Source organism: Carassius carassius, chromosome 13, assembly GCF_963082965.1.
Source record: "Carassius carassius chromosome 13, fCarCar2.1, whole genome shotgun sequence".
NCBI classification, from domain to species: domain Eukaryota; kingdom Metazoa; phylum Chordata; class Actinopteri; order Cypriniformes; family Cyprinidae; genus Carassius; species Carassius carassius.
In genome coordinates this window covers 1,851,367-1,923,455 of record NC_081767.1, presented here as the reverse complement: position 1 = coordinate 1,923,455, position 72,089 = coordinate 1,851,367, and the positions used below count along the sequence as shown (strand labels likewise).

At 41.4% G+C, this 72,089-nt stretch overlaps 1 protein-coding gene, 2 long non-coding RNA genes and 1 pseudogene across 6 annotated transcripts in view; 1 reads left to right on the top strand and 3 right to left on the bottom strand.

The window, feature by feature from the left end:
* Window positions 1-20,966, bottom strand: part of LOC132155824 (latent-transforming growth factor beta-binding protein 4-like) — a 94,721-nt gene extending 73,755 nt beyond the window's left edge. For 3 of the 4 annotated variants that reach the window (XM_059564534.1, XM_059564535.1, XM_059564533.1), the window contains exons 1-4: window positions 20,648-20,966; window positions 16,554-16,624; window positions 15,357-15,648; window positions 9,736-9,938 (exon numbers count right to left, since the gene is read on the bottom strand). In XM_059564534.1, coding sequence (XP_059420517.1) covers window positions 9,736-9,938; window positions 15,357-15,648; window positions 16,554-16,624; window positions 20,648-20,844 — 763 coding nt within the window. In that variant the 5' untranslated portion in view covers window positions 20,845-20,966. The remainder of the gene's footprint in view (window positions 1-9,735; window positions 9,939-15,356; window positions 15,649-16,553; window positions 16,625-20,647) is intronic. The other variant, XM_059564532.1, reaches the window with a different exon arrangement.
* On the top strand, window positions 14,870-15,022 carry LOC132156427 (U1 spliceosomal RNA; annotated as a pseudogene).
* A 353-nt stretch (window positions 20,967-21,319) lies between the features above and the next one.
* LOC132155530 (uncharacterized) lies at window positions 21,320-26,015 on the bottom strand. Its single transcript, XR_009437259.1, has 3 exons — window positions 25,642-26,015; window positions 25,397-25,563; window positions 21,320-22,172 (listed from the first exon to the last, which is right to left on the bottom strand). It is a non-coding gene; the product is annotated as an uncharacterized LOC132155530 (long non-coding RNA).
* A 6,952-nt stretch (window positions 26,016-32,967) lies between these two features.
* Window positions 32,968-63,255, bottom strand: LOC132155529 (uncharacterized). Its single transcript, XR_009437258.1, has 2 exons — window positions 62,448-63,255; window positions 32,968-34,016 (listed from the first exon to the last, which is right to left on the bottom strand). It is a non-coding gene; the product is annotated as an uncharacterized LOC132155529 (long non-coding RNA).
* Window positions 63,256-72,089: the final 8,834 nt, after the last annotated feature.

Here is a 72,089-nt window from a genome sequence, read left to right as displayed (position 1 = left end):
AGGTGTGTGACAGTACTCCCCCCTCCCGGTAGGTGCGTCCTCGCACCGTAGAAACAACAAAGGGAGGCGTGGGTGGGAACTTGGGAGGAGGTTCCGGTGGAGGACAGCCTCCCAGGAGGGGGCCAGCAGACAGGGACTACAGAGGAAGGAGCCAGGGAGGAGATGACGGAGGGAGGAGCCAGGGAGGAGACAGGAAGGATGTGAAGCAGGAGGTACCCACCAGGACCCAGGCCACAGCCATAACGGCCCAAGGTGGGGCCGACGGTGGAAGGAGCCATGGAGGAGGAATGGTCACTGACTCCAGGGACTCGACCCACGGCAATGGAGCAAGTGGAGGAGGAGCCCGAGGCAGAGACGGAGAGCCGAAGAGCCAGGGTGACGGGGAGGAGCCGGAGGTCCTAGGCGGAACTGATGGCTCTGGTGACTGACGCAGCGATGTGGATCCGGAAGGCCGCGGTGAGGCCAGAGTGACCGAGGACTGAGGTGTAGCCGAGGGGATGAAGGAGCCTGACGGAGCCGGAGGGACAGAGGGATGAGGCGAAGCCGGAGGAGTGGAGTCCCGAGGCATAGGATGGACGACGCCAGACCAAGGCGGAGCCGGAGGGACGAGGGAGTCCAGGCCTCAGAGGCTGGAGGCGGAGGTGAGGGAGACGCCGACCAAGGCGTCGCTGGAGGATGGCGGTCCCGCTGAGCTCGCACCACAATGATGGTAGGCTGAGGGCGAGCAGAGGGGCAGCCAGACGACAGCGGAGGAGGAGGCAGGAGTGGGTGGGAGGGTGTGAATTTTGGAGGAGCAGGCATTGGAGTAAGCTCTGGGGCTGGAGCCCTTCCTGGGCTTAACGGAAGATCAGGAGCCCGTCCTGGGCTTAACGGAAGATCAGGAGCCCGTCCTGGGCTTAACGGGGGTTCAGGAGCCCGTCCTCGGCTTAACGGGGGTTCAGGAGCCCTTCCTGGGCTTAACGGAAGATCAGGAGCCCATCCTGGGCTTAACAGAGGATCAGGAGCCCGTCCTGGGCTTAACGGGGAAACAGGAGCCCATCCTGGGCTTAACGGGGGAACAGGAGCCCGTCCTGGGCTTAAAGGGGAATCAGGGGCCCTTCCTGGGCTTAACAGAGGATCAGGAGCCCGTCCTGGGCTTACAGGAGGATCAGGAGCCCGTCCTGGGCTTAACGGAAGATCAGGAGCCCTTCCTGGGCTTAACAGAGGATCAGGAGCCCGTCCTGGGCTTACAGGAGGATCAGGAGCCCGTCCTGGGCTTAACGGGGGAACAGGAGCCCGTCCTGGGCTTAACGGGGGAACAGGAGACCGTCCTGGGCTTAACGGGGAATCAGGAGCCCTTCCTGGGCTTAACAGAGGATCAGGAGCCCGTCCTGGGCTTACAGGAGGATCAGGAGCCCGTCCTGGGCTTAACGGAAGATCAGGAGCCCGTCCTGGGCTTACAGGAGGATCAGGAGCCCGTCCTGGGCTTAACGGGGGAACAGGAGCCCGTCCTGGGCTTAACGGGGGAACAGGAGCCCGTCCTGGGCTTAACGGGGGAACAGGAGCCCGTCCTGGGCTTAACGGGGAATCAGGAGCCCTTCCTGGGCTTAACAGAGGATCAGGAGCCCGTCCTGGGCTTACAGGAGGATCAGGAGCCCGTCCTGGGCTTAACGGAAGATCAGGAGCCCGTCCTGGGCTTACAGGAGGATCAGGAGCCCGTCCTGGGCTTAACGGAAGATCAGGAGCCCTTCCTGGGCTTAACAGAGGATCTGGCATAGGTGAATTGGAAACCCCCTCATTTTGACCCATTTGTTGCTCCACATTTAGCTCCCTCGTGGTGGGCAGTGTCGCCGGCTCTCGCACCTGGTCTGACGGGTTGCTCTCTGGCTCTCCGTCATCGGTGGGCTCGGGCTTATGCCTCGTACCGTGGGGAGATTGTAGGCTGGGCTCTGGGTCCAGAGTGGACCTGGCGAGATCCTCCATTGGGCCGACCGTGAGAGGTGACTCATTTCTCACCAGATTCCACTCTATGAATGCGGCGAAATCCTCCCGAGGACCATCTTCGGGCGACAACGCTGGTCCGGGTAGCTGGTGGCATTAGCTATCAAGAGAAACCGTCTGGTATGGTCCTCGAGAGACAGTCCCTCCTGCTCCAGCAGGAGGAGGAGGTATTCGGGGCGATAGAGGGGATCCATGACACACTACGGAAAGAAAAAGACTGTGAAAAAACGGAAAACAAAACGGAGGGAAAACACGCAGTTTCTAACTTTTTAGGTCGGGTCTTCTGTCACGGCTTACGCTGCTGGAAGGAACACGGAGCCGAGGGATAAACGAAACAAGGATTTATTAACTCAAACATAGGCAAGGTGAGTAGCAAATAACAGGTGGCAAGTGGCAAGTGGCAAGTAACAGGTAACAAGTGGACAAGTAGACAAGTTGACAAGTAGACGAGTAACGAGTTGACAAGTTGACAAGTAGACGAGTTGACAAGAAACTAGGAACGAGTAGACCCGACAAAACAGAACTGAAAGGACAAGGCATTTATACAAGGGATAATTGGCAAAACACAGGTGGATGGAATGACTAAATTAACAGGGACATGGAACACATGCGGAAATGACTAGACACACCTGGGAACTAATCAAACCACACACGGAAGACAGAAACTGGGTCACAGGGGCAAAAACACACAAAATGAGTCCAGGTGTGTGACATAGTGTTTAAATATAAACAGTATTTTAGTATTATAAAATATAATTAAACAATATTTAAGTTATTTTTAGTACTTGAACTACTTAAACTAAACTACTTTAGTACTTAAACTGTGACATGTTTCCTAAAAATAAGCTTATAATTTATATTGTAACTTATTTCAATTAATGTTCATTTTAACTAACATTAAGTAACTAACATGTTTTATTGGTTTAGTTTTATGGTTTTAGTTTTTATGTTTTCCTTTTTAAGTTAAAGTTTTAGTGATTTTGTTGTGTTTTGACATTTTTATTCATTTTTATATAAATAGGTCTTTTAAAAAAATACATTGCCTCGACAGCTAGCTGAAATAAAATGTTTAAATTTATTTTTAAAATCTTATTTCAGTTTTATATTATTTAAATAATGAATATTTTATGGCTTATGTTTTTAATGATTTGTATTTTTTTCATGAATGTGCTATTATATTTTTTTATATATATTTTGAATTACATTGTACATTTGTATATTTTCTGTTTTAATTTGAATTTGAAAGTTATAAATTTTTATATATTTTATTTCAGTTAATGCTTATTTTATTTAATTATATTTTTTAAATAGTATTTATTTATTTATTTTAGTGTTATTTAACAATAATAATCCTGCTTCATAATAAAATATGATTGAAATTAAGTGAATTCCATGAATAACCTGAAACAGAAATGTGCTGGACCAGACTGAGGAATTGCTGTAACATGCCACTCAAAGTTTCAACTCCCTAGAGCTTCACTTATCAGCTACAGCATATTCAATGTCTTAAAGAACATAACTTTAGAGATAAGCCGCATTAGACGTCTCTCTGTCTCTCTCTCTCTCACTCTTTCTTTCTCTCTCTCTCGCTCTTTCTTTCTCTCTCTCTCTCGCTCTTTCTTTCTCTCTCTATGTCTGTGAGTTAGTGAGAAAGAGGTCAGTCTCCTCACACTTTCCATGCGCTGCCACAGAGGGCCATTTCAGTATGTTTTGAGGTCATGGAGACACAGGGGTTCCATTAGCAAAACACCACATCCATCTCCTGAGTAATTACTGCACCATCACCTCTCGGCCAAGCTAAACAATGGCAGGAATATGCTACAATGGTGTATCGAGGCCTGTCTCAATGCAAACCAGCCCAAATCTACAGGCAGTTAAACCTTATCATGGAACAAACATTTAAACCAGGAAACAGGCCAACTTATTCAATAATAACAAGAATATCAGAATAACAAGATATTCTATACTCAAGCTGATTTGAAGCCAGGGCAAGTAACAAATTGAATTAAACATTAAGACTTTAGTAGTATTTTATTTTGAAATACACTCCAATAATCTTTGTTTTATGTACATAAAAAACACTTCAGAGCAAGTGGTTGCGGTTGCCCTGCAGATGTGATTCCCCTGGGTGCTTCGGCTAAAAGAGCAGTTTAATTCCTAAAAGAGAAAATCACTCACGATTCACGTCTTTTTCAAGATGCCGTTTCGTCAGTGTCCTTCTGGATGTGGTCGTTTCCTGTCCTCGGTTGACAGTCATGAGCATTGTCTTCAGTGTCTGGGCATCCAACACGCTGAGGCAGTGCTCGTGCATGACTCATGCATCTGTTGTGGGCGTATGAGCATGGCATCGCTGCGATCGCATCTCTCACTCCTCAAGGGGAGTGCAGCAGATCCCTCTGTCGCCACCCATCCTGGGTGATTGTGAGAGCTTCTTTGCCGGGCCAAGCCCCACCGACCTCACACTCCTCCCGCAGCTCCCGGAAGCTCAGTAGTACAGCCGACGTCCTCTCACCCCAGGGAATGGCGGCTCCATCTGGTCCAGCTGATTTGGAGTCAATTTGGGGAAGCCCAGGTAGACCTGTTTGCTTCCCACAGGTCCTCCCACTGCCAGCTGCACTATTCCCTGACCCAGCCCCCCTGGGCATGGATGCACTGACACAAAGCTGGCCTCAGGCTCTACACAAGAATGTGTTTCCCCCAGTGAGCTCTACTCTCACGTAGTCCTGAGACCCCAGCCTGGATAAGTGCCCAAGGTTCCCAACACTCCCTTCTGAGACCAGATGGTGAACCTGCAAGCACTGCCCCCGGAGGAGGAATATCCAGCCTTGGTGTTGCTGTATCCCATAGCTTCTCAGGGTGATCTGAGGGTTACTGTGTGGGCTTCCCCGATGAGCCAACCTCCTCGGGCCACACCCCCCTCACATATGCCGCAGCCGGTCGAGTTTCTGGATGAGTTTGTTGGACCATCTCAGACTCCTGACATCTCATTCGGGGCTCGCGAAGAGGACCGTATGTCGATCGCCGCATCACAAGGCGGGCTTGAGTCCTCGGGAGATGATGATTCGGCTGCGTTGCCTCCCTCGGGAGTGCCAGCGTTGTCCGAGTCTTATCCTGAGCTGACGGCCGTGCTTTCCCGGACAGCGGAGAGCATGGGCTTGAGTGGAATCCTCTGCCCTGTCCCGAGCGCTAGAGGCTGGATGATTGGTTCCTTGGGGCTGCTCATGCGGATCGCCAGCACCCCCATCTGGTTCCTTTCTTCCCGGAAGTGCACCAGGAAGTAACCAGTTCATGGAAGGCACCTTTCTTTAACTGCCCGGTGGAGCGTTCTGTTGTGATGCAACTGTGTCCACAGAGCGCCTCCGCTTGGCGTGGTGGTCCCAAGCTCCCCAGGCCTTTCCGCTGACTCATCCAGACGCTCAGGCTCGGCTACACGATTCAGTTTGCCCGGCGTCCCCCCAGGTTTCGGGGTGTCCGCGCAACGATGGTGGGCAAAGATGCCCCTGTAATGCGTGTGGAGGTCGTGACCCTGCTGGCAAAGGGCGCGATAGAGCTGGTCCCTCCAGCCGATATGAAGTCCGGCTTTTACAGTCCTTACTTCATAGTACCCAAGAAGACAGGTGGGTTACAGCCAATCCTGGACTTGCGTGCCTGCACAGATTCCCGTTCAAGATGCTAATGCCCAAGTGCATTTTCAAATGAATTCGTCCGATGGATTGGTTTGCAGCAATCGACCTGAAGGACGCTAACTTTCATGTCTCCATTCTTCCTCGACACAGACCGTTTCTTCGGTTTGCTTTCGAGGGGCAGGCATATCAGTACAAGGTTCTCCCATTCGGGTTGGCCCTGTCTCCCCGCTTCTTTATGTAGGTCGCGGAGGGAGCCCTGGCTCCTCTCAGGGAACAAGGTCTCCGTATCCTCAACTACCTCGACGACTGGCTGATCCTAGCTCACTCTCGAGAGTGGTTGTGCGAGCACAGGGATCTGGTGATCAGACACCTCGTCTGACTGGGTCTTCAGGTCAACTGGGAAAAGAGCGAGCTCTCCCCTGTGCAGAGCATCTCTTTTCTCGGTATGGAAATAGACTCGGTCGCCATGTTCGCATGGCTTACGAACGAGCGCGCGCAGTCATTGCAGTCAGGGCAAGAGAGCGGTTCCACTGAAACTGTTTCAGAGGCTCCTGGGGCATACGAGACCGCTTCAGCACTGGCTTCACGACCGAGTGACCATCACTCCGGCCTGCCGCCGAAACTTCACCCCGTGGTTGGACCCCTCATTTCTACGGGCCCGCGTGCCCCTAGAACCGGTGTCCAGACATGTTGTTGTGTCAACAGATGCCTCTGCAATGGGCTGGGGTGCCATGTGCAACGGGCATGCTGCGTCGGACTTCAGTGGAATGTCATTTGCCTCGAGTTGCTAGCAGTACGGCTTGCTCTGCACCGCTTCAGGGCCCTGCTGAAGGACAAGCATGTTCTGGTCCATACGGACAACACTGCGACCGTAGCGTACATCAACCCGTCAGGGTGGTCTACGCTCCCGCCGCATGTCGCAAACTCGCTCGCCATCTCCTCTTGTGGAGTCAAAAGCATCTGAGGTCACTTTGTGCCATTCACATTCTGGGCAGGCTCAATCGTGCAGCCGACGAGCTCTCACGGCAGCAGTCTCGCCCCGGGGAATGGAGACTCCACCCCCAGTCAGTTCAGCTGATTCGGGAACAATTCGGAGACGCTTAGGTAGACCTGTTTGCCACTCCAGAAAATTCCCACTGCCAGTTGTTTTACTCCCTGACCGAGGGCAATCTCGGCACGGACGCCCTGGCAACAGCTGGCCGCTGGGCCTGCGCAAGTATGCGTTTCCCCCAGTGAGCCTTCTTGCACAGACTTTGTGCAAGATCAGGGAGGACGAGGAGCAGCTCCTCATGGTTGCACCTTTTTGGCCCGGCCGGACCTGGTTCCCCGAACTTGTACTCCTCGCGACAGCCCCTCCCTGGCCAATTCCTCTGAGGAAGGACCTTCTTTCTCAGAGACGGGCACCCTCTGGCACCCACGTCCCGATCTGTGGAACCTACATGTATGGGTTCTGGACGGGTCACGGAAGGATTAGGTAACTTGCCACCACAGGTGGTAGCTAGCTTCACTTCAGCTAGAGCCGTGTCCACCAGACATGCCTATGCTTTGAAGTGGAACCTCTTCGTCACTTGGTGTTCTTCACGGCGTGAGGACCCCTGGAATGTCCGATTGGGTCAGTGCTTTCCTTTCTTCAGGAGGGGTTGGAACGAAGGCTATCTCCTTCCACCCTCAAGGTCTATGTGGCCGCCATTTCGGCTCACCATGACCCTGTTGAAGATAAGTCTCTGGAAAGGCATGATCTGATCATCTGGTTCCTGAGAGGAGCAAGGAGGCTCAATCCACCTCGCCCTCAGCAAGTCCCCTCTTGGACCTTGCCGTGGTACTATCGGCACTTCAGAGGGCTCCATTCGAACCCTTGCTCTCAGTAGAGCTTAAGTTTTTATCTTTGAAAACTGCGCTCCTGACGGCTTTGGCTTCAGTGAAGAGGGTCGGGGACCTGCAGGCATTTTCAGTTGGCGAAGCGTGCCTGGAATTTGGGCCGGCTAACTCTCACGTTATCTTGAGACCCCGGCCTGAGTACGTGCCCGAATTTCCCACCACTCCTTTTAGGGATCAGGTGGTGAACTTGCAAGCGCTGCCCCTGGAGGAGGCAGACCCAGCCCTGGCGCTGCTCTGTCCAGTAGGTGCGCTCCGCACCTACATGGACAGAACTCAGTGCCTTAGGACCTCAGACCAGCTCTTTGTCTGTTACTGAGGCCAGCAGATGGGAAAGGCTGTCTCCAAGCAGAGGTTATCCCACTGGATAGTGGAAGCTATTGTCCTGGCTTATCAGGCTCAAGACCTGCCATGCCCCCTAGGGTTGAGAGCTCACTGAACTCAGAGTGTAGCTTCCTCCTGGGTGTTGACGCATGGTGCCTTGCTAACAGACATCTGTAGAGCTGCGGGCTGGGCGACACCTAACACATTCACGAGATTTTATAATCTCTGTGTAGAGCCCGTGTCCTCCCGGGTACTCGCCCCTTTGGGCCAGTAAGGACCTGCTCGGTGTCAATCCGCTTGCTGCGCCATTCCACTCCGTGGACTGGATGCGTGCGCTATTCCCCTCAGGTGAGTTCCTCAGTCAGAACCCTGGGTTCCTCCAGCACTGTTAATGTCCAACACTTGCGTACATGCCCTTTGGTCAGCCCTGTGTGGGACTAGGTGCCTCCATGTGTTGTGATTCCCCTTTTCTGGGCAATCCCACATTTGTATGTCCACAGTAAGTTTCTCCACAGCATGTGTCTTTCCTTGGCAAGCCCCTTGCTAGATCTGTCATTGAAACTTCCAACCTGCGGGCTGGGTACCTCAGAGTTCTTATGTATCACCACCTGGGTGGATACCTGCCTTCTGTAAGTCCTCCCATGGGCAGGCAGCCTGCTAGCATACGTCCAGCTGGAATATGCTACCCAGTGTATTCTGTGTAAGCTATAGGCCCTCACTTGTGCTGGCCTCACGACAGGGTGCTATCACTCACACTGGAAGACAGCCATGTGGCGTTTTGTAAGGGACCCCATTTGAAATGTCAAACGTGACCGACTGAAAGGTAACGTCTTGGTTATGTATGTAACCCTTGTTCTCTGCAAGGAGGGAACGGTGACGTTACGTCCCCTTGCCACATTGCTGTTCCGTTGAATGGCCGGGTCACTGGCTCGGCTCCTCAGGGTAAACTTGAATGCGAGTTGCTCGCGTTGCTCCTTATATACCCGCCCTGCGGTTCGGAGCTCGCGATGCAAATCCCGCAGACCAAGGTACTTTATGTACCATTAGCTTGTTTTGTACCACTCGAAGGTGATCGGGCTCTCAAGCGAGATCCCATTCGTAACGTCTCCGTTCCCTCCTTCAGGAAACGAGGGTTACATACGTAACCAAGACGTTACATACATAACCAAGAGATTTTTCAAAGAAAACAAACTATTGTTGAGGCAGTGAATTAAAACAATAAATATCATGATTTTTATTGGTTATGTCTCTTTAACATAATGGTAACTCCTCTTGAAGGCCCCTTGTAAGTGTGCTGAGGCACTCTAGTGGTCCTCGGACCCTTGGCTGATAGCCATTTCCTTAAAATGTACAATGGGAACTGTTTTCATTTACTAATACTAATACTAATATTACTAAAGGTAGAAAGTTGCTTCTACCCTTTAAACCTACAAATCTCTCAGTTACTGTATTTACTGTTTCGTTAAGCTTCAAAAAGCTAAAATAAGTTCAGTCAACCAGTGGAAAATTGCATTGTTTGCATTGCAACTCATTTATGCTTCATTTAATTTAAAAATAAGAATAAACAAATAAGAAAAATGAATAGAAACATAAAATGAGACAATTGTTGAGATTATGTTCAACTACAAAGCTATAAAATTATGTGAAATATACAGGTCAGAGTTGGATCTTTGAGTTTGATATTATAATGAAATCTCTGACTTTGGATTGCAGACACAGTCTGACACATTGTGAAATCTCATCTGCTTTATAAAGAGACAAAGCCAAAGTATCCATTAGCTATTCATTTAATCCCATTGCTGTCAGAGAAACCATTTAAGTATTAGAGGGATCTCATTTGAAATGTTCTTTTAAATATATAGGGGGGGATATGAGGTGAATTAATAAAACGTTTGATTTTTCAAAATCAGCTCAGCTGGCTTGGACTGACCTGCGACGTAGATGAGGGTGAACTGGCCACGTTGAGTGTGGAAGGTTTTGTTGCTGGAGATCTTTGTTGCTCCAGTAGAGGATGAAGACTCCAGTCTGCTTCGCTCTGATTCAATGTATTTCAATATAACACTTATGATCTTCTCTCCACCTGTTCCACTGGAAAGAGCTTTCTTCAACAGGACTGACTGGGCCTCTTTAAAACTGAAACACAGCCAAAATGAAATCCTATGTATGCTGTGAAAGCTTAAACACATAATAGATATAAAAGAAGCCTTTAAAAAAAAAAAGAAGAAAAGAAAAAGAAAAACTAATGAAATAAAGACAGCACTAATAATTATATAGTTAAACAATGTCATTACAAATTAGAACAGAACTATTTATATAAATCAGAGTATGGATTGAGGGGTTAAGGTTATTGTCTCAATCCCCAGTCACCAGTCCATTCACCATATTCCATTACCAGCACAGTCTACTGGGAACTACATTTCCCAGAATTCCTTCTGCTCAGCTCCTGCAATCAGTCAGCCATCACCATAAGAGCAGTTACTCGACACTTCTTCCTTGTCTGGGCTCGTCTCTCTATGTATAAGGACTTAAACCCAATTTATACTTCTGCATCGAACCTATGCTGTAGCCTGACGTGCACCCCTTGATAAATCTAACAGTGCGCCAATTCTACGCGGATCTCAAGAGCTGTGATTGGTCTGCTAGAACCCCTCCCTCCACATGTCATGAGTTTTGTGTATGTTTATGTGCACTTTAAAGTCATAATAAAATCAAAATTTATGTTTTTTAGATTTTAGTATTAATATGTTAGCCTTAAGGTTGTGCATAAGCTGGTGGGTTTCAAAACAATGACAAAATTCGCATTTAGGAAATGTAAGCATTCAAAACTTCTCTCACTTCTGCTAAAATGGATCATGGATTTTCATGACATTACGTTGCACTTCATCTTCTCATCAAATCTTTTGTCCAATTAAATGCTCTCTAGAATCCGAAGCGCCCACCCCTACACTATACACAGACACTGAAGCTGCGGCTGTAATCGGTCACTTGTTTACAGAATTAGTATTTTCTGTACAGTAAATGGGACGTAGTTCACTATATAGGGGACAGGGAACGATTAAGAAAGTGTAAATATGCTTTCCATTGAGGACAAAAGAAGTCTGGTTTCCCACTGTGTCATGCTAACCACCGCACTGGACACACTCTGCTCCGGTCCACAGCCACAATAGCACTGAGCAGATCATATGCATGCCTCAGTGAAGACCACAAACCGTGTTGGACCTATTTGATGTCTACACGGAATGCTATATTTTATAGCAATATGGATGTGACTATGGCTGTCATACCCTGTCAAACGCGACTTTACGGAGCTCAACAGCTCTGACCACCGTCATGGCTATAATGCTTCTCCGACGAGCCAAGCTTCTCTCTTCAGCTTTTATCGTGGTACTGCAGGGTACACCAGCAACATGCCCGTGGACACTGCAGACTAGCAGTTTGCATGTGTACTGCACGTCAACGTGGACAACGACGCAGAAGTATAAATGAAAACTGCCGCATAGTATATGGCGTAAAGACTAAGGCATAGGTCCGACGCAGAAGTATAAATCAGCCTTTACCTTGCTACTTTCTTGGATAAGTGCAATCTATCTTCATTTGAATTGTATACTCACGTGTGTTCCATGCCGGTTCTCTAAAACTGAGGCGTCTCTAATGATAATAACTCAGACTACATTATGTCAGAAAACATATATTTTTTAAATAGCACATTCATAAGAACTTCTTCAAGAAATATAAAACTAAAATCCATTCAGTCTACATAAAATGTATGCTTTGAATTCAAACTGTCCTTAATGGTTATTCAGAATAATGAAAAATAATGAAAAGGACATTGTAGTTTCCTGTACAATTGTATACTCAAGTTAATGCAATGTGGCAACCCTTATACAAATCCACCGCCTGGACATAGAAAGTCAAATTAATCCACTTGATCATAGCATGGGTTCATTTTCCCAAACAGAGATAATTTATAGTGAAAACAAACTGATGTGAGCTTGGATTAACAGCAAACAGCCTATAAAACGTGTGTATGGACATTCCCATTTTACATGCAACCTTTCCAACTCTGCATGTCATACACACACTCACTCTGCATAAACACCCTCGGTGCCACAGGAGACGATTTGTGCGAGGCCCCATTCAAAAAGAATCATGACATAAGACAACTGGATTGGTCCTAATTCAGAGCCTTGTGAGACTCCTAGATTTGCACTGAGCTCGAGCGAGCCGAGCCGTAACGATAATTCATCTTATACTCTATTTTTCAAATAAAGACCATGTCTCTGATTCATGAAATTATATAAATTTTTCCAAGTATAATGTTATTTTTGGATTGTCAACAAAAGTGTCATGTCAAATTCAGATTTTTTGGGTACATTTCCATTATTTCCAATATTCCAATATTTCCAATATTTCCATTATTTTAGGCTTTGTAAAATTCCCCTAAACAGCTAATAAGCTTGGCCCTCTGTAATGATCTACTACCATTTATGGAATCTTTCTAAAATATATATGCCAAGCAAATACTTTTCATAGCAGAAAAATGTAAGCATTTATATCTGACTTGAAAAGCCATGGAAATAAAAGCAGAACTTGTTTGTTTTAGTAATTACACTCTCTGGGTTTAGTTGCCAGACTCGGGACTTTCAAAAACAGCGGACTTGTCAAACAAATCTAGTTCACACATTGAATGTGATATAAAAACTGTTGAAATATTGGGAAATTGCAGGCTGTCAGCATAGAATGAATATGAAGCATTGACCCTTCAGGTAGATCATTGAAACTGACCCATAAATGCAGTCTTTCAATAGTCTATTGTCAGAGAAGTATTTCCACAGGGCAGGAACTTCCTTCCCATGCTTAGATTAAGCAGAGGACTTGGTCACATGTCTGAGATTACTGCAAAATGGGTCTGATTGGTTTCAAAAAGGCAGTATATTTCCCTAGCAAATCCCAAATTGTATTGGTTTTTGAGTAAAGCAGATTTTAAACCATATCGATTCTGAATATTTGAAACAGTTTCAGTACTCATTTTCTGCAGTATCGATACACCAACACCAGCTGTGCTTTCTTGCTCTCTCTCTCTTCTCTTTGACAGCGGGTTAACAAACACCACAGTGTGCATTTTCATTAAATAACTAGTCCATTGCACTGCATGCTTTATAGTGAAGCATTACACTGTGTTGATTTGCACAAGAGCAACCCGTGATCTGATGTTTTCAGCATCTCAGGTCAACTTAGTTTACAGTAAAGCAGCATTGGAAAAGTTGTTGTCACAGAAATGTAAAGTTCTCCATGCAGTTTTCTGCCATGATAAAAGTTTGTGGGTTTAAACTTTTGCAAATGAACAAATTAAGACAGAAATATTGTAATTGTACTACTGTGAAATAATTTATACTTAATTTTCATAATTTTACATAGTGGTTGTATTACAATAGAAATATATTTCCATCTTAGACAACAACAACAATAATAATAATAATAATAATAATAATATCATCAACAGCCAAAGCATTATTATTATTATTATTATTATTACGCCACACAACCGCTTAATTTGCAAAAAGACAATTTATTAAACATGAAAAAATAAACATGAAATGCTTAATAAACTGAAATCTGAAATTTTGTAGATTACCTGATAAACTAACCTGTTATGTTTTGTGTATCTCCACTGACCCCTTTGAGTTGCATTAAACATGACTGCAAATACACGTTCTATCTTCATTTCTATCTCATTTCCAGACCGCAAGTAGATTCCATCTTGAATATCAAAGCTCTGATCAAAACGTCCAAGGGACCTTGAAATTATGATGTTTATTACCCCATCAATCTGAGATCAGATTAGGTGTGGCTCTCCAGTCATTAGACTTTTATACAGAGCCTTTTGTTCTTTTGCATCTTCTGTCATCTGAATACAATATAATATAAGCATCTATGCCTGCGGGGCAGCCAATCACAATAAATATGTCGGTTTAAGCGTGAGCAGTATGTCTTGTACTCCACATTATCCACCTTGGCAAAACATTAGGTGAGATCAGAGATAGCATTATGTTTTATTTCAGGGTGGAGAATGAGCTGTGAGATGATAAGGGTTACTTAAGGTCTCCGTATAAGGAAAAAAAAAAAAAATAAATACATAAAATCAGTATATAATGATGTTACAGTTGTTTAACATTTGAATGGAATTATAACCTTTCAGTAAACAAGAAGAATCCTCCAGAGAGCTTTGAGTACATAGTATGCTTCAAACAATGAGATTCTAGAATGTGTTAGTTTCACTGATATACACACAAGTCCCGTGCAGCTATATGCACAGTGCAGACAGAGGTACTTATTTACAGTATAGATATGGATTTTGGGTATTAGAGTGCCTCCTGTAGGCACATCCTTATAACACACACACACACACACAATTGTTTTTTTTTTAATGCGAGTCATCTAAATGATATATTCTGAATGAGATGTGAGTGATGTTTACAGAGCCGAGAGGATCCCATTAGAGCAAGATAGTGATCAGAGATGTCTGTGTTTATTATGCTCACATGGCTACGGCGGACACAAGGTTTTATTTTTTTTTTATTTTTTTATTTTTTTTTTTTTAAGATTTGAGCATGTAAAAGGATAGTTCACCAAAAAAAAAAAGTGCCATTATTTAGTCACTTATGTTGTTCCCAAACTGCTCTTTTGCATACAACCCATTTGGAAACTGCCATGATTGAAAGTCCCATGCAGCCACATGCACAGTACTGACAGATGGGTATTTATTTACAGTATAGATATGGATTTGGGGTATTAGAGTGCCTCCTGTAGGCACGTCCTTATAACACACACATACAATTTTTTTTTCTTTTATAAAAAGAATGTAAACAAAGTGGAATGAAGAAATCCTTTCTGAATTGAAATTCTGCCATTATTCTTCCCACCAATATTTCAATTAATTAGAAAAATGCTACAATGTAATTTTAGTATTTAGCTCTATTCATTTTTATTTAGGTAAATAATGTATTTCTTACCTTACTAATGTTGTCATGATACTGGAATTTCTTACTTTGATACAATACTTTAACAAGACCTGGCAGGGGAGACACCATGATCAAGACAGTGGTTCACCCAGGGCTTGGCTCTCCAGGTGTGCTGACTCCTGAGAATTCCCCAAAAGTAGGAATCTCAACTGCATTATTAATAGAACTGGGGGACTGTGTTAGTGCTCTCCATTGGGATTTTGGGGGTAATTGTGGCCTAATGGTTGGAGAGTTGGATTTGTAACCAAAAGTTGTGTGTTTAAGTCTCGTTACCGGCATGGATTGCAGGTGTGGGGAGGGAATAACACTCTCTTCCACCCTCAATAACACGACTGTGGTGCCCTTGAGCAAGGCACCAAACCCCCAACTGCTTTCCATTACCAGTGTGACCTGTGAGTATTTATTGACTGTTAATATATTTTTGCTATAAACTGGATAAAAAACGCATGGTTAGCAAATATTCCACTCCTAATATAGTCATGCATGTGCTTTACAGCACACCAGTCTGAGTTATCAGGAGTTCACTCACCTGGGTGGCTGCCGGCGTAATGAGTATGTCTGTTTTGCATCTGGACTAGTATCTCTGGAGGCAGATTCAGAGGTGTTGCCGTGGATGGTGGTGGATGCGAGAGTTGGCATGGTAACTGTTGCCGTGGTGGCAGTTGAGGGTAGCGTGGGACCAGGATGAGCTTCAAACCAGGTGCTCATGGTTGGCGTGACATTAGCGTGTTCACAGCGATGGCCATGGAAGCCTGGACGACACTGACAGACGTTCAACCGGCGACAAACTGCTTTATTATGGCATCGTGGATGACATCTCGCTATTGTGAGAACAATAGAGAAACTGTTAATGCTTTTCCACAACTAGAGTATTTTCCAGATTAAAACCCAGAGTGTGATTTTTCTAAATTTCTAGTCGAAAAATTTGCCCTATTTTAAGTTGTGCTGGCCCTTTAAAGGCACAAGGGTCAAGGGGTTAGATATTAGTTGGTAAATCTAGCTATATACGGATTAGGAAGAGAAAAGAAAGCTGAGGTACTGGATTAATGTTGGACTAGAGCTCAGAGCTGTGCATTCAAAGGTTTGGCCTAATTACAGTTGAGCAATGTCAGAAGTCCAGATGGACAGACATTAAGGACATTTTTACTGCTGAAAGTAAGATGCATGATCGTAATATACATATTATATACAGTAGCTAACACACATAAGCCTAATAAAATCAATCAATAAAACAAAGAAAGACATAACCAATTTTTCAACTACCTAACTGAACAAATAACTGCTGCAGACTGGAACAATGAACACTGTGTACAGCGGAAAACAAACGAAGAACAGATTTTGCAACCTTATAAACATTAAATTGAAAATTGAATTACGTTTCATTAAATGTGTCTGTTGTATACGAACATGCAAGCTGAACAATCTTCATCAACAGACTTCATCATCTGCGTGAGTGTTTCTCCTTTGAATATTGTGTTGGACAGTAGGGGGCCTTCAAATCAAACAGATTGCGAAACCACGTTTTTCCCCTTCCCTTCTGTTTATTATGTTGTTACAGCTCCCAGCTGTGCAGACACTTCAGTTCACTGGCTCATTTGAAAAATCAGACAAATGAAGAGGATTTGAACTCGATTAAAAACTGGCAGCTGTATATGTGTGTGTCTTCCTATGTAGATAAGAGCAATGTATAAAAACTGAATCTGAATGGTCCTGAAAAGATACTCACGCTTTGTGCATTGTTTGGTCTTAGGGTTGACCAGCCATGAATAACAGCACTTGGTGCCACAAACGTTGGGTCTGAAGAAAGACAGACAGAGATCAAAAGGTGAAATTCTGGGCTTGACAATGATAAAAAAAAAGTAAAGCCCATCATATGTCACAATGCATTACCATTGAGTCTGCTTTTCCTTAAAACTGCACAATAAAATTCACTGTTATTTCATCTTTCCAGGCTGTGCCAAATCAGTCTGTCCAGCATAATCACATTTTAACCACTTCTGAAAGCACATCTTTAAAAGACTTACAATCTGTGGCCCTGGGCCCCTTAAGATGCATTGGACTCAGTGAATAGCCTTATGTTTAAGATGACCCTTCACCTCGTGTTGTATTCAGCTTGGGCAAATAGCACCGATGAATAAAAATTAAAAAGGGAGTGTGAGTTTGTTATAACCCCCCCCCCCCCCCCCCCCCCCAACCCCAACAGGCCTCTGACCTCCCTGTGCCAGTGCACATGAGAAATATAGTTTTTCCCACAGTGGTACTGGCAGTCGCGTCTGGTGGTAAACTTTGCTGGATTAAGAGTTTTCTTCAGATGCCTAGGATGCATTTGTTTATCTAGCAGCTTCTGGGAGAAAAGGCAATTAGCACATCAACATAAGCCTCGACCATGAACACTCGCAGTCGGCGTGCATCAACCTGACCCTTTTGTAGTGTTGGGAGGGATTTGCTAATTTGTTACAGTATGTGCCTTTATTGTATGGCTTCTGAAGGGACACTGTTGGGATCTGGCAGGCCGAGGGATGGCCGCTCTCTGAGCAGCAAAAACTGATTGAGACAGAGCTAGCATGGGCCATCCAGGCTATGTGGAGGTCAGAATGACCTATAACCTTCTGAAGCTAATTCAGCACATGGAGATTTGGAGCGTTAACTAAAATCACTAAATAAAACCAGTATGTGAGCTTTCATCTTTTCTGTTGATTTTCTGTTGCATGCATTTATAACTGCATTTTAAAACACTGCTTGAGAATGTTAGTTTTAGTCTATGCATACTGTATTTGTTTTTGTCTATGCATCTATAAAGGGATCATTGAGCCAAAACTAAAAAAACTTAACCCCATGTCATTCCAAAACCCCATTTATGAAAAACCATTTCCATAGACATTTGTGGAAGCTTTCCATAGAACAAAAGATTAATTTTTGTGAAAAGGGCTCTTTAGATTATTAAAATGTTTTTCAGAGTAAGAAAACGATGATTCTTTTTTTGAACATTTTACTGAAAGGTTCTCTGGGGAACTCGAAATGGTTCTTGCACAAATACATTTTTGCACAAATAGCCTTCTGAAACCTTTTTTTTTTATTTAAAGAGTGCATCATTTTTTTCTTTCATGAAACATAAAGGAAAAACTGAAGATTTCAAGCTTTGAAAAGGATGCAAAAGTACCATAAATCAGCAGTCCTGAATTGAGTGTTGCATTTCAAGCCTTTTGAATCCATACAATAGTTTTGTGTCAAAATGTAAGTGGTTTTCCTATCCATCCTTGGCATGTTCATAAGAGTGCATGCAATGAGTAACCTTTGAGGAAAATCTTCTCAAACAGATGATTCAGTTCACAAATTAGTTCGGAATGACATTGTTTGTATGTAAAAGAGCAATAGTCCAATTTTCTTCTCTTTTTGCATTCTATGTATATAAAGAGAGGCAAAAAAATAAGTTTTGAGACAGCATGGACTGAATAAAGGATAACATTATTTTTATTTTTGAGTGGACTATAGCTTTAAGCTGAATCTGTGTTGAGATTTCTTCTTCGTTTGAGACCTTTTACCACCCTTCTGTCTGATCTCTAAATAAATGCTTTGACCCTTCACTTGGGCCCCTGTTAGACCCAAATAGGGACATTTCTACACTGACAGAATGGAAAGTTGCCATCGACTCATACCCAGTTTGAGTTTTAATGCGAGTCGACATCTAAATGATATATTGTGAATGAGATGTGAGTGATGTTTACAGAGCCGAGAGGCTCCCATTAGAGCAAGACTCGATAGTGATCAGAGATGTCTGTGTTTATTCTGCTCACATGGCTACGGTGGACACAACCTTTTTATATATATATATATATATATATATATATATATATATATATATATATATATATATGTATATATAAGATTTGGGCATGTTAAAGGGAAAGTTCACAAAAAAAAAAAAAAAAAAGTTGTGTCATTATTTAGTCACTTATGTTCCCAAACTGCTCTTTTGCATACAACCCAAGTGGAAAATGCCGTGATTGACATTCACTTTCACTGTCAGGAATAGAGCAGCTTGAACATTTTGCTAAATATCTCCTTTTGTGTTTCACAGAAGAATGAATGTCTAATGGGTAAATAATGAAATAATGTTCATACTTAGGTAAACAATCCCTTAAAAATGATTTGCTATCACAAAATGTAAAATCCACTAATACTATTTAAGAAGAATTATGTGGCAATTTGGATATAATCTCTAGAATAAAACATACCAGCTGCTTTTGCACCCACATGTATGTCATTCTCTCGGCCTACAGCTCTTTTGTGTGTGTGTGTGTGTGTGAACAGAATGCAAAGAAACATCTTACATCTTCCAAACCTCTGCACCTCCAACACATTAGTGGAAGCAGAGGCCATAAAATAAAGATTGTAAATGAACCTTTTATATTTTGAAAATGTTATTTATGTTTGTGCAGTAAGGCCCCGGCTCTATTTCCAGCACGTCAACCGCGGTCCTTGAGGTCAAATATGTGGGTTAACTGCTGGATTATCACAAAGCTCCCACTTTGCTTGGCACCTCCATCAAGGAGGAAATAATCATGTTTTTGTCTCTCTTTGAGATCTCAAAGGTGTGAAAGGCTCTGTTGATGCGCTCTGAAATGAAGCCGTTTTATGTGCTTGGCCTTCTGAGCTCTGAACTGTTGAACCTGCGTTCGGCCTGTTAGCATTACTAAACCCCGCAACAACACCCTCCTTCTATGCAACCATATTCCCCCGTCCACCAAACCCAGATGCCCCGGGATGGACATGTTTCCACAGTCAATGTCCTCAGTTGAACCGAAAGCAGAATGAAGTCCTGAGGAGGAGGGATGTTACAGAAGAGCAGTGGTGCAAAGGCTCTGTTATGGCTTACAAAGACCAGTCACTAGGTCTCAAACTTTTCAGGATAATCAGGAATTCCCCTCATTGCTTGAAGGATCAACACTTCGGGTTTAAGTCTAGAGAAACATCTGACTGATTGTTGCTGCGAACTGAGACAGGCCAATGTTTTCATATCATTCTGGAGCTATAAAGAGCTTTGATTGAACTAAAGTGCTCTGTTATGTTTCCGGGGCTAATAAACTGCTGGTAGTTGTTGAACTTAGGGAAGCAGTGAATGAGATGTGTAGTAAACATGATGTTTTACCTCTTTCACAAGCAAACTTATCACAAAAAGAAAGTGTCACAGAAAGAAAAAAAAATCTAAAAGACGGAATTCCAGTTACATTAGAATTCAGTTTATTTTCATTATCTGGAAGGTTCAAAACTATACCTTCACAAGATCCAAAAATCTTTAAAGATGTGAAAACAATCGCTAGCGGAATTACAAGCATTATTGGCATAATATAAAATAAGAATACTTTTGGACTTATAATCTGAATACTTAGTGAGAACCCCCCCCCCCCCCCCAAAAAAAAAAAAAAAACTTTATTTGAGTTTTTTGAGATTTGAGTTTATTCATTACTGATCCCATACATTTATGTTCAAAATATTTGAAAAGCAACAAAATATAAATAAAGGTCTATTTAGTTTCTACACTGCCTCAAGATCACATTTAACCATTTAACCACAAATTATGTGGATGAAAAAAAAGATGTGAACAAGATTCCTAATGGAATTCCTTTTTGGAATCAGATTCAAAAAAAATGTGTCTATCCTGACACAATAGAAAAAGAAAAAAAATACATAAATAACAACTGATCTCATTTATGTTCACTATATTGTAATGTATATATATATATTCAGATATATTCAATATCACTACAAACATCTCCTTCATTTAAAGACTCTTGCGATGACTTCAAATAAGACACTTACCCTTTCAGATCTGTCTGTGTTCGTGTGGAGTTGATCTGATGTCTGTGTCTCTGTGCTCTGCTCCTGGTCTGTGGAGGATGGATGAGATCAGGAGACATCTGATGACTGACTGATGAGGAACTTGCGATCTCCAGGGAAAGGAAGGTTATAAAAAGAACTCCTGACATGCAAAATGACAAGCTCCACAGTTCTGACATCGTTATTCCGAGCTGGTGAATTGATGCAACTGATGCGTTTTCAAAAGTTGTTTCGCTCTGAATCTAAGTCAATGAGTTTCGGGGAGCGATCATTCATTCTCTCATCCAGACTCGAGCCCAGACTGACATGAATGAAAGAGATGCGTGGATAACTTTCAGCCAATCAGAGTGACTCGTGGCTTGTAACTAAGAGACAGCCAATCAGAGCTCAGGCTCTCGGAGCAGCGTGAGATAGATAAACATTTACATTTTCAGATGTAAAGCTTCTTCTTCTCACCTTTTTTTTTTTTTTTTTTTACTTTAGCATGTTACAACATGTTGACATTACCCACAATCACGTTTAAATCATGATGTATTATTACGTATCCATGACATTATTTAATATGCATTTAATATTTGTAAATAAACTTTATTTATGTAGCCTTTTACCATATATATATATATATATATATATATATATATATACTAGCTTAGCCATTGTAGCTAAAAAGGAAAATAACAACAATAAAGCACTTTGTAAAAGTCAATTTGAAAGTAGTTAATGTAAATATAAATGTTACAGATAAGACACTTTTAACCATGTTTTCATTTTGATTTTATGATATCAGAATATAAGTTTTAATAATTTTATTTACGTTTAAAAGTGAGACAACCTTACTTAAATGACAATCATCACAGAATTCAACAAATCCTTATATTTGTGTTCCATCCTGATGTTTGTGTTGTTCTCCCTCCAAAATGATGTCACTTCCTAGAGGATGATGTCATTAAGGGTTTTAATATTTAAGGGGATGTTATGAAATTTATCAGGAAAGTGAAATGTCTCAAATATTTACATTTAGAGATTATTTCCCGGTTTCATAGAAGCTTGTGCATTTAGAAAATAGCATGTAGAAAACGGAAGGATCCACAGTTAACATTCATTAATCAGTAGTAATTAAAGGACACTGATATATGCTTAGCTTAAACTTCATTTACTTTGTCAGCCACAGCCATCCTAAAGACAAATATAACACAACACACTGGCATGAGAGATATGTACTGTATATTCCCAGTCTGCTCACCATAACAAACACAATGTCTAGTCCTTTTTATTATGGGCATTGACAGTGAAGCCGTCCAGATGTCTGAAGTGTTGGGTAATGAACTTCTCTTCACACAGGAGTGTAAATGTACACTAACACCACCACTAGAAGATTGAGGATGATAGCAATGACCCCGATCAGGCAGAATACTCTCTCTGCAGAGCCTCTGCTGTCGTCTCTCTCTTGGGCCGCTGGCTCCTCCTGACCAGCCTCTGCTGGAGTACAGATGTCTGTGGGCTGTTCCTGTGAGAGCAACATGTTCCTTAATTCACATCAGACCAATGTTGTTTTGAGGTACTAATACACTGAATACAGTAAAACATGGCGCTAGCAACACCAGAGTCAAGGGTTTGATTTCCAGGGAATGCATGACATGATCTCATTAATATTTTCTTCAGCTTTTGAATTAGAATGATTTATTTTATTTCTTATACTTAGTGTGTGTGTGTGTGTGTGTGTGCCTGTCTCGTATTCCCTACTTTAAAAGGACCAAAGCTCCCTACAAGGATAGTAAGAGTTTTTTTTGTTGTTGTTGTTATTTATTAGGAAACGAGATCTGATGTAGTATTGTGCAAGGGGTAGGTTTAGAGCAAGGGGATAAAAAATACAGTACAGTTTGTACAGAAGAAAAACAATTCAGGTTACATTTATAACCATGGTTCCCTGAGTAGGGAGCGAGACATTGCATCCTCTAGGGGTCGCTATGGGGAAATGTCTCATCATGACCCGTGTCTGAAGCATACATTGAAAAAAAAACCAACAAGTTGGCCGGCGGCGGCCCCTGACGTCACTACCAGTGTGACTATAGAATAAATAGGCACCGGGAGAACACGTCATTCACTTCTTCGTCTGAAGCTTGTGTCCGAAGCATGGCAGGGAGCTAGAGGACACAGTGTCTCATTCCCTACTCAGGGAACCATGGTTCCATTTGTAACCTGAGAAGTTCCCTTCGAAGGGAACTTCGAACTGCGTACTCTAGGGGGCGCTATGGGGAACAGTATACCCATGCAACCATGCCGGGGGGAGTGCAGGCCAGAACCATGGCGAGTACTAGGTATCAACTCTACCAATGGGGGTTGCCCCTCGGATGTTAGACGGCTGTCCGTGACATTACCCTTTACTGCCAAAGTTCTTGGCTACATACCCAAACTTATCTGTTAGGGCCAGACTCCAGGGCCCGGGGTAGAGCTCGAGGCTTTGAATCAAGATAGATTCCTTTAAAGGGATACGATCAAGACCCTAGCAGTACACTAAGTCTTGGCCTGTCACACAGGGGCTATCTCTTGCTCTTGCATAAGCTTGCTGAAGGAACTGGACATGGATTTTAAGATACTGTTCTAAGGGGCTCTCGTGGCACTCCAGGTGCTTAAGGGGAAGCGATAGCCCTGCATGTTGAGGGAAGCAATGCTTGAAACGTATTATTAAAAACACACCGGTTGAGGGAAGCCCAAGGAACCAAGGTCTAACCAACTCTAAGAAAGGGAACAAAACTGAATTTTAGAAAGTGTGGAAAGTGTTAGCGTGCACACTTGCCACTTACATCGATTTTAGAAAGTGCACAAAGTGTTCAGCGTGCACACTTACAACATATGGATTTCAGAAAGTACACAGAGTTTAGCGTGTGTACTTAAAGCTTCCTAAGCATAGATGTTTACATTTACCAGACACTTTTATCCAAAGCGACTTACAGTGCATTCAGGCTAACATTTTTTTTTTTTTTACTTAACATGTGTTCCCCTGGGAATTGAACTCAAAACCTTTTGCACAGATAACGCAATGATCTACCACTGAACCACAAGAACACTATAGCAAAGGTGCCAAACTGAACGGGAGATTCAAGCTCAAATACAATCGTCTGAGGCGACGGGTGCACTGCCTGAGACAGCATTATACAAGAAGATTCTCGCAAATTGCTAGCACACTTCCATTATAAGTCCAACTTTGCCGCAGCGCAATCCATAACCTCCAACAGCCTCAGCTTCTTCGCCATCCTCGGACATCTCCTGCTCTTCCTGGTCTGAACCCAGCAGAGCACTAGCCTCTGGATCGGAAAGTGTTAATGAAATAACATAATCCTTCGGCAACTCTCTCTCGTCCACAGCTGATAAGAGCGAGAGGGAAAGTCCCTCTCTAAACTCCTCAGCCAGTTCCACCTGTGATCCCCATGAGCTTATTCTCCTCCGTGCCTCAGCAGCAGTGGTTCCTGAACTGCGGGAAGCAGATGGCTGCCCCTCTTTCCTCGTAAAGAGAAACAAACGAGAGCGGAGCTTTTGCATTGAAAAACACTCGCAATGCACGCAGATTGCTCCCTCAAGGACATCGCATGCGTGCTCTTCAACCAGACAAAAAACGCAAATATTGTGTGTCTCATCGGGTGTCAAATAATGATGATACGGATGCACATACTGTCTAAATGCTTTGGTAGAAGTCGCCATGATTGATAGAGAAAGATTGCTCTTACCACGTTCAAATGCACGCTTCAAAAAGAAAAGTCAGTGAAGACGAAGAAGAATATGACATGTTCTCCCGGTGCCTATTTATTCTATAGTTCCACCGGTAGTGACGAGGCTGTCGCTGGCCAACTTGTTGGTGTTTTTTCAATGTATGCTTCAGACACAGGTCACGACGAGGTGTTCCCCATAGTGACCCCTAGAGGATGCAGTTCGAAGTTCCCTTGAAAGGGAACCATTATGCTTATGGAATGAACCCATAAAACAGGAAAACACAATGTGTGTGTGTAAAATAATACTTAGCTTTATATCAAACATAAACATATTAGATAATAATGTTAAATATTGATTAATACATTAAAATAAATTAAATTATTTATTAATTAATTTACTACTTATTTATATTTTTTATACTTATTAATACTTATACTCTTTAAGAATATTTAAGCTTGTGTGTGTGTGTGTGTGTTTAGTGCATGACATGAAATGTTCCTGACAAATTCTTTCTTTGACAAATGTGAAACCCCTTTTTAATTTGTGATGAATGTGTGCTATTGTGCATCATATTCACTAGATGGCACTAACAAACAAAGTAAAACCAAGTTTTTCACTGAACAGAACAGATCAATTGGAGCAGCTTGAGAAAATTAATAGAATTTTAGGGAATAAGGGAATGAAGGATTTTTTTTCATTGTCATCGGTATCATTTTTATAGTTTATTGCAAAATCCAGGATTAGTCATTTCTCATTGAAGGCAAGTGGTGATGGCAATTGATGTGGTAACTGCTGGTTTAGAGTCAACAGCACAACAATTCTACACATTGTTTAAATGGAGAGACGCTTCTCACATACAAACACATTGAGACTGAGGCTTTAAAAAAATAACCTTGAAATAAAATTTGGATGAAAAACATCACAGATGTCCACATTAGTCTTTCTTTTTGTATTCTTCACTGTAATGGAAAGCATTGATGTATGTTCTGCTTCTGATTTAATGTTTGTCTGATCTTATTTTACCTTAAGTATGTCCTCCTGACCCACAGTTCTCCTGTTCGTTGCACACCCAGCGTTAACGTCTTCATGTCCACTCTTCACTGACCGCAGCACGTGTCTGTACATATCCCCCATGTCTCCTGTGTCAAAGTCCTCTTACAAAGGAATCACGTTACACTCAGTATGTCCCTCTGGATGAATGGAGAGTCCTTCTACAAACATGGACGGATGTCACATTCATCATCTGGTCATCTGTGCTGGTTTTGGACTGGAGTTAAGATCAGGAATGGAAAGACTCCAGCTGACATCACCAATACATTCTGTCCAAGTTTCTGGTTGACCACAGCCTTTGACTGGTGAGAAGCCAACAGAGACCTGAATAGTCCATAAGGTTTCAAAGGGCTTTGTTTACTCAATAGGATTGGAGGCATGAAGATTGATTGGAGGAAAAGACATTTATCTTTATTAAAGAAGAAGTATTTGATGGATCCAAAAAGTATAATTTTCCTTTTGAAACTCATTTGTTATCAAGAGCTTGGAATGCAAAGAAGTACACTTTTGCATAATTTTTTAAAGAAAGTACATCTTATAGAAAGAATATAGTTAAGTGCAAACTGAATGTGATATTTTCAGACACTTATATGTGTGCTATTTACAATAAAATTAAAATATATTATATTATATGAAATGCAGTTAGTGTTTTTTGACTCACTTAAAAATGACATATTATATATGTATGTAATTCCATAATTACTTCTAGAATTAATTTTAAATATGTTAAATATGGTCAAAGTTATTGCTGAATATACTGACAAACATTTACGTTAAACTAAAATATTTTAATGTAATTTCTACTGAAACTTGTATGTCCCATAGATATTTTATTTAATTTTTTTTTAAATATTATAATTACACATAAAATTACGAAGCTGTATTTAGTACATTTAAAATATTTTAACTTTAAATGTAATATCAAATCCCAGGTTAAACTAATCAAGTACTTTACATGTGCTTTAGTGTGTTGGTCTTTACATCAAAATAACATGACAGATAAAAGATTATTAAAATATAATGATTTAAATTGTACTTTAAATCTTTTAATTGGACTTTTAAAAGTGTGCTTAAGTGTGCTGAGAAACATAGTCATGTCTCTCACTTAAGTGGTCTTTAATTTAATATTAATATTATTTTACTTGCAAGTAGAATATTTTATTATTATTTTTTTATTTATTTTTTTTATTACTTTTAACATTTATGTATACTACACGTGCACATTTAGTTAAATTAAGCACACTTATTTTCCAAAAGGACCAAAGAGAGTGAAACAGGATCGCTCTGAATGCCCTATGCTCTTCTGGAAAGTGCTGTGACTTTTGAAGGTGAATTATATTCTTGCTTTCAGTGCAGAAAGTATTGAGCCCTGTAGACCAGGCTGTGGATTAACAGAAGAGACTTTCCTCTGATGAAGCCTGACACAGAACTAATTGTGTAAGGCCTCAGGGATCCGGCAAAGAGAGAGAGGGAGGTGTCAGAAGTGGCTGAAATGTTATAATGGCCAATTACAGCAGTATGCCCACTTTGCACTCACCTGGACATGTTTCTAATGAGTACTTGGAATATAATAAGAGGTCAGAGGTCAGTGTGCTATAACCCAGGGGTCAGTAGAGGAGAGGACAATGATGGATGGAGATGCCTCTACTACACCTTTCAGCTTTTTTTTTTTTGGAATCGCCCAGAAAATAATGATAATGTGAAATAATTACAGTAACAACAGTCAGTGCACAACAATGATTAATTGAACAACAACAGCAGAAGTAAATACTGCTGGTCTACAAGTATCCATGTTTATACCAGATGACAGATGAGAATATTAATAAGAAAAAATAATGCTTGGAGAAACATTTAATTCACCATGAGTCTAGCTAAACGCTGGCTAAAAATGCTTTGGCCTAAGGTAAGTTAAAAATGTGGTTAAAAACTCAAGATGCAATGAAGTGGAATGGAAAAAGATGCATTTTTTTTAAAAGTTAGTGACATGACGTGCAAGCCAAGTATGTTATGCTCAGAACTTGTGTTCTGCATTTAACCCATCTAAAGCAATTTTTACACTAGTGAGTTCTCGTTTTAAAACAGCATTTCGAGAAGAAAAACTATCCTTGTCTACACTTGCGTCTTCACTGCATTTCAGAAACGATCTCCGTCCAAACTACACAACCGAAAACATGTCACATGACCATTCGTGCATGTACAAAAATGTGCATGATGTTATTGTTTACGCGGTTGTCAAGGACACACAGAGTGAATGTTGGGAGCCACCACTGATCTATAATATAGAACTGGATTGCTCATGACGTCATTAAAGTGAAGCCGCCGTGCCGCCATATTGGTAATCCCTAGTGTGCAAAAACGTTCTATTGAATTAATAGGAATTTGTATGATTTTGATGAGAAAACATCACCTAACAAGTCAGCGTTTATATATATGAAGTATCTCTGTACATTATTACAATGCAAATACCCTAGGCATGTAAACGTTATTTTTTAAATGTTGGGAATTTCCCCTACTTATTAAAAAGCTATGTTCATTACAGTAGTAAGCATCATAAACATGATAAACATCAGACGGACACGACCTCAACACATATAACAAACGACCAAGTGCTCGTTCTGAAATCTGAATTTATCCAGAGAAATACCTGACTATATACAGTACGGATTTAAAGACATAAAGCTTTATTTCCCACATAGTAAGTTAAGCTTTTAATTTCATTATAGAGCCATTTTAACAACATGATTGTATTATTCATTGTAATATATTAAAATTCATTTCTGATACTAATACGTTAATGTTTAATAATTCCTGAATAATTATGTTCATAAAGAAATAAGGTATATTTTGTGTTGGATCGTTACTTGTGTTGTCAGTGCGCAGCAGACACACTCACCTAAACGATTTAAATATATCGCTTATCCTGCCCCTAAAGACCATAAATACTGCAGATAACATCTGAAGTAAACATTAATTTTTACACGTAACATAAAAACGAGTCAAGTTTGACTGATTTGCTTCAAATCGAGTTATTTTAGGTCAGCGGTTTGAATGTAACTCAATGGTGCTCTCTGTTGGTAGGGATTAGTAAGATGGCGGATCGAACACTTCCGGTGGCTTCACTGTCTGTTGGCAGTTTAGAATGCGATGAGCGATCCAGTCGTATATATATAGATCAGTGGGAGCCACACTATTATTTTCTCCATTTTGGTTCATTTACACTGAAACGCAACTGTAGAGCTTTCAAACAAAAATGTGGTCTGCAGCGTGTTCGAAAGTCTCAGTTTTCGAGAGTCGAAAACACCTGAATAGTGTATACAACAGGTAACTGTAGCAAAAGTTATGCATTTTAAAACAGAAACACACTAGTGTAAACATAGCCAAAGTCCTTATAAGACAAGTCATGTCACTTGGTGGCCATCTTTGAAACATCTCTCGGGCATGCAATCGAATTGGGAAACATCAAATTGTCTAAAACTGTTCACTAAGCTTACGATTACATTTCATATTTGAAATAAAAAAAGAAATCTGATGTCAACTGTGTCATAAATTTTGTTACTTTTGCTCAAATAGCGTTATCACAATGTTTTTTTCAGATCAGCCAGTGTGCATGTGCAGCCCTAAGAGCACATCTCAGAATGCTGACTGTTTCTATAGCAACTGGGATGCTTCTAACGGCAGCAGCAGTGATGCGCTGACTTTACAGATTAGTGATTGGCTCTTACATTCAGAAGGCGGGGCTTCCTGCGATTGAGTAGCCATATTGAGTGTTGCATCTTTCCCCATTCAAAACTATACGAGTAACATGTCATGGGTATTATATAGTTTTTGACGTAGCCTAAGTGCACACACACAGTGGTGGGCAACCATTTTTGCTGTGGGACCCAAGGAGCATGTTGGGTTTTTGAGAGAGCACTGTTCATTTACTTCCCCCAACTAACTTGTCTGCCAGTATGGGGAATCAAACCCGCAACCTTCAGGGTATAGGTCTGACTCACTAACCATTAGGCCACAACTGCCTAAAGTTGAGCACCGCATTTTAGAATGCCATCACTGCATCTGAAATTCAATACATTCTTACTATAAAGTTTGTGTAAAACAGTAGATCAAAAGCAGTAGATTGTGCATGGAATCTACCTCCTACATATCTATGGAGGATATAGTATATTTCAGATTTCACGCACCTGCCGTTAGAAGCTCCAATTCCCAGAGAAACCTGAGACTCGCACTTATGACTGCACATACCCTTACAAAAAATAAGTTTATTCAAGTGTGCTATTAGTATACTCCTAGAATTCGTTTTTTCATTATTATATGGTAGAGGGCGCTAGTACACATCTTCTGCACAGAATTTCCAAAAAAAACACAAGTGAAGAAGAAAAAGAAACAACAGATGCTAAGACATGTAATCTAACACGATCATCTGACATGAAACAGCATTAAAGCTGTAACGTTATGGAATAAAATGTCGACCGATGAAGAAGTAATAACAACAGCAAAGCTTTGGGGTTGATCGACTCCATCTACATTTTGATTTTCATTCTGAATCCAAATCATAGTCTTTTTTCAACTTTTTTGTTCAAAATGTTATTTATTTTTTCACGAAACTTAAATAATGTATGAAGCTAGAATTTTTTGTTTGTTTGTTTCTTTACAAGCAGGTACCCTGTATTTTCTGTGGATGATTTGTATGTTCAGATATTCATATAACAAAATATATACAAATTAAAACCTAAATAAGGACATAATAGTATACTTAAAGTATGATGTAAAGTTCACTTAAACTTCACTGAAACTTCACTGAAAGCTTATGACTATACTTTGAGTATAAAACTACTAAACTAGTAGCTTACTGAAACTATACTTCAAAGTGTACAAAGTATTTAATTAGTAAAATATCAGTATACCTCTAAGTTCACTTTTAGTATAATTGCATTACAAACTACAAACATAGACGTAAACTAGTTGTGTACTCAAAGTTTGCAACTGTTATATTTAAAGTATACTTAGAAGTATACTTTTATATACTAGAAAGTGGGCCAATTTAATCCCAAGGAGTATTGGAACAGTGCACTTACATGTATACTACTAGAACACTGATATTTGTGTACTTGCTACATAAAGTATATTTAAAAATATACTTGAACTTTACTTAAGTATACTTAAAATAAACGATGTATACTACTTTTTGGTAAGGACATGCATTGGCTGGTCTAGTCTGAAAAATAAGCTTCTAAACGTTATTAATGCATTAGCATAAGAAACAACATTCACGGGCCAAATCATTTCAGATTTTGTTACTAATTTGAAATATAGATTTTCCTTGTGATTTCAGCAGGAAAGTTATTTTGGTAAAATACTTAACATTTTGCAGATCCGGCAAAGTGTATGTAACATTTTTACCATAACAGTATATTATTTGAGTGCTTTACCACTGTGTGTGAGTGCTACCCAGCAGTGTTACTTCTACATTATGCTGTTGAATTATATAACGGCATGATCTCGTTAAGAGGAGTTTACATTTCATGCAGAAAATGTGTGTCTTGCCCACGCAAAACTCACCAAACTTGGAATTTAATTTACCCATCCATTTTTTTTTTTTTTTACGTGCTTTTCACATTTAGCTTCAGGGAATTTCTCGCTTCAGTAATGAAGGAAAAGGCCTTGTAGTTATTTTACACAGGGAAAGATGCATGTAATGTGTGTGTGTGTGTGTGTGTGTGTGTGTGTGTGTGTGTGTGTGTGTGTGTGTGTGTGTGTGTGTGTGTGTGTGTTTGTGTGTGTGTGTGTGTGTGTGTGTGTTTGTGTGTGTGTGTGTGTGTGTGGTGCTTGAGTGCCAATGTGTTAAGAAGGGCTGACATGTCATTATGATAATAATAAAACTGTCAATAATTCAGAATCCAGCTTCCATCGAGATGCCTAACCTGTGAGAAGGTGCTCTGTGCTCTTCTGTACCTGTGCAGGACTATTAAAATCAGATAAACATGAGTTCCCTCATGTCCTATGAATCCACTCTCACGGTTTTACTGTTTCAAAGTCCTGTTTTCTTGAGGGTTCAGGAAGAGGACATGCAGTCTGTCTTAAAATGACAGTGGTCATGCGGAAATTTATAAATGCCTTTACATTTTAAAGATTGAGGTCTGAGGCTGACGGGGGCTCTACAGCTTTAAAAGATATTGCATATGGGACTATGCGAATATGGGAACATTAATTTCTAATCCTCATACATCCACAGTCTTAATTCAGTAAAACTCAAAAAAGAAAACTAAATAAAGCAGGCACTTTCCATGAATAGGTTACATAATAGGTCTTGAAACTATTATTATTTAATTTTTTCCTTATTCAACAAATGGACATTGATATTTTTTGTTATTTTCAAAGTTTGCAGTTTTACAGCCCTAATACCAAAATCTGGGACTCCTCTTTATATTTCCCCATTAACTAAATACAAATACGTTTGTCAGTTTTCTTGGATGACAAGGTTCAAAGTTTAGTGAAATGCTTTTAACACAATCTCTGTACAAATTGCCAACATTGTGTTATTTGCCTTTTCTATTTTAAGGAATTATTTGTGTTCAAATACATAAGTTAATTTGAATGGTAATGCATACATTTGATATTAAGTTTGCATTTTGTCATTAAATAACAAATGCAAAAAAAAAATGCAAGAAATGCAAGTAAAATTTATGCTACACAGCCTGCCATTAACTGTACTCTCCTGACATTAGAATTTGTGCGCGGAAAGAGAAAGGCTCGTCCAATTAACATTTATTGTCCGCGTTTTAGGAGATATATGACTTAATGAAGGAGATTAAACTTCAGTAAGTGATAGAATATTCAATTATTAAGCCATTAAGTAAAGTTTGCAGTGATCTCCGGGTTTGCTGCTGCAGGCTGTCAATGGTTTCTTAGTATGGAGATGACATGGCGTAGGGAAGCTGGGAAATGCCTCTGTCCGTGAGGAGAGCAGATGGCTTTGTGTTTGCTCCAGGCTTTCCAGCTCTCAGTGGTGCAGCTCACTTGCTCTCCCCCTCCACTTATTTTACTGACGATTCCCTCCGTCATCTTCCCATCCGAATGAACACTTTTGTTTAACTTCAGACATCATGGTAATGCAATATATATATTTTGTTGTTAGTTTTTTTTTTACACTGTGTACCAGAAAACACAATATGCCAAAGGGCTTAATTTATAAAATCAGCTACACTGAGTGCTTTTGTTGTTTCTGAAATTCCTAGGGATTCCCTTTCGAATAATAAATGCTTAGTTTTCTGTGATGTTTTTTTAATGAACTCAATAAATAAATAATAAATGCTTTAAGGGACGATTCTCTCAAAGTGAAAATTCTGTCATCATTTACTCAACTTGTGTTGTTTAAAACCTGTATAACTCAGTGGAAGACAAAGGAGATGTTAAGCTGAAAGTAAGCCAGTCACCATTCATTTCCATTGCATCTTTTTATCCACACAAAGAAACCGAATGCTGAGCCACTCTAGTCATTCTGTCTAACATCTCCTTTTGAGCTATAAGAAAGGAAAAAAAATCATATATTTCATTTTTATTACAAGAAACATCAGATCAATCCTCTTTTCAACTTTCGAAACATTGAGGAAGAAGCTAAAAGCCCATTTCAACAGTCAAAACTTGTATTATGATGTTATAAAAGCACATTTCTATTGCCATCTTTCTCTTTCATTTCACATTTCTCTGACTGTCAAACCATTTTTGTTGTACAAAACTATTGCAACAGTGTTTTAATCAAGTTTAAGTTTTTAGTTGCAAAAAGCACACTAAGTAGAAAGTGTAAATCGAGACCAGACATTACGTGCATGACTGCAACAACAGAGACTGACTGTCGTCAATGTGCCTTCAGTTTTCAAGTAAGCGTTCCTATACTAACCCAGCTAAACACCTGAGAACAAGACATCGTTGTGGCATTCTGCTCTGTTGTGCTTTATATAGAGACAATTCAACATAAAACAAGAAACTCAATAACCATTCCCACTCTTATTTCTGCATGTCAGATCGTCAACATCTGGAGCTTCATTTTGCTTGGCTCCAGACCCAGTAGAAAGGTCAGCTTTAAGTGAAACTCACACACATCTGAAATAGCATATAATACTTACTGTACGTAAGAAATCAGAGAACATGCAATTATAATCAAGACTATATGAACCATGAACAGATATACAAATAATGAACAACCGTGTAAGCGATCTTTCATACTAACTGAAACGAAAAGGTCTCAGAGTGGTTTTGAATGTAATGCTTGTGTTTTCTCGACTGATTGAATAGGTCAGGCACTGCTTGATGGTTTTTGGTGATGAAAAATGATGCCAGTCTGTTCTCCTCTGCTTAACTGCCATTTCTTCAGATGAGGGAATCCTGTCCCTTAAGATCTTAGAAGGTGGTGTAGATGTAGACGAAGATGACCACCAGCAGGTTGAGCACCGTGCCGATGATCCCCAATATTGCCAGAATCCTCTCCTCACGGTCGTTCTCTGGCTCCTCCGCGATGGCTCGACACCTGTGATGATGGCCATGGGGGAGCATGTTTAATATCACTGATCCCCACCTCCAGGGGGCGCCACGCCTGCTACAGAGACAGAGAGAGAGAGAGAGAGAGAGAGAGAGTGGTTGATTGGTTGGGTGTTCTGAGGTTGCTAGGGATTTCCTAAGGTGTTGTGAGTATTTACAAGAGTATAGGTAAGAGTATATAAGAGTATATGTGGTATAGGGCACTGTAAATGGTTACTAGGCAATTTCTTGTTGTCTTGAGTCAAGCGTGTGAACCTCAAGTATGATATTCTGCTTTCGAGTGGTTGCTACATAGCTAGTGTGTTTGGGGTCATTGCTAGGGGGTTGCTATGGCATTATGGGTGATAATGACTAGAATGATAATATCACACATCTCCACAGTGCAGGACATGCAAGACAAACAATTAATACCAGCCTTGATGTTGCTTTAATATTAAATGCAATCAAATTGCATTAATGAACATTGTTTAACAATGCAGGACAATTATATTTGAATTCAGCATCGGGATCGAATTATTGTATTAAATTTTGTATTGTATCTTCATAAAATGACTAAACAATAGTAAATTGCAGAGGTGGAAAGAGTACAAAAATATTCTACTCAAGTAAAAGTACCATTACATTAATGAAATTTTACTTAAGTACAAGTAAAAGTACCAGTCTAAAAATCAACTCAAGTAAAAGTAAAAAGTAGCTCATTTAAAATTTACTCAGAGTAAAAATTACTTAGTTACATTTTAACAGTGGGAGGGAGTCAAAAATGGGACAGGCCAAGGGTGTCAAACTCAGTTCCTGGAGGGCCACAGTCCTGCACAGTTTAGATTTAACCCTAATTAAACACACCTGATCCAGCTAATCTAATCATTTAGGTTTATTTGAAAACTACATGATATGTGTGCTGGAGTAGGGTTAGAACTAAACTCTGCAGGGCTACGGCCCTCCAGGAACTGAGTTTGACACCCCTGGGATAGGTCTATTAATCTCAAACTAGTTGTTTTTAATTAAAGGAATCAGTTATTTAGAATAATAAAACATTTGGGCTGTTACCAGGCAAATAAGTATCAACAAACTCATCTTTTAATGCAGAGGAAATGCAGAAGATTCATTGGAAGTGGCATTTAGATGTATTACACTGTTTAGTGCAGGACAAGAATGCATTTAACCTGCAGTTACAAATGCATGAATAATGTTTTGATATACAAGACATAAAATGTTGAATACTCATTTGAAATGATAAGAAATTCATTATTTAAAAAATGATACTTTAAATGTGAAATTAAAATGGCCAGTATGTGTCAGCAAGTAACTGTTAATAAGTGAGTCATTGCGATTGAACCGAATCATTTAAACTGTTGATTCATTCAGGAACGAAACACTGTCACGTTGCTCAGAGACGCAAAACTGTGCTTTGGTGACTGTGTTTGGAATTATTTTCTGTTGTAGAAATAGAACTAAAAAAGGCAATATGGTGTCTAAAACGCAAGTCTCTTAATTAACTTGTTTACTGAACTGTTATATATATGTATGTATATATTCATGATGATTTTTTGAGGAAAAGATGGCATTCTTTGTGTGATTTTGATTTAATATATGAAATTATATAAATATGTTAATTTTATGCCCCTATATCTTCAATTTTGTGATCATTCTAAATGCATTTTAGGAGACTGAATCACACAGTGAAAGAACGCACTATAAATGCGCGCACATCATTAAAACAAAAAATATGATATTATCGCAGACTATATATATATAGCACACTCCTCACCACTGTCTTTTTGGCTAATTTGTGCAAAACCTCTTGCCTCTACATTCTTGCGAAGGGTTGATGTCTTGTCGAGATTTTATAAGCTGCTAGTTTGGTCTTCCTAGGCAAGTACAGCTTACACTGCATAATAGAGCATACATATGGCCATGGGTTCACTTCATTTCCTTCGAGTTCAACTTCAGAATATGACGGGGTTTCGTTTTCAGCGGTGTCTGCACCACTAACGCCTGTTTTGACCGTCTGCTAGTGATGTGTCGTTCGTGAACGAATCGTTCTTTTTGAATGAATCTTTTAGGTGAACGAATCGTTCTCGTTCACGCAATCCACTGACTCATATTTCTCGTTCACTGAAGTTACTCCCTCCACAGCAGTGCGGCGCTATAAGCAGCGCATGCGCAGCTCAGTGAACCGAGTAACAACCATTTCATCCTGTCAAAGAGTTACAACCTCGAGCCAATAGCCTTTGAGTATGAGATGTGACAGAGCATGTGATTTGTTGAATGTAGTGAGCGAATACGCCCTTCAATTAACGAGTTTCATATGAATCTGAACAAGATCTAGAGATCTTATCGTTCGTGAACGAGTTGAATGATTTAGTACATCTCGTTCCTGAATGAAATGACTGAACTGGCACACATGTCATTCGTGAACCTGAATGAACGGATACATGTCGTTCGTGAATGAAATTAACTGGTACATCGCTTATCTCGTTTGTGAACAAAATTAATGAGTAAACTGGGTTAGTCTGCCATTTAGCATGTCAATCTCGCAAAATGCAAAGCGCAGTTACAGTTACTGTGCACATACGCTTGTTTTGATATTTAGCAACTCCACGTTTAATCCCCGATTTAAAATGTGAATATATAATATACAAATTGTCTGACCAAACAATTAAAATGCTAATTAGGCAAGAAAACCTTGTGCTTTGTTCATCTGAACAACTTAATTAGACTTTATATACTGAATGCGATTATACACACATTTTAATAAAGCCAGATCAGTTTTTGTAACAAGTGAATACGTTCGTTGACTAAAGACATAACACATAATACACTCTTTTTTCGCCACCTGCTGGCATATTTTGTGTAATACCAAGAAATGATCACTGAACGAATCATTTTGGTGAACGAACTGAAAATGAACGAATCTCTAGAAAGAATCATAATTTCCACCACTACCGTCTGCATCTTTCTTCTGATTTTAGCGCCAGTTTGCCCTCCTGCCCATTATTTACTGACGTAGTTTCCAGGGAGCGATTTTTTTTTTACTCAGTAATTAATGTGTTTTAAAATGTAGCGAAGTACAATACTTTAAACAAAATATACTTAAGTAAAAGTAAAATTACAGATTTAAAAATTTACTTTAAAAAGTATTAGTACACAAAAAAGCTACTCAATTACAGTAACGCGAGTAAATGTAATTCGTTACTTTCCACCTCTGGTAAATTGTGTAAGATTTTAAGTGGCAATTCTTTAAGATGGCAGAAATATTTATCCATATATAACTCCTCATGCTTGGTTCATGATTTGTGAAATCTAACACAGCATATTACAGTTGACTGAAGGGCTTGTTCTTAAAATAGAAAGCTCTGGGTTGTTGCAGATTCACAATCATGGCGCCTGGTTTCACCACCTTGTCATTAAACAGCTAATCAGACAGGAACTGATCAGATTCACATGCTTTAAGGGATTGCAGAAAATATTCCCAGTTAAGATGGTAGTGCACCTTGTCAAGTGTTTATTTGTTGTTTTTGTCACAGAAGATGGCTGGAGGTTAGCAGCACTGAGCCGAGCAGCTGTTGCAGCAGCATAAGGACCCATGAGACTGTGAGACAAGCCTGTCACCCTCTTTCCACTCTGCTATGGCTTAGCCATTCAGCAGTGAAATGCGATTATTTCCGACCCAATTAGGGGAAAATACAAGCGGCACCTCCTTGTTCAAGGCCCAGTCAGAAAGGCACTTGCACATGGCCCAAACGCCCTGTGAGGCTCAGGGTGACATTCAACAACCCTGCACAACAGCCAAATGGCTTCTAGAAATGAAGAGGATCTGAAAGAAACAAAACAAAAGAGAAACACAGAGAAGAGGGGGAAGAAATGAAAATGCTGAGTGCATACAATTAATTTTCTGAATCCAGAGGAAATTTAGAGGAAGCTACTTGGTGTATGTTAAGATTGGACACTTGTGTACTATTATCCACTAATAAGGAAAATCTAGATATTTGTTATTAGCATTAGTATTCTAAACATCAATGTTTACATAACTACCATATTTTGAAGTCCTCATTGCACTACATATTGTATACTAAGGCTACAAAAGCCAGTTGAGCAGCATGTTCACAGTGCAACGACATGCTTGGCTCTTCTATGTCAGGGCAGTGAGGAAAACTGGAGGAATTCTAGTCCTGTGTTGAGTCAGAATTTAATAAAAGTGTGGGTGGACAATTAGACGAATGAAAGATGGGTTGGGTTGACTCACATTGTTTGAGCCCAACAGCCTGAAACCACTGTCAGAAAAATCAGCATTATCGTATGAGCTCAATGAGTCAAGCATCTTGTTCTACCCATTGTACTATACAGCTCTTTAAATGAATATGGTGCACAACAAAAGCAGCAATTTCTTTCAGAAACATCACTAAACTGACCGTTTCTGTTATTGTCTGCACTGAATTCGAACAGACTTATTTTGAGTATGGATTGTCTGTCATCATCCAGCCTCGTTTGTGCTAAATAATAGCAGTACTCCAAAATCTCCATGTGAGATCATCAGTCAGAATATTCTATCCACAGCTAAAGCATATCAGGCCTCAGTAATGTCAGAGATTGTATAAGGAATACAAAACCAATTGCAGAAAGCACCTGTGTGCAGTCCGGAGAGGTTGAGAAAGCAGGTCAGAGCCCAGTTTGAATTCAGAATGAATACTACAGTACTGTAAATAAATACAGGAGTCCAGCGGTACACATGCAAGTCCACAAAGCATGCATTAGTGATTACTTTTCACATATGCCCACATTACAAGAGCCCACGCTGCAATATTAATATTATAAGGGATCTCAAAGAGCATGCATATGTTTAATGCGGTTAAAATTAGATCTTAACTAGGCATGAACATGACATATAATGAGAACCCACTTCCTAACATATAAATCATGTTAAACTGAATGAGAGGTAGAGTGTCATGTATAAAAAAACAAAACCCCAGCATTTCTTAGTGATTTCTTTTGTCAGACCAATTATCTGATCTGATATATATATATATATATATATAAAATTGTGTCCACTACAATCCAATTATATTTATATTCTAAAGTGTTACCTAAGGTCTTCCTTAGCAGCATCTAAAGGGCAAAGTTGCTACTTTGAAAAGTTCTACTCCCTATAAGCTGTTTTTTCCAAAGTTCCTCTTTTTACTCAAAGTGCATTACATAATACAGGATAAATAACAGGTAAGAGTATTTAAAAAGAAAAACATTCACAACATTTGCCCATCTCCATGAGTACTGTCCATCTACTGGTTAATATTTAAACGTTTCCACTTTTTACCTGTTTTGTTTCGTTTAGAGAGGTCATACACATTGCACAGTTTTATTTTTAAATAAAAGACTTACTCTAACTTTCATTACTCCCCCCTTCCCCCTATTTTTAACTGTATTTTTGATCTGTACAAGTTTCTGCATCACATTTCTGTTTTGTACACCTGTCACAATCTAATGCATCATTTCAAAGGACCCTTTTATTTGAAAGATTGCAAACTATATTAGACCCAACAGCAGATACACCTACGAAGTAAATACTTACTCTTTTCACATGCAAAGTCTGTGTTTATGTCACACCCAGGGGCTGGCTATGCTTTAACTAAGCCACACCCCTTCTCAACTTCCACCTCGAGGAGGTCCCCAAACCCGACCCAATGGCCAAGCAACACGAGAACAAGTAAGTGATAAAACAATCTTTATTTAAATATTTAAAAATAGCTTAGGGAATAGGGAAAGGGCAATTAAAACTAAACTCTGACTCGGCCCTCCAGATGGGCTATGGCCGGGAAGAGGTCAGGGAGCAAGGGGGCCACGGGGATCCGGGGCGTGGGGCTCGGGCCCCGGCCTGAGTCTTAGGTATTCGTAGCGCCCTCCTTCTTCCTCCTCTTCGCTGAATACAGCTCACGGTAAGTACTGGTTCACTCAGTTCGTTCTCGAGGTGCCCACTCTCTTTCTCTTCCTCCACAGGCAACAGCTCTTCGCTGATTACAGCTCACAGTAAGTACTGATTCACCCAGTTCGTTCCTTGGGTGCTCACGCTCTTTCTCTTTCTCCACAGGCAACGGCTGGGACACACAGGCACAGTTAGTTCAGCTTGGTTTTGCTCTCACCTCTTCGCTGATTACAGCTCACAGTAAGTACTGGTTCACACAGTTCGTTCCTTGGGTGCTCACTCGCTTTCTCTTTCTCCACAGGCAGCGGCTGGGACACACAGGCACAGTTAGTTCAGCTTGGTTTTGCTCTCACCTCTTCGCTGATTACAGCTCACAGTAAGTACTGGTTCACACAGTTCGTTCCTTGGGTGCTCACTCGCTTTCTCTTTCTCCACAGGCAGCGGCGTAAGTACAGGTTCCCTCAGTCTCTCCTCGTGTTACCCACTCTCTCTCCTTTTCTCTCCACAGGTATCAACTTGGGCACAATAGCACAGTTAGTTTGCTTTGAATGGCTCTCACCTCTGGGCTGGACACAGCGTACTGTAAGTACAGGGTTCGCTCTATTCCTCCTCGTGTTATTCACTCTCTCTCTCCTTTCCTCTCCACAGGTATCAACTTGGGCACAATAGCACAGTTAGTTTGCTTTGAATGGCTCTCACCTCTGGGCTGGACACAGCGTACTGTAAGTACAGGGTTCGCTCTATTCCTCCTCGTGTTATTCACTCTCTCTCCTTTTCTCTCCACAGGTATCAACTTGGGCACAATAGCACAGTTAGTTTGCTTTGAATGGCTCTCACCTCTGGGCTGGACACAGCGTACTGTAAGTACAGGGTTCGCTCTATTCCTCCTCGTGTTATTCCCTCTCTCTCCTTTTCTCTCCACAGATATCAACTTGGGCACAATAGCACCGTTAGTTTGCTTTGAATGGCTCTCACCTCTGGGCTGAAACAGCGCACTGTAAGTACAGGTTTCCTCTGTTTCTCCTTGTGTTACTCACTCTCTTTCCTTTCCTCTCCACAGGTATCAACTTAGACACAAAACACAGTTACTCTGCTTTGGATGGCTTTCACCTCTGGGCTGGACACAGCGTACCGTGCTATCTCCGGAGATCTGAAGCACGCTCACAACATATACTGTACTGAACTAGGCCAGGACCAGCAATCTCCTTGTCCTCCCACGCCGAAGTGCGTGAAGGCGGGGGTTTATCTGACAGGACACACGGCAATACACAGCAGCCCACAGCAATATACAACACCACGTCAAAATTATAGGTTTTCACAGCACGAAGACTCACCCACCACACTCAGTGTACGGAAAGGACACCCGTCTTCCTTCACTTCGCTTGGTTCGGATCTGGCGATGGAATATGCGGCCTAGCTAGTGATGTCGTCGTTGCGACTACTTCAATAAGTATTCCTTCGGCTCTCCCACCACACTATATTAGGGGTAGGGCCACCCTCCTCCTCCTGGAGAGATCTACACAACGCCAGGTCAATATACAGGGCACTTTCGACTGGCTCTTAGTACTCACATCAATGCCACTTCCAATCCCCTTTTTCACGTCGTCTCAGTTCGCCGTATAATCTGTTCACTTCTCAACCTTTAAGGTTCGCGATGTCTTCACAATCATACAATTCCAGCCTGAGGGAGAGAGAGAGTTAGACAGCTACCAGCAGCGTACCAAGACGGGCACAACCCAGTGCTTCACACACACCAAAGAGAGCTTCCTAGACTGTGAAATAACTTGGCCTTAAGTACTGCCTTGTCCAGCGTATCCTCCAATCACCAACCGCTGTCCCTAACTAGGCACAGGTGCATCGAATTCCCTGATTTTCCTTCTTACGGCGCTACCGGAAGTTCCGGTGTTCTGTTTTTCCGGTCCGGGCGGAAACACTTCCGGGCGGAACCAAACTTCCCGAATTTTGGTTCCGCCCCTAAAGATCGTCACCTTGTGACATCCTCCCCCGCCAATCCGTTCTAGTCCCTAGAACGTCCTCGGGCTGTCCACTCCCCATAGCGGGCAGGGGGTCGGCCTCGGTTCTCTCGCTGGGATCGTCTCACTGGTGAATCGGGCTCAGCTTGTTCAGGGGCTGCTTCTGGTTCTCTCGGGGCGATCGGGGGTGGTGCCACCACGGGTCTCCCTGGTACCACAGCCCCCCCTTCAATCCAGGGGGCCGCTGGTACAGGTTCCGTGGGGACTTCTTCCACGGCTTCAGGGTAGTTAGGGCATGGGCGAATCATGTTCCGGTGCACCACACGGTCGGGGCCTGACTTCCCTTCTGGCCGGATGGTATAGACCGGCTGCCCCGGCCTCTGCTGCCGGCAGACTACATAAGGGGTGGCCTCCCGACGGTCACTCAGTTTCCCCTTCCCCTGCCGCCGATTATCTCTCACCAACACCCTCTCTCCTGGCAGTAGAGGGGCTTCTCTAGCAGTCCGATCATACAACCGCTTACTTTTCTCTCCTGCCGTCTGTATCCTTTTCGACACCTGCTCGTAGGCGAAATGCAAGCGCTGGTGATGGCGCCCCACCCACTCCGTTACACTTGCTTCCTCTTGGTCGGCTATCACTCCTAGGACCAGGTCAGTAGGCATTCGTATGTGTCTGCCAAACATCAGGTAAGTGGGAGCGTAACCCGTAGTACTATGTATACTGTTGTTATAGGCCTGTAGGAGGTTTGGCAAGGCACTCACCCAATCGTCCTGCCGTTGTTGGTCCAAGGTCCCCAGCAGCCCCAATAGGGTCTGATTGAATCTCTCACAGCCGCCGTTCCCCTGAGGATGATACGAAGTGGTGTGAGTTTTCGTGCAACCGTACAACTGGCATAGTTCTCTAATTACCCTGGACTCAAAGTTGGCTCCTTGATCGGAGTGCAGAAACTCCGGGCATCCGAACGTCTGGAAGACGGCCCGCCATAAAACTGTAGCGGTGGTGGTTGCAGTCTGGTCGAGGGTGGGGATAGCCCAAGCGTACTTTGTGAACAAATCCGTTATTACCAAGATGTTCTGGTAGCGATCTCGTGGTCGGCCCAGTGTCAAGAAGTCCATAGCCATGATATGAAGGGGGGCCTTCGCATGGATGGGTACCATTGGCGCTCGGACCTCCCGTCTGGACTTAAACAATATGCATCTCGGGCAAGCTTGAATTAGGGCGTGCACCGATGCCTCTAGCCCGGGCCAAAAGAAGAATCTCCTAAGCAGGGACACGGTCCTCTCCTGTCCCTGATGCCCCAACTGGTTGTGGTACGCCGAAACTAAAGCCGTTACCTCATCTGCGGGTACCACGATCTGGCGTACTTCTTCGCCCAACTTCGGGTCACTGACCCTTCTGCACAAAACGCCATCTCTCAGCTCCAGCCTGTCCCATTGCCCCAGCAGCCTCCTCCCAGTATCCGTCTGGGCTAACCTCTCCGCTGGCGTCAGCCGTCGGCCCTGTTCCAGCCATTCTCTTACCAGCCGCACATCTTGATCCCTGGCCTGTCTCTCCCTCCACCGACGGGGATCCCATCCCCAGTTCTCAGGCACGGCCTCTTGTCTGCTGCCTGGTGCCTCTACTGCTCCTACCATATAGCCCTCCTCCGGGCTGGCCCCTCCGGGGCTTTCCGCTTCGGGCAGCCTTGAGAGGACGTCCGCGTTCATGTGTTCACGCCCTGGTCGGTACTGTAGTTGATAGTCAAAGTTGGCCAGTTGGGCCACCCACCGCTGCTCCACGGCTCCCAGCTTCGCCGTCTGTAAGTGTACTAATGGGTTATTGTCTGTAATGATCGTCACCTTGGCACCCCAGAGGTAGTCTTTAAATTTCTCACTTAGGGCCCACTTCAACGCCAGCAGCTCCAATTTGAAAGAACTATAGTTCGCATCGTTCCTCTCGGCTGGGTGGAGGCTCCGGCTGGCGTACGCGATGACCCTCTCAACTCCGTCCTGCCGTTGAGCCAACACCGCTCCCAGCCCGAGATTGCTGGCATAATTTGCATCCCAGTCTACGTTGGGCGACCCCCGGCCCCGGTTACGACCTGTGCCAACCAGCAACTGATTAAGGGGTTTAGCAATTTTTGAAAAGTCCTTTATGAAACGCCTATAGTATCCCACAAATCCTAAAAAGGATCGCACTTGCCTCACTGTCCTCGGGGCCTTCCAGTCCTTCACGGCCGATACCTTTCCAGGATCTACGGACACTCCAGCCGCACTGACCACGTGGCCCAGAAAGTTGACTTCTCTCCGTAGTAAGCGACACTTATTGGGCTGTAGTTTCAATCCGTACTTCTCCATGGCCCGAAAGACTTCCTCGAGGTGCCTCAGGTGTGAATCAAAATCTGGGGAGTAGACAATCACATCATCCAGGTAAACTAATACTGACTCCATTAACTGACCTCCCAAGCACCGCTGCATCAGCCGCTGGAAGGTGGCCGGAGCGTTACAGAGCCCGAAAGGCATCCGGTCCCATTCAAATAGTCCAAACGGGGTTGTAAAGGCAGTCTTCTCCCGGTCTGCTTCGGCCACCTGCACCTGCCAGTAGCCACTGGCCAAATCTAGGGTAGAGTACCATGCCGACTGCGTGAGGCTGGCAAGCGAATCTTCGATCCGTGGCAAAGGGAAAGCGTCTTTCTTAGTCACGAGGTTCAGCTTACGGTAGTCCACGCAGAATCTCCAAGCCCCCGTCTTCTTTTGCACCAGCACTATGGGGGCCGCCCACGGGCTGCTGCTTTCCCTAACAACTCCTTGCTTCAGCATGCCTTGCAGGAGTGTACGTACCTCGGTATACAAAGTGGGCGGAATTGGGCGATACCTCTCCCGGCTGGGCCCTGCATCCCCGGTAGGTATATGATGTTGTACCACCTGGGTGCATCCGTAGTCTTCATCGTGGGTGGCGAACACATGCTGCCATCTCCGAAGGAGGGCCTGTAACTTCTGTGTCTGTGCCTGCTCTAAATCCTCCCCTTGTAACGACTCACCCGCCAGGTGGCTCGGCACACTCCTCTCCATACCACCCCATGGGGTGTCTACTTGTGTCAGGGCCACCTCGATGACAGTGGGGCACACCTGACGAAAACTAATATCCCTCTCTTCCCTTACTTGGTGGGATGTAACCGTTGTCAGACGGGCTAATCGTTGGTGCCGATGTAGTTGCACCGCGTATGGATGTACATTCCGTATCCTCACGGGGACTCTCCCCCGCCGGACCGTCGATAGTCCTCGTGCCACTTCCACTTGTGGACAATCCACATGGGGCTCCACCAGCACCCACTCTTCTGGGCCCGCTCTTCGGGGCGGTACTCGCGCCCACACAACAGCCTCACTTTTTGCGGGGACAGACAAAGCAAAACGACACATCACTCTTCCTACCTCTTCCTGTTCCCTGCGGACTTGGCTCATTTGCACCCTTCGACAGTCAACTACCACACACTCCCACTTGGGCCTCTCTGCAGGTGGTATCTTCGATACGGGCCTAGCCCGAAATAGCTCTTCCCAGCAATCAGCGAGGACATTCATGCCCAACAGGGCTCGATGTGCACCCAGACAATGGTCTTGCACGATAATCACACCTTTCTGGGGGACCATCACTCCGTGAACCTCTAGGTCCGTCAATCGGTAGCCAATATATGGGATGTCGAGGCCGTTTGCGCCCTTCAGAGTAAGCCAGGGGGCCTCCGCCCCTGGTGCCCCTTGTTTCCCAAACACTTCTTCGGATAAACTCTCAGCAAACAACGTCACTTGGGAGCCTGTGTCTACCAGGCATTGAATCTCCTTGCCGCACACTCTCACCTTCGCCACGGGGCTACGCCCAATCATCTGGCTCCTAGAGCCATATCCTCTTCCAGGGTCTTCTCGAGGGGTCCCGGCCACACGACCCACAGTGGCCGGCCGACCTAAAAACCCCCTTCTGACGCCCTGCGGGGCCCACACTGGCGGCTATAGTGACCTGGTTTGCCACAGCGGTTGCAGATGGGTCGCCCTTGCTCGTCCCATTCGAAACGGGGCCGGTTAAAGTGGTTCGGGCGCCTGAACGGCTCTCGGCCTCCCTCTGAGTACACTCGGTCTCGGGGCGCCGGCCGTGGTTCCTCCCGCGCCCGTCCTTGGCGCAATTCTCCTACGAGGGCTTTAGACAGTTCAGACATCTGATCGCGGACATCTTTCAAAAGTTCAGCCTTCAGTGCTTGCTTCCAGTCAGGGCCTCCGGGTTGTGCTGGTGCTACTTCACTGACAACCGCACACACTGGGGAACCACTCACCTCAGTCTCATCACCTTCCAGGGCCAGTGCCTCTTTCTTCAGATCTTCGAACGTAAGACCCGGGTCCCTTCGAAACTGGATACGTAGGCTCTGTCTCACCGGACCCTCCTTCAACCCCAGAAGAAACTGGTCCCGCAATAGAGTCTCTCCATCTCCCAACCCGTGGTCCCGACGGGTCTGTAGTCGGGCGAATTGCTCTCGCAACCTCAGGGCGAAAGCTCTAATCGGTTGGCGGGGGCCCTGCTTACAATTGAAGAACTGGGAGCGAAGGACAGCTACGGGGGTGTGGTCACCATACTGTTCAGTGAGGAACTGGAACACGGTTTGGGCGTTGGCTCTAACGGCTTCGGGGGCGGCATGCACCTCTCGCCGCGCTTCTCCATCCAGGGAGTTTAACACAAATTGAAGCCGCTGGGCTGCACTAAGGCCCTGTAGGTCGGCCAAGTACTCTAGTTGAGCCTTCCATTCAGACAATCGTACCTCGGATTCTGTCCCCCCATATTTTTGAATCCAGGGGCTCCCCATAAAAACGGGCATGGCACGGGGTTGGGCTGAAAGCCCCGCGTTGTCGGTCATTGGACGACCTTGGTTACTCAACTCGAGGTGGAAACCCTGCCGACTGCGCCAAATCTGTCACACCCAGGGGCTGGCTATGCTTTAACTAAGCCACACCCCTTCTCAACTTCCACCTCGAGGAGGTCCCCAAACCCGACCCAATGGCCAAGCAACACGAGAACAAGTAAGTGATAAAACAATCTTTATTTAAATATTTAAAAATAGCTTAGGGAATAGGGAAAGGGCAATTAAAACTAAACTCTGACTCGGCCCTCCAGATGGGCTATGGCCGGGAAGAGGTCAGGGAGCAAGGGGGCCACGGGGATCCGGGGCGTGGGGCTCGGGCCCCGGCCTGAGTCTTAGGTATTCGTAGCGCCCTCCTTCTTCCTCCTCTTCGCTGAATACAGCTCACGGTAAGTACTGGTTCACTCAGTTCGTTCTCGAGGTGCCCACTCTCTTTCTCTTCCTCCACAGGCAACAGCTCTTCGCTGATTACAGCTCACAGTAAGTACTGATTCACCCAGTTCGTTCCTTGGGTGCTCACGCTCTTTCTCTTTCTCCACAGGCAACGGCTGGGACACACAGGCACAGTTAGTTCAGCTTGGTTTTGCTCTCACCTCTTCGCTGATTACAGCTCACAGTAAGTACTGGTTCACACAGTTCGTTCCTTGGGTGCTCACTCGCTTTCTCTTTCTCCACAGGCAGCGGCTGGGACACACAGGCACAGTTAGTTCAGCTTGGTTTTGCTCTCACCTCTTCGCTGATTACAGCTCACAGTAAGTACTGGTTCACACAGTTCGTTCCTTGGGTGCTCACTCGCTTTCTCTTTCTCCACAGGCAGCGGCGTAAGTACAGGTTCCCTCAGTCTCTCCTCGTGTTACCCACTCTCTCTCCTTTTCTCTCCACAGGTATCAACTTGGGCACAATAGCACAGTTAGTTTGCTTTGAATGGCTCTCACCTCTGGGCTGGACACAGCGTACTGTAAGTACAGGGTTCGCTCTATTCCTCCTCGTGTTATTCACTCTCTCTCTCCTTTCCTCTCCACAGGTATCAACTTGGGCACAATAGCACAGTTAGTTTGCTTTGAATGGCTCTCACCTCTGGGCTGGACACAGCGTACTGTAAGTACAGGGTTCGCTCTATTCCTCCTCGTGTTATTCACTCTCTCTCCTTTTCTCTCCACAGGTATCAACTTGGGCACAATAGCACAGTTAGTTTGCTTTGAATGGCTCTCACCTCTGGGCTGGACACAGCGTACTGTAAGTACAGGGTTCGCTCTATTCCTCCTCGTGTTATTCCCTCTCTCTCCTTTTCTCTCCACAGATATCAACTTGGGCACAATAGCACCGTTAGTTTGCTTTGAATGGCTCTCACCTCTGGGCTGAAACAGCGCACTGTAAGTACAGGTTTCCTCTGTTTCTCCTTGTGTTACTCACTCTCTTTCCTTTCCTCTCCACAGGTATCAACTTAGACACAAAACACAGTTACTCTGCTTTGGATGGCTTTCACCTCTGGGCTGGACACAGCGTACCGTGCTATCTCCGGAGATCTGAAGCACGCTCACAACATATACTGTACTGAACTAGGCCAGGACCAGCAATCTCCTTGTCCTCCCACGCCGAAGTGCGTGAAGGCGGGGGTTTATCTGACAGGACACACGGCAATACACAGCAGCCCACAGCAATATACAACACCACGTCAAAATTATAGGTTTTCACAGCACGAAGACTCACCCACCACACTCAGTGTACGGAAAGGACACCCGTCTTCCTTCACTTCGCTTGGTTCGGATCTGGCGATGGAATATGCGGCCTAGCTAGTGATGTCGTCGTTGCGACTACTTCAATAAGTATTCCTTCGGCTCTCCCACCACACTATATTAGGGGTAGGGCCACCCTCCTCCTCCTGGAGAGATCTACACAACGCCAGGTCAATATACAGGGCACTTTCGACTGGCTCTTAGTACTCACATCAATGCCACTTCCAATCCCCTTTTTCACGTCGTCTCAGTTCGCCGTATAATCTGTTCACTTCTCAACCTTTAAGGTTCGCGATGTCTTCACAATCATACAATTCCAGCCTGAGGGAGAGAGAGAGTTAGACAGCTACCAGCAGCGTACCAAGACGGGCACAACCCAGTGCTTCACACACACCAAAGAGAGCTTCCTAGACTGTGAAATAACTTGGCCTTAAGTACTGCCTTGTCCAGCGTATCCTCCAATCACCAACCGCTGTCCCTAACTAGGCACAGGTGCATCGAATTCCCTGATTTTCCTTCTTACGGCGCTACCGGAAGTTCCGGTGTTCTGTTTTTCCGGTCCGGGCGGAAACACTTCCGGGCGGAACCAAACTTCCCGAATTTTGGTTCCGCCCCTAAAGATCGTCACCTTGTGACATCTATATAGAATCCACAGCAGACAAAATAAAACGTTTAATTCTAAGGACAACAGAGATGGTTATAATTTTTTTTTTTTTTTTATCATCCACCTATCAAATCTATGTCAACTTTTGATTCTGATTTAGATTGCCATGCATGCGATTCTTCTGAAGCATGAATAGTGTGTACTTAGGCGATATTAAATACTTTTGAGAAAGTAAAAATTAGCCATTTATGTCCTCACACGATCTGAATTACCCACAGACCCTTAATGACTGCATACCAATGTCTCTATGTATTATGAACAAAGACCAGACGGACAGCTCCATGTCACTAATAATCAGGAAATCTAAATCATAACAAGTTTGCAGAGGCACGTATTGGCACATAAATCAATCAAAGTAATTAATAGACTCGAGCTTCATTGTACGTGTGCCCTTATTCCCACCATTTAGTGCCTGGACCCAGACTTCCTTTCAGCCCCGGTCAATGAAGGCAAAAACAGATTAACATGAAGTTAAGTTCAGGGGAAGAGCAGGATGAGAAATGCCCAGTCACAGCTCTCAAACTCTAAGATAAAAACTCCAGAGTGCGTTTAGGTCTTGTACATCATCAGCCTCAGTATTTGCATCACAGATTTTAGTCATTTGGTTTCCCTACAGAGTCTCAATAACACCATTAGACTGACACGGAGACCTCTTAAGCCGGAAGACCCGAAATAGCAGAGCCTCCTCCCTAATGGACCGTCTGTGGCCCAGTTCTGTCTGCCTTCAAAGTGACTGTGACCAATTCAGTTATACCTTCGCAGAAAGTCATTTTGACTTTTGAGTCACCTAGACTGAAATCCATCAAATCAGTTTACCCATCTGTCAGTCCCAAAATGTCTTAATTCCACAAATCAAAGCCTTAAAAGTTCTTAAATCAGAGCAGAAAATCTCAAATTCATAAAGTCATGGAATTAAATGTTGCATGTATTGCATTACAATCAATCAATGAAAATCTTCCTCAGTATTTTTGTTTTGTTTTCTAATACAAATATCTATAAAATTTTAAATCGCATTTACATGGGATGATTTTCTCAGAAAATGAGCAAACTAGGTGAGTACTTAATATAATTCTGTCAGTGGGGAACCATGTTTTATTTTTTAATTAAATAGATTTTTCCGAGTCATAAGTTCATTTTATTCTCATAAAACAAGACTTCTTATTTTATGCTATTTTGCTTCTCAAGTACATTTAGACATTTGCACTGGAAAACAGGATACAATACTGAGGAGGAACAGCACTTTTTTTGAATGCAAATTTCAAACCTTGAATGCAAATATAAAATACAAATATTTACATTTAGATATCATATTAACAAATTGTGTTCCATTCAGTTTATTACTTACATTTTCTTTCATAAAACCTGGAGATAGTCAGAAACATGTAATGTCATTGCATTTGTAATGCAAATGCTAATGCATCATGTTGCATCCCAGACAACAGTGAATAACTGTCTACTCCTCAACTGATGCCAGTCAACCATTTTTTTAAGGTTAAATAAGAAAAAAACTGCTGATTGAAAATGAGTCATACAGTCATACATAAACACAAAAACAGCAAACAAAACCTCACAGAAGCACTTAAAGTGATAAAATATATATTTAATATTTGTATAAAAATAGATTACACTTAATTATTTAAGTTGGTGTGCTTTTACAAAAATATTTACAAAAAGATATAGATAATCAGGGATCAGCGGCAGCTGCATCTAATTCCAACAGCCTACTTACTGCCCTGTCTTTCGTCTCTTGTTTGTCAGATCGTTGTTTGAGGTCCTCTGTGTTGCATGTCTGTTTTCCTCCCGTTCAGCGTTCATTGTCGTGGGTCTGTTCCGGTTCCGTGTTTAACTGTGGATTACTTCGTCATCACCTGGACATTTCATCATCCTTCACCAGCGTACTCAACTCACCATCTCACCCGTTCTGCGCTGTCATCGAGGTCCCTGTGCCACCCACCGTCAGCTGATGCCTTTCTCATTCATTTCTGTCAATAAACCGTTACTTGCAATTTGCTTCCTGTCTTCAATCCCTGACAGAATGATCTGACCACTATGGAAGCAGCGAGTAACCCCTCTTCATTGCTGGAGGAATTTCTCAGTGCCAGCGTTCGTAGGATGGATTCCCAGGGGAGGAACCTTAACGACACAGGTCGCGCTGTACAGGCATTACTCCTACTGCACCGCCCACGCCATCCATTCCCCCCACAACACCCGGAGCCCCGCCTTCCTGTTCCAGAACCATATTCTGGTGAGCCGGATTACTGCAGAGCTTTTCTAACACAATGCTCTATGCATTTTTCTCTTCAACCCAGGACCTTCAATAATGAACAGGCCAAGGTGGCATTCGTTTTAACGTTGCTGACTGGGAGAGTGGCATTATGGGGTACAGCAGTTTGGGAGAACCAAGACCCATGCTGTGCCTCGTTCTATTGGCACTAATAGTAGATGCACGACTGTCCCGAGTAGAGCGACGGACCCTACCCAGTCATCCTCCGAGAGATCCTGCAGGTACACGAGTCAGCGGTGGGGATGCGGTCAGCCCTGTCCACGATCACGAGCCCATGCAGGTGGGGCGAGCTCATCCGTCACAACCCTAAAGTGGACTGGCAACTGCGATCTGTCTTGGCCTGGAGCAATAAGTGTCATGAGTCTTGTCTTGTGTCTGCCTGTCCGTCTGTTTCTGTGTCTGTGTTTCAGGAGGAAGCAGTGAATTTGTCTAACGTGCCCACAGAGTACCTCGACCTGAAGGAAGTGTTCAGTAAGTCTCATGCTGCTTCTCTTCCTCCACATCATCCCTATGACTGTGCCATAGATTTACTGTCAGGTAAATCTCCGCCTTAAGGCAAATTATATTTGCTTTCTGTTTCCGGAAAGGGAGGCTATGGAGAAATATATTTCTGATTCTCTAGCTTCAGGGTTCTTCCGTCCTTCCTCTTCTCCAGTGGGGGCAGGGTTCTTTTTTGTGGGGAAGAAGGACTGGTCTCTGTGACCTTGTATTGATTACCGGGGACTGAACAGCATCACGGTAAAGAATACTCATCCTTTGCCGTTGATGTCTTCAGCCTTCGAAAGGTTGCAGGGAGCGTCACGAAAATTGGATTTACGTATTGCTTATCATTTGTTCCGCATTAGGAAGGGGGATGAATGTAAGACCGCTTTTAACACCCCCAGGGGGCACTTTGAATATTTGGTCATGTATTTCGGTTTGTCCAGCGGTCTTCCAGGCATTTGTCAATGACGTGCTGCGAGATATGGTCGACCAATTCATATATGTCTACCTGGATGACATATTGATTTTTTCCTCTTCTCTCCAGGAATATGTGCAGCACATCCGACGAGTGCTTCAGAGGTTGGGGAATGGGTTTTTTGTCAAGGCGGAGAAATGCGCTTTTCATGCTGTGGTGGGGGATGCGTGGTTCAGCGAGGTCTGCGACGGGAGAGAGAGTGTGGAGATGAGCGGCGGTAAGTCAGTTAAGTGCAAAACCACTAACACCTGGGTCTCAGTACAGTGATTGGCGTGGGGAGGCGATATTTAAGCCGGTCAGGCACTGGCGAAGAGAGAGAGAGCTGAGGACTCATGGGGACATGGAGGCGAGGAAGCATGGAAGACAAACGTTTCAGACTTTTGTAGAAGTAGTGAAGTAATTTGAAGTGCGTCCGCGTGTGGCACGGTTTGTTTATTTTATTTTGAATAAAGTACCCACAAGCCTCAGAAAGCCGACCCCGATCTCCTTCCTTCTCACCCACATGAACTGAAACATATCACACATGCACAGTCTGTTCCTTTTCTGGGGTACATCATTTCAACTGAGGGAATGCGTATGGATCCTGAGAAGATTAAGGCTGTGGTAGATTGGCCAAATCCAGATTCCCGTAAGGCCCTACAGAGATTTCTGGGGTTTGCCAACTCCTACTGGCGTTTTATTCGCAACTTCAGCCAACTAGCCACGCCTCTGACTGCCTTGACCTCCCCCAGAACTATGTTCAGGTGGTCAGACACAGCCGAGGCTGTGTTTGCCAAATTAAGAATTGCTTTTCTTCAGCCCCAATCTTAATTACCCCTGATCCATCACATCCGTTTGTGGTGGAGAACGACGCGTCTGAGGTGGGGGTAGCTGCACTGCTATCCCAACGTTATCCCACAGATGAAAGGATGCACCCTTCAAGTTTTTGTCCCATCAGTTATCCCTTGCCGAACGTAATCATGATATTGGTAACCGAGAGTTGTTGGCAGTCAAGTTGGCATTGGAAGAATGGCGCCTCAAGTTAGAAGGCTTGGGGGTACCTTTTATAGTATGGACTGACCATAAGAATCTAGAATACATTAGAACCGCCAAAAGGTTGACCTCCAGGCAGGCTCGGTGGGCACTTTTTTTCGGTCATTTTGATTTTACTCTCTCGTACCGCCCGGGTTCCAAGAACATCAAACCCGATTCTTTGTCGCGCATTTTTGTCCGTTCCGAATGCCCGTCTACTCCCGAGTGTATTTCACCTGAGACATAAGTGGTCTCCACACTCACATGGGAGGTCGAATTGAAGGTCAAGACGGCCTTAGAGAGGGGTAACGCCTCCGCATGGTTGCCCACCGAAGTCGGTTATTTGTGTGTTTGGATTATGGTCCGACGTCATTCAGTGGGGACACTGTTCCAATGTGGCTTGTCATCTAGGAGTTAATCGTACTAAGTTTTTGGTCAAGCAACGATTCTGGTGGCCACTTATCACTCGCGACGTTCACAGTTTTTTTTTGACTTGTTCGGTTTGCACCACTGGTAAGACTTCTGTCGACCCCCAGATGGGTTACTTCAACTGCTGCCGTTCCCTTCAAGACCCTGGTCCCATATTGCTCTAAATTTTATTACCGCTAGATTTTTATTGCCTTTCATGTATCCACCTGCCCCAGTACCCCCCCGCTGTGACTCTACCTAAATATTAAGTTAATCGTATTCTGGACTCAAGACGGAGGGGACGTGGATTTCAGTACTTGTTGGACTGGGAAGGTTACGGTCCGGAGGAGAGAAGTTGTGTGCCTGCTAGAGACATCCTGGATCACTCCCTTATCTATGATTACAATCGACAGGTAAGGAAATCTGTGGACTTCAGGAGGCGTCTCTAGGAGGAGGAGTACTGTCACGGTTCATGAATGCATTGTTTCCTGCTCGTCTCGTGTTTATGTCACGCTGATTGTTTGATGTGGGCATTACCACTGATCATCTGTGATCAGCGGCAGCTGCATCTAATTCCAACAGCCTACTTAATGCCCTGTCTTTTGTCTCTTCTTTGTCAGATCGTTTTTGAGGTACTCCGTACTGCATGTCTGTCTTCGTCCAATTCAGCATTCATTCTTGTGGGTCTGTTCCAGTTCCGTGTTTCACTGAGGATTACTTTGTCATCACCTGGACCTTTCATCATCCTTAATTCTGTTTTAGAAACAGTTTCTTTTTCTGTGACACCGTGGCTGGACATACAAACTATGGCAATGATAATCTCAGGTAATGGTTATGTGCTATATTTAATACAAAAAATTTCCAGTGCGAGTTTGAATATCATTTGCCTGAACTTTATGACCATACTAAAAGTGAAAGTGGAAAATTTACCTCAGATCTGGAAAATAAATCAATGGACACATGTAGGGCTACGTGAAACTGTGAACTCACTGCGAACAAACAAGTGTATTTCATATGTATTCCAAGACAAAGGTTGTATCATTCACTCGCCGAAAAATGGTCTTACTTCATAAGACCAAAAAACAACAAAAAAACAAAAACACTATTATTAAATTTTGGCCTTCTGGAAAGTATGATAATTTACTGTACATGTACTCAATACTTGGTAGGGGCTCCTTTTACTTTAATTACTGCCTCAATTCAGCATAGCATGGAGGTGATCAGTTTGTGGCACTGCTGAGGTGGTATGGAAGCCCAGGTTTCTTTGACAGTGGCCTTCAGCTCATCTGCATTGTTTGGTTTCTTGTTTCCCATTTGCCTCTTGACAATAGCCTATAGATTCTCTCTGGGGTTCAGGTCTTGTGAGTTTGCTGGCCAGTCAAGCACACCAACATCATTGTCATTTAACCAACTTTTGGTGCTTTTGGCAGTGTGGGCAGGTGCCAAATCCTGCTGGAAAATGAAATCAGCATCTTCAAAAAGCTGGTCAGCAGAAGGAAGCATGAAGTGCTTCAAAATGTCTTGGTAAACGGGTGCAGTGACTTTGGTTTTCAAAAAAAAAAAAAAAAAAAAAAAAACAATGGACCAACACCAGCAGATGACATTGCATCCCCAATCCTTACACACTGTGGAAACTTAATACTGAACTTCAAGCAAGCTATGAGCTTCTCCACTCTTCCTCCAGACTCTAGGACCTTGGTTTCCAAATGAAATACAAAACTTGCTCTCATTTGAAAAGAGGACTTTGGCCACTGGGCAACAGTCCAGTTCTTCTTTTCCTTACCAGGTAAGACACATCCGAGGTTGTCTGTGGTTCAGGAGTGGCTTAACAGGAGTAATATGTCAACTGTAGCCAAATTCCTTGACACGTCTGTATGCCTTGAACCCAGCCTCAGTCCAGTCCTTGTCAAGTTCACTCAAATTCTTGAACTGATTTTGCTTGACAATATTCATAAGGCTGCGGTTCTCTCGGTTGGTTGTGCATCTTTTTCTTCCAAACTTTTTCCTTCCACTATACTTTCTCTTAACATGCTTGGATACAGCACTCCGTGAACAGCCAGCTTCTTTGGCAATGGGTGTTTGTGGCTTACCCTCCTTGTGAAGGGTTTCAATGGTTTCAATGTCTTGTGGACAACTGTCTTATCAGCAGTCTTCCCCATGATTGTGTAGTCAAGTGAACCAAACTGAGAGACCATTTTGAAGGCTCTGGATACCTTTGCACGTGTTTTGAGTTGATTAGCTGATTGGCATGTCACCATATTCTAATTTGTTGAGATATATAAATATATATATATATTTATATATATATATATATATATATATATATATATATATATATATATATATATAAATATTAGTGGTGGGCCGTTATCGGCGTTAACATGCTGCGTTAACGGGAGACTCTTATCGGGTGATAACATAAATATTGCCGTTAATCTATTCTCAGAGTTGGGTTGAGAGCTGGGTCTATACTAGGCGAGCTATGAAGACTTTCACCTTGATATTTTAGCGCGGATGTATACCTAGCCGAATCTGTAGGGGGCGAGTCTTTAAACCTGTGTGTATGCCTACTGTGAAATTACCACATCAAACGTGATGTGCTAACATGGATGCAGCTGAAGCCACCGGGTTTGCTTCAGGGACATTTTTTTTTTAAAAGAAGCTTCCCAATGGAAACCTCGACAAGATGCGCGCCTGTTTCACACATAACCCGCCTGCAGTGCGTATGCAGTCCGTGTGCGTTTTGTATGTGGTGCTGAAGCAGCACGGACTCATACTCATTTTGCTTTCACACAGGACGCGTTTGCAGTCCACTACTCGGTACTTAAACGATTGCTGCACTGGTGCAGATGCAACCTTCCTGGAAAGCACTGACGGACCGCAACCGTGTGAATGCTGGAATCCGTTAACATGGGTGCGTAAAAAAATATAAAAAGCATACGCACTGCAGACGGATTATTCCAAGATTACAGTGAGATTAATCTAGATTTAAAAAAATGTATCTATGCCCACCACTCATATATATATATATATATATATATATATATAGGTAATTGGATTCATTTTAGAGGATAACAATAGAAAAAAAAATAGATTTGGGAGTTCACTGGAAGTAATGATGGAGAACCATTGTGAGGAAGTAAAGAAAGAAAAGAGATGTCTGTACACAGAGAGACAGACGTGGATGCGATCTGAAATCCACCCACTTCATGGGAATGACAAACACTGAGTTTTGGATGATTGCGTAACAGAGGAAGTAATGAGATTGCTATGGGTCGTTGAACTGAGTCCATGCTGAAGACCCAGAAAGTGAGAGAATTTCACAATGAGAGTGTTCCCTGCAGAAAACACACTCTGATTGACACTAGATCTCGGTTTAGAAATATTGTCTGCCTTTTAGCCAGAGAAGGGCCTCTCGTATTTCTCAGAAGGCAACTGAAAGCATGTGCTAATATGAGTGTCATGAACACGTTCACTAATGGGTCCATAATTTGCAAACCACTCAGTCACACGCTTCACAAACACATTTAGTTTCTCTCACTCTCTCTCTCTCTCTCTCTCTCTCTCTCTCTCTCTCTCTCTCACTGTACCTTACACCCACACACACAGATGATGATTAATGCTGCTATGGTACAGTGAATACAGACTTGAGCATTTGTATTCACTCCTTCTACAAATTAATATCCACTTGTATTGTTAGCATTGTTTGCATAAAAAAATTCAGAATGTAGTTTTTATGACCACATTCCATCTTCTTTCTGACCCATATTGAATAAACAGAGTTCCTAACACAATATTGTGACCTCAAAACACTTTTACCATAGCATGAGTGTAAGCTAATTCCCTTTAACATTTACATAATGTAAGCAGCTCCATATGTTTGTTTTTTCTTTTGAACTAAACTTGGTCGGTAGCGCACTTGGTAAAACACTGTACTTGTGATACAGCTTTGGTATGAGTCCTGTGAAAAGACACTATAAAAGCAAGATTGGGTAATTGGGTGATTTTAATTCTAAAGTAAAGATCATTGTAACCCATTAGTAATGACTCAAGTTGTCACAGTGTCTGGGTTGTGTCCCTGGGTTTCCACTAGATGTCCTCCTTTCTCACGGTGTCTGTCACCTTATCACTTCCTGTCTCCTTATTTGGTCACCTTCCTCCTTGTTTAGGTAATTGATTGTTCCCCACCTGTCTCCTGTTTCCCCATCATCCTTTTGTGTATTTATACCCGGTCTGTCTGAGTCTGTGTCACGGAGTCCTTGTGTATGTTTCATGCTTTCCGTAGTCTTGCCCTTGCCGTGTGTTATTGTCTGTTTTCATGTTGTTTGGATATTCTGGTTTTGACCCTGCCTGGACTGTTTATTCTTTGGATTGCCCCTTTAATAAAGTCACATACCTGCACTTGGATCTCTCCGTGTTTCTTGAACCACCAGACGTGACACAAGTATTGCCAAATCCTCTGAATGGAGGCCAAAATCATCACAATTAAAAGATTCAAAGACTTGAACTACTTCAGTCTGTGTGCATTGAATTTATTTAATACACAAGTTTCACAATTTTAGTTGAAGTACTGAAATAAATGAGCTTTTGTGAAAGTGACTCCAGTGTTACCAAATCCATTGGAAGGAAATTATATAAAAAACCTTACAAAACCCTCAAAAGTTTGCAATGAATCCTTTCATTACTATTGATCTTAAATTTAGAAATTATTTTACATTATGCATATTAATTAAAAAAATCAACATACAGTAGTTCCTAGCAGATCTCTGGGAGGTATGACAAATAGTAGTTACTGCTTAGCTAATAGGTAACTACCACGTTCGACTAATAACTGTTAGTATTTTATTCTTTACTATACTTTATTTTACTCACTTACATTATTACATGACATATCTGACTTAAGTTTCCCCCTTGTAAAACCTCAAATTAAATCTACAATATCCTACTGTACTGCTATTGCTGCCTCCTCTTTGTCTCTCTCTGATAATCTGTCTGGTCCTGCTGAGATTCTCTCATTATATAATGAAGCTACATATAATTTCTTGGAGGATCTGGCCCCATTTAAGACCAGAACTGTCCTCTTAGCTCATTCTTCCCTTTGGTTCACCCCGGAGCTCAGATTAATAAAAGCTAAGGGTTGCCGTCTTGAGCGACTGTATAATAAGTCTGGTCTTCTTGTTCATGGTACCTTTACTCAGAGATCATGTTACAATATAAAAAAGCACTTAATACTGCATGCTCTACTTACCTGTCCACTATTATTAACAAAGCAAAGTGTAAACCCAGATATCAACAAACTCATCAAACCGCCATCTTGCTTTCCTAATGGTTCTTCTAACCTCTGTCAATATTTTATGTACAAAATAGACTAAATCTTTTCGTCTTTTCTTTCTTTGCTCCTTAAGAACCCTATGCCTCTCAGATACCCTATCCACTTTCTAACTGTAGACTCACTAGTACATCTGTGGTTGAACAGCTAATTATGAACCATTACTAACACACCTGCTCAGAAACGTTCTATCTTGTCTCATTATATCTATCATTCACATGGTAAATAGATCCCTTATGACTGGTTATGTACTTACTGGACTGAAAGTAGGCGTGATCACCCTAGTACTCAATTTTTGGCCTTGACGAAACAGTCCTGGGTAATTTTAGACCAATCTCCAACCTTTAGTTTTTGTCTAAGGTCCTAGAAAAGGTGGTCAGAGGAACTGGCCTGCAATGGCTAAGTTTATACCTCTCAGACAGGCAACAGTTTATTAGCATTGATAAACTCAAATCTCACTCTCTCACTTTTTCCTGTGGAATGCCTCAAGGATCTGTTCTTGGTCCACTTCCTCTGGGTCAGATCATCCAGCGCCATGGTCTTAATTTCCACATTTAACACTGATCATTCACTATCATTCAAATCTATTTTTCTGCACAGCCTAATTCCTCTTTTTTTGTGTGTTAACATCATGCCTGCATGATCTTAAAGTATGGATGGCTCAAAATTTCTTACAATTAAATACTGAAAAAAAGAGAGATTTGGTTAGTTGGCTCAAAATCCTTTGTCTCCTCTCATCTTGACTCCTCTGTTAACATTGACGGAGTACATACTGTACATAATCTCTGTGTACTATTTCATTTTACACTATGTTTTGAACCCCATGTCAACCAGCTTGCCAAGTCCTGTTTTTTCCATTGCCCGTATTTGACCATCAATAAATGTCAAAGATGCTGAAACTATTATCCATGCTTTTATAACTTCACGCCTGGACTATTGTAACTCCTTGTTATATGACCTACTCAACAAAGCCCTTGATTGTTTGCAGCTAAAATTGGTTTCAGTTTAAAATTCAGCTGCTCATGTCCTTTCATTTACCAAAAAGATCAGCCCACTTCACTCCTGTCTTACAGCAATTATATTGGCTCCCCATCATCTATCGTATTTAGTTTAAGATACTCATACTAGTTTTCAAAACTAGTCATGGTTCTGCACCTTCTTACCTTTCTGAATTAATTCACCCCTGCGTGTCTGCTCAAACTATGAGATCAAGTTCTGTGAATTTGCTTGCAGTACTTAAGTTCAGACTATCTAGTGTGGGCATTAGTCTATCTAGTGTGGGCAATCTGTCTTGTTAATTGTTTGTCTATCTCATTTTTTAGTTCCGTGCTTGCTTTTGTTACTTATCGTATACACTATAAGATCTCTGTCTGCTTATATGTTTAATCATGCTACTGTATATTTGTATTTCTGTTCATGTTATCTATATAAAGGCACTATATAAATAAAATGTACTATCATTCTTACTTAATTCATAAATCAGAGTTTCTTGTTAGTTAATAGTAGTTACTAGAGTGCTAATATTAGATTACTCATTTGTTTCTGTGTAGTTATTTATTAATGATGGAACAGTATTATAAAGTGTTACCAACTTTTATATTGAAAGGGACTGAAACAAGGACATTCATTTTTACTTTAAACAACTCCTTGGCTGTGTTCCAGTTGTAGAGTCATTCTCGGGAACCTCCCTGTTCCACTTCTAAAGTGGATGGGAGAAATTATGTGGACATATCCTTATGAGCATGTCTACTTCATATGTTCATTTCAGGCAGCTCCGTATACCATAATTGTGACATCACCGCAGATCATATTTAGTGCTCATAAACCAACCGAGGACAGCCTCACCTCGGCCAAATCTAGGTCTGATGTAGTGGTTAAATATGAGATTCATTCTGGGTAAATCTAACGTGCAGTCTTTGGTCCCATTAGTTTATTATTTGTTCCAGAGCAAATAGCTTTGACTGTGTGCAAAGTCTCATAACTTTATATTTTTATATAACTTGTATGCTGTATCAGAGCGCTGCCTTTGTTCTCTGACTGAATTGCTTAGCAACTTTTATAATACTATAATTGTTCATTAAATATTACCATTCAGCAAATATTCATTATAGAATTTAATAGTAATATTTGTTATCGCCAAATGGTGTGTGTGGAATCAAGTATTTTTTAATGCATCTCTATGTTAAATTTGGAAAATTGTTTGATTGATTTGGAACTGGAATAAAATGCAGATACAGTAGAAGATCTCAGAGATTTACACATGCTATTATTCTTCATATAAAGAGCTACTTGGAAAGGATTCATATATATTCACTGCCTTGGTTTAATTTAAATTATTCGTCAGTCTTTTCCATGGGTTGTCCATGAAGTGTGCTCTGATCATAGGAATGTAATATCCAGATCATGTGGTTTTATGGACTTTTCTGTCTTTCTGTAGATATTTCATACATGGCGCTTGTAATAAGGGGAATGACTGTGAGTTCTCTCATGATCTGCAAAACAGCAAGTCTAACATGATCTGTACATTCTACCAGAAAGGACAGTGTACCTATGGAGACAAATGCAGGTGAGTTTTACAATTACAAGCAAAGCACATTCCATTGTTCTGGTGGTTGCCATGATTTAAACATGAGTCTATTATCAATGCAAACTTTTAATTCATTTTTTGTTTTAGGTTGAGAATTTAGTTCTTGCACCATCAAAAATAAAAGAATTGGAAAAAGACAGAAATATTTTAAAAGCTTTTTTTTTTTCCTGTCAGGGTTAGAGTTTCTGCCCTGTGTTGCCATAGTTAGTCTGCTTGGTTTCTAATTATTCCCAATAGTTATAGATTATGGCATGTTTTTTTGTATAGAAATCTTACTTCTTACATATTAATTTATATATGACTGACAAATATGCATCATAATAAATTATTAGTTTAAGTTAAAACCATGTGATCCAAATGGATGCAAACTTTATTCGCAATTCATAAACATAAATCTTACATTAAGATATTAATAGATATTAATAATATTTTGAGTGCAGATAACACTAGATCCCATCATAAGATTGGAAATGGATATAATGCTCAAAATGATAATTTGTATTTCTAGCAACACTGAATCAATCGCTGAAGCTGAGTGACCAGTGCACAACCCCTGACCCCAAAAACTTTGATCCCACAGGGCTTTAGTTATCATAGGAAGAAAGTAATATTATTCATTAAAGGGATAGTTCACCACAAACTAGATAGTTCCACAGAAGAAAGATAGCTTGAGGTTGAGTAAATGCTTGTAATTCTTGTGTGAACTGTCCCTTTAAGAACATGTGGAGATGAATCTCTTTACTCACCATGCATTGTACCAGTGGGACAGCAGAAACTCCCCGTCCTGTTTTTTATTCTGCCATAGCATCCATCCCTGCAGGACCTGAAAGAACCGCTGGAAGCCCCACGCGGCCTGGGTCCCCGTCCTCTCCCCCTGCACCCTTCTGTCCGCCTGGTCCAGTTCTGTCACTCTTACTAAACAATCCTCACCGTTCAGACAGCTTGTTTATCTCGAGAGTCCAGTTAGTACAGTCCTGTTAGCTGTGCTGAGTGATGAAGCTGCTCGACGGTGGAGTTGTTTTTGCCGTGAACAGAGAGAGAACAAGAAGCATGCTTAGGTTCATGAATCTTTCACTGCAACAGAACCAAGTGAGTTTGAGGGTCCCGCTGTCCTCGTCCGGTGTTGCATAAGCTTGTCTTGATTGTACACATCCAAAATAATACAACCCGAGTTCTGTTCCAAGTCAAAACGACCCTCTTTCAGGGTCTGAATCAAGGAGTTATGAAGATGTCCTCTGTACTAACCAAAAATGGAAGACTGGTCCTCTTTCAACTGGAAATGATGGCTTGAAGATCGGGTGACAGGGAAAACAGAAGGAGAACTTTAAAGGTCAGAGGCCAAGAAACCATGCGGATAGTTCCAGAAGAGAGCAGGAAGGACGTTGGGAGCTCTGGCTTTAAATATCGAAATCCCATCTGACGAAACGTCAAAGGGAATCACAGCATCTACGATTAACATCCGGAAGACTAGACGACTTTAAAAATCCCCAGAAATCCTGAATTTGCCTTCAACGTCTCCCGTTTCAAACTCAGATTCAGAATCTTTGTTCGGATTTCCTTGTCTTGTTCGTTTTTTTAATAGACTCAGGTCTTTCTTCATATTTTGTCTGGCATCTTCCCTCCCAAACTCTCAGTTTTGCTCAGAGCTGCTCTCTCTCTCTCCATCAGTTACTTGTGATGCTGTTGTGATGAACATTTGCATCCTCTGTTTCCTCCCTCTCTCCTCCTCCTCCTCCTCCTCCTCCTCTCTTGGTCCACATGGAAGCTCCCAGACAGAAAGGCAGGAACAGACTGAGTTCATTCATCAGTGGCTTCAAACTCACTCATGCACACAGAACATAGAAATTAACAACATTTGAAATTAAATACAACCAAAAACATGCACACAGTTGCATGTCCATCTATATTCACACACACACACACACATTTTTTATAAATAATTTGTAATTTATCTTATTTCTAAATAATTGTTTTAAATTATTTAAATGTTTTTTATTATTATTAATTATAGTAAAATATTAATTAAACTTTTTCATATTAATTATATTAATTTCGGGGGTATGTGTGATCTCAGAGACAGCTTCTGATGGCCTGACTCAGCCTTATACACATTCACACACATGCACACCATCTCCCACGCTTGTGTTTTCTTGCTTCTGATCTAACCCATAATCCAACAGTAGCCAGTTGCTTAGCAACTGCCTCCAGGGAGACTTTTTCTGCATCAAAAGCAGCCTGCCCAGGACATGTGAGTCAAAAAAAGTAAGCATGTAATGAAGGGGAATGTGGGAGGAATGGAGAGGGAGGGACAGATGAAGATGACACAGAGTCATAACATTTGTCAGAATAAGAGGACTGCAGCTCCTCATGAGGAGGAAGTGGAGTCCTGCCCAGTTCCATCAAAATGTTTTATTATTATTATTGTTGTTTTTTTGTTTTTTTATTCACCCTTGTTTATTCTTAGAGGAAATGCTGATGAAATATTCACAAGCTGCAAAGCAAGACTTGCATCACAGGGCAAGCATCTCTTTCCCAGGGCTTACCAATAAATTAAACATCTCAAACAGCAACATTTGATGTTTACGTCCAAAATAGTATCTGTGACTTTTAAATATGTTTTCTTTTTTTTACAGATATTATGAACTATTCATTCATAAATATTAAGATCATAAGATATTGTTCTCTACAGCCAAACAAACTAACCTTGCCATGTCATTTAAAGCTCAAATTAACCAATATTGTAAGAGACTTGCTGACCTTGACATAGAGTCATAAAAGGGACCTTTCTATGATATTATATGATTTTTTTTCTCTTTCTTCTGCGTGTTTTTGCATTTTGATTGCACTACTTGAAAAATGAGTTTATTTGATTAAGAATAATTTTCATATAAAGATATTTTATTTTTTACTTTATTTTTTTGTCCTCCAAAACAAACATTTAAAAATGAAATTTAACAAGGATAATAAAGCATGTTCATTATTAAATGGTTTTATTTACGATTTTTTTTTTTAAGTATCTTTGAATAAATTCACACATACATTTCAGAAATCTAAAGCCATTCATTATTCATTAAATCCTTCACTGCTGAAACATTGAGTTAAGTTAGTATGGAAGCCCATTTCTATATTTCTATTGGAAACAGGCTGGTTGTTATTGAGAACATGTTGTTGATTAAGCCTTTCAGGTATTGGTAACATACTCAGTAGGTCACACGGTTAAAGGCCACATGCTTGATTTTGGCTGTCAGCTTGCGTTGGGAGATTTCATGCATATGGTCTTGTTTTGGGGGTTATCACTGCTCTCTCTGCTCTTCTTCATGCAAGGCTGCACGGATGCACAGGGAGTTCTTGTCCAGAACAGAACCAGATCACCGATCCAAACATGTGATAATTGTCAGTCATCTTTGACGATAGTGGTCCTGACAGAAATAAAATAAGTTATAAATTACAATTATGAGATGAAGTCATGATCTAGTCGTGATTATGATAAGTCATAATTATGAAATTAGCTGATTATAAGAAAAAGACAAAATTATGACACAGTAAATCATAATGAGAGAAAGTCAAAATGTACAAAAAATTCAAATAAAATGAGATACTCATGACTTAGTCAATATTGACAAATCATAATTGTGAAATAATTATAACATAAACAGTCATAATTATGAGGATAATAAAATACTCCGAATTTGTCAGTCATGACAAAAAAAAAACACTTAGTGTCATGTTTTTATCTCATAATTTTGTATTTTTTAATCTCATAGTTATGACAAAGTATCTCATACCATCGTACCCTTTTTTGTCTCATATGTGGTGGAAATGGCGTTCCATAAGTTAGCACTAACACTAACCTGTGCCCAAAATATGACGTGTGCCGTCTGCTGGCTACTTTATGAACTGCACGTGTGTGAAGGAAAAGCTGAGCTGAAAATATAAAGTTGTTTGGATTTGCAAAGGGAAGCTTAAAATAATAATAATAATAATAGTAATAATAATAATACATAAAAAAGAATAACAATTAAATAAATAATAATATGATGCCCTCTGTTTAACTGCAAAAGTACAATACACTATATTTTCAGCTCAGCTTTTCCTCCACAACAATAATAAAATTGTCCAGTTAACTAAAATATAATCATTAGCCTAACTTTTTGTGATTTGGATTTTTTTTTACAGTGTATATATATATATATATATATATATACACTGTAATATTATTTTTTATTCATTTCTATTCTCTCTATAAATTCATTTCTGAACATATGTGTTTGCAATATAAATTTATATTTATTTTATATGTAATTATTTAAATAATACAATATTTTATTATTTTCATTAAGAATAAAATTATTTATATTTAATATTTATTTATTGCAAATATGTTTAATAAATATATTTTACACACACACACACATTTATGTATATATAAATATCTAGAGCAGTACATTATTAAATGAGCATATGAACTGCTTGTGGTCAGCATTGCTCTAGATGGCAGACATTAGTGTCAATGAGTTTTTACTTGAAGTTGCATGTGTCTGTTGACCTTTTAATATCCAAATGTGACGCCATGTGGCAGTGGGACGCCTGATTATGCACATGACTTCAAGCACCTCTTTCTATTATAACGACGTTTTACTTAGTGCTTCACCCAAATGATGGCTGTTTTACTTAATATGTTTTGCATTGTGCACCATTGGTTAGCTTTGCAATGGGTTGAAGTAATTAAGTAATAATTTCACTGAAAACCCGTCTCAGCTTGAGTCCTGAGATGAGAGGAAAACAAGAAACTTTGGAAGAGCGACCAGTCTCATTTTAAAAGGCCTGATTGATTAAATACCCATAATGATTCTAAAGCATGCTGGGCAAAATCATACATAAATGATTTCCCCCAGTTATGATTATGGTCCTTTTCATGCAATGTTGAAAATTTGAAGAGGAAAAAAAAAATCTACTTTTTGTATCTGTAACAATAAGAATAAGTAAACAAACTTTATCTCTGGTTTCAAAAATATTTTTGCTCCAAAAATTTCAGAATTGTTGCAAGTACCTTTTTTTATAACAATAATATAATAATAATAAACTTTATTTTATAAAGCACCTTTAAAGGCATATTCTAAAAGCAAAGTGAGTTAAGTGAGTGAAGAGAAAGCCCTCTCAGATCTCGAGCGTGTTTGTGGAACAACCAGCAAGTTTGATTGTGAGGAGCACAATCTGTGATTAGGAGTGTAAGGATGTAACAGTTCTGTTAAATAATGCAATGTTTTATATGTGAGGATAATCATTTTTAAATTAACTCAGAATCTGACCAGGAGCCAATGCAAGGATACTACAGTTGGAGTAATATGGTTTCATATCCTGGACCCAGTTAAGATCCTGGCAGCTGAATTTTGTACATATTGCAACTTGTTTACTGTGGATTTAGAAACTCCGGCTAAAAGGGTGTTACAGTAATCTATCTGAGAGATGACAAAGTAATTTATCAGCATTTCTGCTACAGTAAAATTTAACTTAGGATGCAATCTTGTGATGTTTCTAGGATAGAAAATAATATGTTTTAACAGTACTCAGAACAAAATAATCAAATGACAGATTATCATCAGGTTCCACACTCTATTCTGGATTTCCAAAACAGAGCCATCAAAAGTCATAGACAGTTAACCAGCTTTAGAAATTGAACATGACATAACTTCAGTTTTTCCACTGTTCAGACACAGGAAGTTATTATTATTTCATTTTTATTTTAATCTCAGTAACACAGTCAGAAAGAAAAGCAATGGTGACAGATAAATATTAAAAAGTAAAGGGCCCAAGACTGACCCCTGAGGGACACATTGAAAACAGATTTAATCTCAAACCTATGACCATCCATAGTAATGAACTATGAACCTTCAGTAAATTAGGATCTAAAACACTTCGAAACTGTCCCTCACTGTCCCAACACTCTTTCAAAATGTGTGAATAAGAGACTGTGATCGACAGTATAAAAGTGGCTCTTAGATCAAGAAGGATGAGAATGGATGTTGTACAAGTCAGAAGCCATCAAGAAATCATTGGTGACTTTGACCATTACTGTGAAATTTATAAAAACCAGAATGAAGGGGTACAAACAGGTTATTCATTGTGAGATGGTTACACAAATATGAGGCAACAATGTGCTCAAGTATTTTTGCCAAAAACCGAAGATTTGAGATAGGACAAGAATGACTAAAATCATCCAGGGCAGCATTTTCTTTTTTAAGTACAGGAGTTAGAGCTTAAATGCTGCTGGAAGAACACCAATCTACAAAGAGTCATTTATAAAACTGAAAACAGCAGGGCACATAACGTTAAAGCACGATTTAAATAAACTTGTGGGAATAGGATCAAGAAAGCAAGTGGTAGATTGCATGCTAGATACCTCCTTTTTGAGAGTCATGATTATCAAGATGAGGAAAGTTAGTAAGAATAGTACCAGTAAACCAATGAACAATGCATTGAGTGGAAGCAGATGATATTATCAAGTTTTGATAGGTTTTGAGAGCTTTACTAATTGTGAATTGATTGGATTGTGCTTTACATCTAATACAATGCAACAATAAATTGTGCACAATTAAATACTCCTAAACTCTGACACTTTCTTCTAACTGAACTGAAAAATGACATTGCAATCTTCTTTAGAGCTACTTTACAGCTGAAATTGAATTTGTTTCATAATTGGTGAATTTGGCAATATTAACACTTATGTTCCTGTGTATTACTGCTTTGAAACAATCTGTATTGCATAAAGTGTTATAAATAATAAAATGTAGCTTGACTTGAACTTGCATTTTTTCATGCCATGTTGACTTTAAAGGTTCAGTATGAAATATTGACAGCTAGTGGTTGAAATGGGTACTGCAGCCCAAATTAAATATATTGTCCCCCCCCCCCCCCCCCCCCTTCGACTCGTAGTTGACAGATGCAACAAGGAAAATGCGCAACTGATATGTAAGACAATGAGCCTTACACTGTAAGTTGATGAAATGTTTTGTCAGTGGTTTAATATTGCTCTAATATTGAGCTTTCCAGATGGATGCTGAGGCTTTTTAGGTTGGATACAATCTGCTCTCTCTGACTTAGTTCATTTGCTGGCTTCCATGGCTGCAGTGTGCTGTGTTTTCTGCCAACTGGCAACCCTGGGTGTCCAAATACTGTTGGGTAACTTGCAGGACGTTGAGTCACACAGGCCAAAAACTTTGTGCATCCATGTGAATGGGAGTAATTTTGACAACATTGTCATCTGTATGCAAAAAAATGCTTTTGCCTTTTGTTTGTACCACATTGCTTTAGTGTAAACATATCCTCAGGTTAAACCTGGATGCACCGAAATTACAATTTTGGATGCACTTGGCTGAAAACCAAAACCTAAATGGAAAATGCTTTTTAATATGTATTTAATCTGTTATTAAATAATACAAAATAATTTTTTGAGACTTTTTTTTAAATTTAACTCTAAAATTTTAATGATACAAAAAAAGAAAAAGAAAAATACAAGCCATTAAAATAACCACACTTTTATTGAAAGTAAAACAAAAAAATTGGATATCATTTAATATTACATATCAATATATTGTTGTTACATGATTGAGTTCAATACAACATAATCAGATTTAACTTTTTTATTATTATTATTTTCCAAATAATGTAAAGCTTCACAGCTATTACTCTCAGAGCATGTGAGCAGAGCATAGCGTCACAAGAGGGTAGCTTCGATTTACCAGCATTGTCCAGTAAAGCTGTAATACAAACGGTAAATGCCATTTTCAGTCGATAATTTTCAGCCGGCAGATTTTTTGGTGCATCCCTAGATGAAACTAATATCACATTAGTCTGAGCTCCGTTACAAAGAGTTGTTTTTCCCTTTTCTTACAGCATTTTAAAGCAGTCAGCGGATCATTCATGTATTCTCCATACAACAGCAGCACATCCCTTCAGACATCCACCTCCAACCTCAACACCAGCTTCTCCAGACCAGTTGAGCAGGAAGAGGACAGCAAGTTCTCCAGCGTTTGATTTCAAATCAAGGCGATTTGATATTAGATTTTTTTTTTATTAGCACTTATTGATTTGTGACTAAACAAACCGTGGGCCAATTTACTTATCAGAATAAGTTGGTTACAATTTGCTTAAGACCAAATTACTCAACATCGGTCAACAGTCCAGTTGTCGATCAAAGAAATCCATGGGACATGTGTCTCCATATAGGACTCAACTAAGAGAGCATGTTTATGGCTGTCAGTTCTTGCTAAATCAGACAGATGGTGGTTGTTCAACGGGTCGATGCATTAAGCATGAATTAAATGGAATCCACTCATACTGCTTCTGGTCATTCTGCCAACTTCTCTTTGCTTCTGCCTCTTCTGGTGTGGTCAACATTGTTTTGATCCATTTTGGGGCAATATAAGACCAATATATGATGCATGATGGCATACGTTAGCTGCAAGGGTGAGAATGTGTTGGAGCATTCAAGTAAAGTCAGAAATATTGCATTTGATGGAGTTGAATGCATAGGAACGATGCCATGAAGTTGAAGGAGTGCAACTCTGGGTTTTCTTTAAGCCCAGGGTTTCTAAGTTGAGGTCATGCAAACATGTCGGCTGCAGGGTCTTTATTAAAGAGTGTATTTGTTAAAATGAATGAAATAATTAATATTGTAAACAGAAAACAATATCTAAGTTGCATGCACGGAATACCATAGTAATTATGATATAATATATAATATTTCAATTTACAGCATCTTCATAAACTAAATAAAACAAAGCAAAAGTGCACCTAGTGCATTTTTATTAATTTTTTATGTACATTTTGTTGCACTCTCTATTTTTTATCTAGTCTATTTACTTGTTTTCTTTTAATTATTATAAAAAGGTGTCCCACTAAAGCACTAGCATTCACTGTAATTGTTCTAATCTATATATATATATATATATATACTGTGTTAGATTAACCGGGAGTACTTATATATTGGTGCTCTTTTGTTGGTTTGATTTGCTTCAATTAACCTCATTTGTAAGTCGCTTTGGATAAAACTATTAAAACTATAAGCTAATTGATTGGAAACAATGTGCTTCAAACCACTGCATACTTTTAAGAAAGGAAAAGAAAAATCTGCGTACACTTTTAGATCTGTGAACTTCAGTTCTAGCACGAGGAGGAGCTCTAAGTTCAGAGGTTAAAACTCATTTAGCATCAGACGCTCTGTTTTAAGTTGTGGGTGAACTCATTTTGCAGGGTTTTATTTCAGGGATGATGCAGTGTGAATTCTGACAGTCTAAACCTTCTGTTGCATGATTTTGTCTCAGGGGTTTTTAGTTGGCAAACACATAAATGCATATAAGATGGTTAATAATGTAGTTAATACTGATGTGATGTGATCTAGTAAACTAATAAAAAAGCTTTTTCTTAGCCTATGCATGAAGGATTAATGGAGCATTTGGCTCACACCACTGTGAAGGGGACAGATAATGATTCACAGTATTTAGAGACACATCAGTTATACGTTAAGTAGTAGTGGAATGGACAGGGATGAAAATTCCTGTAATTTCCTTCAGGAGTTTGGCAGCAGAGCTGTGGTGTTTTTCTGGCCGTGGTTTGATCTCAGAAATGTGGCACAGTCCGGATCCGTCTTTAACCCTGTTTGTGTGTCAGTGGAGACACAGGAGCCCATCACACACTCAACTACACCATAATGTGCCTTAGAAACAATGCTGACCATCCTTAAGCTCCAGTGTGGAATAATCTGTCTCATTTTGGAGGTATGATTTTAAGGCTTTTTAGTTTCAGTGGTAGCAGTATTACATTTGAAGACCACAGGATAAGCAGGGATGAACTAGTAAATACTATAATGATCTGCAGCATTGTTACTCGTCTCTCTGGGATACTTGATTCTCTTTGGGCATTTGCATCAAATAAAGTTTTTACTTTTCATGACTTCTGCACAGTATAATACAGGCCAATAGTTTAGAATCGTCTTTTATGCTCATCAGGGCTGCTATACAGTAATAGTGTGATTATTACAATTTAAAATAGTTGTTTTCTTTTTTTTATTATATAGTTTAAAATGTAAAAAATACAGCTTTGATCACAGAAATAAATTACATTTTAATAGATATTCAACTAGAAAATTTTCCAAAATAAATGCTGCTTTTACAGCATTGTTCATCAAATAAATGCAGCCTTGTTGAGCAGAAGATTTCTTTCTAAAATAAACAATAAACAAAATCTTAATGGTTACTAACTTTTGACTGGTGTATATTTGAAGAATTAGTGTCATTAGCTAATTAATAAACTATATTCAATGTCACACCAATTTATTTATGTATTTGATAAGGAGCCATTGAATATAAGAATTAATGTACAGTCAGGTT